We start from the raw sequence: 72,089 nt of genomic DNA on the forward strand, positions 1-72,089 counted from the left end.
TCAATGAGAGTCGAGTTTCATAATGGTGAATCTGATTGCTACTTGAAAAGAGGCTTGATGGTGATACGAATACAAACTATGTAACTTACGTGCATAAGACTGCGCGCGTAGCACTGAGGTTCAAGAAAAAATGAAGACGCAAGAAAAAGCGGTGCTGGCGCTGCTTGTGCGCGAGTGCCACCTTCTTTCACGCGCATCGGCTATCACTCAGCCCACATTTCTTTTGCGTCTCTGACATTTTGTACTTACCAGTGAGGTTCTGATTGTTACAGAGGTTGCCATGACAACAGTCAACATTACAGGCTAGCAATGTGATGTTTGAAAGTGCAAAGCTTGCATTTAAGGCTAAACAGAGTGCTTCTTTGTCTGAAATAAAGTAACGATATAAAGACTATTGAAAGAAAAAATGTGTGATCAATTCACAATTAACCCTTCGCTTTTACTACGAAGTTTGACTAACCATAACCATTGTAATCATGGGTTATAGGAAACAAGGGTTTCGACTAAATAAGGGCGCCTCAGGATTCGAAGAGAAGCTCGATTACCAAGACTTAAAGAATGCATATCGACTTCTAAATCGAAACAAAGTAACCATGTTTCCAGGATTTTGGACAATAAATAAACAGGCAAAATGGACATGAAAGGACGAAAATCTACTTCAATGTAAGTAATCAAAAGTAATCCAACTTTATTAAACAAAAATTTAACATTTATTTAGTCGAAAACCAAGTTCCTTATAGCCCCTGTGGTGATATTCTCTGTAGGCATTGTGTTTTCTTATTTTTCTGGATACCATTATGTAATGTAACTATTGTTAAACAATATTTTTTAGGTCCTGGTTTGATCTCGAGTTACAGTAACTACAATCACAGACAAAAGTAGTTGGGAAGGCTGTACAACTTAAGAGTAGTCCATTTTAATCCTGAAAAAAAGAGAGTTTTCTCTTTTGCTAAATATCCCCCGTCCCCCCTGTCAATGTTGGGATATAACAGAACAATTACGCGCACAAACATTAACGTTTTGATCAACATTGGGCCAGGGGCGGGGGGAGGAAGGAAAAGAAGAGGTAAAAAAGGCAACCTTCCCAACACTTTTGACGATGATTGTAGGAGAATAGGAAATCAACTTTAAACGCTTATAAAACTTGTCGCATTTAACATTTGATTGAGATATCTCGCCCTGGAACTGTGCTGATAATGCACTTTCCAAAGTATATAAAAAATACTATAAAGGTTATATTTGAGTAAAATGATAAATAGGAGAATTTTGCATCTGACGTGCGTGACATTTCACAGCGTGACCACAAAGTCCACTGGGTTAAAACGCTTTCTTTTAAGAACGTCAGAAGAAAACATTTAAGGCCTTTAATTTTTTCTCATGAACCAAGAGACATTTTCTTCGCGTGGACTTCATAGAAAGAATGGCCACAGGTGGTCTGTTTCACTAGATTTAACGAAAAGTCATGAGGGTATTTTTAAGCAAAAAATGCTATACAATTGCTGTCGTTGTCATGTATACATGTATCTTTTTCATCAGCGGCATTATTCCTGGTAAACTTTTGCCGTTTCCTATCAGCGAAATATTTTGAAAGATGTTACAAATAGAAATGGCATAAAGGCTGCCACAATAAAGTTTTTTTTGGCATTCTTACGGTGTTAAAGTATCCTAGAAAAACGTGACGTTTGTAGTTGCGAGGAAGGAGTGAGATAAGTGCTGAATTAAAACCTTCTAGACTGTATTTTCGTAAGGCCTGAAAGTTATACGGAACCTTTATAAAAGAGTTCATTCAGCCATGTTCAGTGTTCATATAGAAATTGCTGTGCTAGCGTCGCCTGTCAATCATTCAGTTAATTTGAGAACAGTAAACAACATGGGTTTCCACATTACTCCATCACATTACTCCACAAGAAAATGCGAAATATATGCACAATGAACCAACTTTCAAAAAAGAAAAGGGTAAAAACATGTAAATCGTGTAAGAGTATGGACAGCTTTTGTCGCATTTATCTACGGAGATAAATTTAACAAATGTTTCCCAACATTACTCCATTTAAACAGTGCCCCATAAAGGCCAATTAGCAAAGTTAACGCTATCCATGGAGTACTGTTGTATTTTACTTAGAATTAAGCTAAAATATCTATTAAAATTCGTTTGGTTAAGTCCTTGCAAAGCCCAGAACAAGTCAATTAGGCTATTTTGTCGTTAGCGCTACTATAAAGGAATTATTTTCGGCTACGAAAATGGAGTAATGTGGTGTGTGATGACTTTGCATGTGTTACCCTTTTTCATTAGATTAACGAAGCCAATAGACGCCTTATTTTAAATCAACAGCGTACTTTGTTGTCGTTTTCTGAAACCAGTTTCGAAAAGAAGTGCCACAAGGGCTTAACTAGAGTTATTCAGCCGGAGAAAGTAGCCTCTAGAATTCGGCAAATCTCCACTCAGCCTCATAGTTTGCTCGCCTGGCAAATTGGCATGTGCTGAATGTTGTAAAGAATGGGGGAACTGCTAAGGAAGATGTCAGCTACACTGTCACAATCCGAATGATTTTTGCGGGAAGTGGTAAACGCACTATATCTTGCTTTAAGATTTGGAGCATATCAGCCTATGCTACAGTCAATAGTTTTCACCGAAAATAGTCTTTCATTTGTATTTTGGCCCTCTTCCTGTGCTCCGGAAAGAGCAATAGTTGGACTTACCGGGTTGCAAAACATGCCGAATATAAACAGGCGTGTGCGCCAAAAACTGTCTTAACAAGGTACGGCAAATATTTTTTTTCAACAGAGTACTGTTTACGAGTGTTCTTTGAAGACGTTTCTACTGACAAAAAGTCGTCGAGTTTTGACCTTTCACGGCCACACCCAGAATTTTCAGACAATTGTAGTAATAGTTGACACTAAAAGCTGCCCCCTCTTTGTATGTAGTTGGTCAATTGTATATCCCGCCTTGATCTTTGTGCAGGTCTATTGAAATAAATATCGATTTTATCAGATTGGATCTGGATTCATTTTAAAGATTTTCACACATGCTACATACAGTAGGTAAGATAAAAGCAGGCAATGCAAGATTCCATGCACTGCTTCAGGGCGATTTACGCAGCTTTATCAAAATACTCTAAACGTTTCGAGAATTTTTAGACACTCACGTTGTAGTCATATTTTTAACTTAAACGGCAGTTAAGAGAATACTACGCATAAAAAAAGCTTCGTAGAGGGACATGTTTGAAAAGGGAATAGATCAGCACAGAAATTATTTCTCGGCGAATTTCTGTAATCGTCTACCTAGCGAGCAACGTCTACATTTTCGCGGTGCCAGCTGCCGAGCGAAAAGGATTACGGACTATGCACTTCAGACTCCTCTGCAACCTACTCGCAGGGAAAAGTAATCTTCCATTGTTCTGCTGATAAACTAACGTGATTCACTCGTAGGTCGGCTTAGGAAAACTTGCTTGTTAGTGGACTGAGTCGTATATTCACGGCCCCCAAAGTAATTCGCGTCTACAAAATTTGAATCTTTGCCGATCAAAGATTCGTGAATGATAAACCGGCGTGTCTGGCAAATCCTCCAGGAGCATATACACAGTTATACGCCCCTTATAACTTACATGTAAGTCCGCGCTTACCCTCTTTCGGTCCATAACACGATATTGTCTCTTTCGTGGTCTGTGAGTTTTTCATGCTTGTTTAAGAGAGCAAAATGCCAAACAAGGTAGAAATGAAAATTTTAGTTTTGCTTTACCGTAGAGTTCCGATAGTAGCGACCCTCGTTACTTTCGGAATTAGCAGCCTTTGGGGTCGCTACTTTCGTGGGGTCGTTACTTTCGGGGAACAAAAAATGTTTACAAATAGAGCTGGTGCGAGCTTTTTTTCCGAAAATAAGAAATGAACAACATGGCCCATAGTTTATAAGCCCCCGGCTTCTATATAGGCTTCCTTGCCTTTACCACATTTGATCTTGTAAATAATTTAGTTGCAATATTGTATATTATCTTTAATGTGTTTCTGTATACTGTTGTTGTATTTCTGGTTAATGGCAAAATAAATGATTGATTGATTGATTGATTAAATTTAAAAAATAACAACATTTTATTTGCATTCCATATGTATAGATTGTGTTTTATTAAAAGAAGGTAACAATGATCAATACAGCAATACGGTAAATAATAAAATAAATCTATATCAACACCAATAAACAAATGAGACAAAAATCGTCTATCCAGTTTCATAATTTAACTGCGACGTGGGTGGACTCCGGATGTCTTCCTAGATTGCATTGTCAGTGGTCGGGACAGTTGTATTAGTTTGTCTCTCAGTTCTTTTCTTAGACTTCTAAGTCCTTTCTTGACGCCAATTTCATAAACGCAAGGAATCTCGATGTCTCCTCCTTGAACCCGTACACCTTCAGGTGCACTCCTGCTTTGGCCAGATACACGGCTGTTGAAGGCACAAATGTAATAACTGGTCACAAATGTAATAAAGGTCACAAGTGTAATAACATTTGGTCACAAATGTAATAAAGGTCACAAGTGTAATAATATTTGGTCACAGATGTAATAATTGCCAACGTAACAATTTAAAAAGAGTAACTCACTCAGAGACATAAATTAAAGGTAATATAATATAACTTTGAAGACTGAATTGTGCAGGGCAAAGATGACTTTCAAATCATATCTAAAAAAGGGGCATTTCAGTCAAAAGGGCCTAAGAAAAACGTAAAGAACGGCGGGAAGTGAAGAGAACTAAAAGAAGTAGGGAGGGGAAAGCGAAAGGCAAAACTTGAGTAGACGGTGAAAGTCATTTGTCCGAGCTTCGCAAGCTATTATTACTTTATTAAGCTTTGGGAACAGCACGACCAGCGTAATACCCGACAGGTATGCAAAGTTTCAAATAGTTTGGAACCTTTAATTTTAAGCGAGAAAGAGGCCGGAAAATGCCACAAATAACTCTTCTTGATGGCATCAGACGGACGGCTGCGAAGGAGACCAGAATTGGTTAAGCACGATAGGTTACCCTCATACGAATTACATGTAAACTTGCTAGTTGGTTTATGACGGCATAAAAAAACGCACTTCCGAAAAACACACCTAACCTGCGACCCAAGCAAACTCGTCAGGGTGATGCATTGGTCTTTTGTTCGCGATTTTCGCTCTTCTTTAGAAACAACTGGTCCAAATTTCGACAAATTGATCCATTGTTATACTTTTAAGACAAGCGTAGCCTGTCCAGTTTCTTTCACAACTCATCAAACGCAGCATCACATTGTAATCTGCCGGTATTAATTACAGACCATTACACTTCTCTGCGGTGGGCCTACTAGAGCACACGTCGAATTTCTCTTTTTCCAGTTTCCGTTGCAGCCAAAAATAAAAAAATGTCACTTTCAAACTCATATTCACAAGGAACCTTAAAGCCAATTCTACACCAACTCTCTTTACTCGTTTCCTGTTGACTCTGACCTTTCGATTGTTGTATCGTCAGAACGTTTTTTTTTTGCCCCCGCCACTGACACCGCATTTGGATCCTTTATATTGTTAGGTTCGGCATGAGTGTATAAAAGTCTCCCAATCTTGGTTCCCACCCAGTTACATTCTCGTGATATCCCCTAAGGAAAGAGTTTACCTATACAATTTCCTGTGACATTTTAGCTATTCAGTTCACCTTTGATTTGATGTGATATCTTTTGAATTTTTTTAAATTTTTGAAAATTTTATACTCGTGCACAGTGTGGTGTAAAAGCGTAGGAGAGAATGTCCTCTGTGGGATTTTAGATTTCGTTGTGATTTTTGTTTTAGCTTAATTTAGATGTTTATTACAATTGTGACCAAATGTTAGTACACTTGTGACCTTTATTACATTTGTGACCAAATGTTATTACATTTGTGACCTTTATTACATTTGTGACCAGTTATTACATTTGTGCCTTCAACAACGGCAAGTCATCTTGATTTCCTTTTCGAGCAATGGCTTGTACAGGACCTCCGCTAGACTATCAGTCACGTTTCCAACTGTAGTCGCATCTTGTTCGCTGCCGTTTGTGTTTTTCAACTTCTCCACTATTGCGTTATGTGAATATGCGTTGGAAGGCTCGGGAATGCAGTTGCAGACTTCATTAATTCGCGGATTTGAGCGATAGCAATGATCTCCCTTGATACGTGAAGTAATTGTGCATAATCGGCGGTAAATAGAAGCCATTGGTCATCAATTTTCACTTGAACAGTACACTTCCCTGATGCTGATGCGAGGGTCTTGTCTCTGTATATTCTTGTGTTGACATATGAATGGATCGAAATCTACCAATCACAACCCAAGGACGTGACCTTTCGAACCCATGAAACTTACTTCCTGTTGATTACATCTATTTCTCGAGACATCCGCTAAAATGATAGACATTTGGTCACGTTTTCACGTGGCATGGAGTTCTCGTCTTTCTTCGGTGAAAATGTGGAGAACGTTTACCTATGTGCAAGGGCAACAAAATATCAATGTATACGATGCGAGACAACCGTTTGTGTTTTGTGTGCTGCCGAAATTCAGAATCCTGAAGATGAGCCAGAATATAAGCCCATGAGTAAGGTTGGAATTTGTAACCAATTCAACAATACCGCCATTGCCGGCTGTCGTGTTGAGACCGAGGATGAATCAGTGTTAGAGGATATGGAGGCTTCCAACGTAACCAGGCCAGTTCAGTTTGAAACAGAAAATGAGCATAGTTCAACCGGCGCAGTCTCCGGAGCCCTTAAGGCAACAACGAACAGTAACAACAAAGGTACTGATATCAAGGCCCCTGACAAGAGAAAGCAGTGGACAAGGGAACAAAAGCTCGAGTTCATAGATCTCTACATGAAACACAAGAACAATTAAGGCAAAGGCCGCTAAAGAGTTTAAAGCTCGTTATAAGTTCGAAGTGAAATATTATGCACATATAATGCACATATAATCCATGGACCAACCAAGAACATAAACTTAGAAATTCAAAGTAATAATCGAAAAAGGCAGGAGCTGGTCGGCATGCAGCTTTCCGGACGTAGAGAAGAGATTATTTGAGGAATTCCAGGAACTACGTGGGAAAGATGTCAAGGTTAAGTAATGGTGGTTCCGAAGTCGATGCAAACAGTTAATGGCGGAGCTGCTTCCAGGAATGGAATTCAAAATGTCAAACCACTGGTTTGATCGCTTTAATCACGCTATGATATCAGCTTGCGGCGGCCAACAAATACTGCACAGAAACAGTCTGAAACACTACGTACCTCTTTTCAACAATTTCACAGATATCTCAGAAGAATGGCAACGGTTAAAGCAACTGAGCTGAAAGGTGTCCAAGAAGGTATTGTAGGTCCCTGGGAATTACACGATGTAGCTAATATGAATCAGACACCTCTGCAATTCTGCTTCAAAGCGAAGGGAGCTACTTATGGAGAAAAAGGAGAAAAGTCAATATGGACTCGGACGACAGGTGAAGGCCATGATAAGAGACAGTGTACCGTGCAACTGACATATTTGCCGATGGTGAGCCTCGCATGAAACCCTTGTTGATCTTTAAGGGCACAGGACAAAGAATTCCAGACAGAGAAAAGAGGCAGTATGATCCAAGGGTCGTGGTCAAGTTCCAAGAGAACGCGTGGTGCAACGAGGAAATGACGGTCTTCTGGCTCAGAAATATGTGGAAGAAGCCAAACATGTCTGGTCAACCACGCGATAGACTTCTTATCTATGATGCGCATAGAGCTCAAACAACAGAAAAAGTAAAGACCATTCTGACGCAAGAGTGCCAGACGATACTGGGGCTTGTACCTCCGGTCGCAACGAGCAAGGTTCAACCACTCGATGTTACATTTAATGCGGAATTTAAGAAAAGTGTTGACAGACTAGCCACGTGTGCTTTTCACGAAATGGGTGGGTACGGCATGGCAAGAGACCTCGCGCCGGCTGAAAGACACAGTTATCCGTTCATTTGTGAAATGTGGAATTTCACTAGCCATTTCCGGTAGCAGGGACAGTGAAATAAATATCGATGGTTTACCGGACTACCGCATGGGTGAATCAGCCGATATAGAGGAGATCGAGTTCTTCACTGACTCAGAGGTGGAAAGCTAAACTGCTTCGATTGTCCTGCATGACGCACCGCTGCGTTTTAGTCTGTACCCCGTACCGGTATCTCAGTGTCATTTAATTGGAAGAAACATGTTCATGTTAATCGACGAAAACTATATAGAGTTTTCAATTTCAATTTGAAGGCACATTCCTGTTGTTAATACGAAATTATGCCGGTTTACGGTAGTTCTTACATCGCTACATCGGTGAACTGATGTCGAGGACAAATGGGGGCATAAAGCTTCCCCTTGTTGTAAATTAAAGTGCTTTTTCGTGAACAATTTGTGATACTGCACGAACGTATAATTGTACATTAAAATTTTGACTATTGATTGACAAATTAAAGGTACACGGTATACAAAAAAACTTGGTCTCGCTACTTTGTGGGGAGGGGGGTGGCTACTTTCGGGAGGCGCTACGTTCGGGATTTACTAGCGGCCACAAAAAATTGACGTTAATTTGGGGGGTCGCTACTTTCGGGGAGTCGTTACTATCGGAACTTTAAGGTAATACTGCAGTCAAAACAGCTGTTCCACAGAATTTCACTGAACACACAGTCTGTATCACCCATAAATGTAATGATCATCCGTAAATGTAATACTAATAAATAAATGTAATAATCTGGCTCACCATAAATGTAATAAATTTTGACCATAACCGTAACAAATGGAAAATTATCATAAAATGAAGATTATGACTGCCTGACAGTTGCCAGATAAATGTTTTTATAATAATTAAAGAGCATGTTTTTGTTATGAAAACCAGAGGGGATTGGGTGATTCGAGCATTGTTTTATTTCTACGTAAAATGTCGCCTGAGAGGAAAAACCGATACAGTCTGAGACAAGAAAGACATAGAGGACTCAGTAGAACTATTTATGAAAGGGGCAGGGGGGATGTTGCATTAAAGTGTTCATTTATTTATTACCTCTTGCTAGAAGAGGACACAGACCAAAGACACTTATAAAGTTGTGTAAGACGGTTAAACAAACATCTGTGTGTAAATTCTTCATATGATGAAGCATTTGAAGCATTTCTGATGAAGCATTTCAGCATTTCTACTGAGCATTTCAAGTCTCTGAAATTGGGACCTTCAGCCTAAATTACAGGTGCCTTCCTGTAAAATGGCAAGATATTTGAAAAGTTTACTTAAAAAATAAATGCGTTCTTAAAAATAGAAAGTAAATAGCACTTGTTTGTCATATTCAGCAGGCACGTTGAACTCGTAAAAATGGATGTGGCAGAAACTAGTCTTCTCTCACTACAAGCTCATCTCCTTATATTCCCATACGCGCGATTACAATCCATTTATAATAATAACTAAACCAAAAATGAAGTTCTGATCGGTCAACGGGAAAAGCAGTAAGAGCTTTATATAGAGTGCCAACAAAGGTTATCAGGAGGGCTCCTGAAGATATACTATGCAATACCAAAGTTTCTTTGGAAAGGATATCGAAGACACGTGAAATAAAAACACATGCAAAATTGGCTGACAGGCGGACAAGATTATTCTTAACTATGTCAATGGCTCATGTAATTTTATAACTTTCAAAACGTCCCTGAGCTTGTGCAATAAATAACGAAATGTACTCGAATTCATACGATTTCCTACACTTTTTACATTATTTTATGGCTAAAGTTTATAACATTTATGGTGAGCCAGATTATTACATTTATGGATATAGAGGATATCACGCGGAGATACGAAATTTCTCTTCGAGTGTTGACAACGCAGCGAACAAGTGAAATATTTTTTAAAACTTTATTACATTTATGGTTAGCAAATTATTACCTTTGCGGTAGGTTTTTATTATATTTATGGTGGTTATTACATTTATGGTTGACTTTTATGACATTTATGGTTAGTATTACATTTACGGGTGATACAAGATCACGTATTAAACGCAAGAGTATTGAAGTATGACTAAACAAAGAAAGTCAAAAATTCAACCCAAGCGGTCCTTTCGGGCATTCTCTGTCTTACGTCATCCTAACCATTTTTTACTTGCGGGTGTCGGGCGGTTAGCATTAGTGAGTTTACGCAACAGGACAGCAGAAAGAAGAGGACGGCAAAACGCTTGAGTATGACAAACGTGACGGGGCTATTACTTGCGTGTTTTGTCGGGAATTCACTTAACATTGATTTTTTTTGCTCTTCCACAAAAAGATCTGTCTAAAGGAATGTCAAGTTTGGCGGAAGGTTTTTTTCAAACAAAATTATTGTCACGCTTGTCGCACAAGGTGTGCCGTCCTCTTTCCTCCCCCGTCCAGTTGCTTAAATTCACTATTGTTTAGGGCTAAAACGTCATCATTACTCAATGATTCCGTGCTGCCCCTGTTCAAGCAAATCGAGATTTTTTTCTGGTATACTAACTTCATATTCTAACTGTAAGTAATAATCTTTACATACGCGCGAGCTACAATGATTCCTAATCCCTGCGGAGCAATAATAATAATAATAATAATAATAATAATAATAATAATAAGAAGAAGAAGAAGAAGAAGAAGAAGAAGAAGAAGAAGAGGAAGAAGAAGAACAGACTGGCCTTCTGACCATCGTAAAAGGTTTCATTGACGATATCCAAATGGAGTTTGGACTAGACAAATGTTCCAAACCTAAATTCAAAAAACGAAAACTTACCACAACAGAAAACATCCAAATTGACGTTGACACCACCATCCAAGAACTAGAGCAAGAAGGTGCATACAAATACCTGGGAGGGAATGAAGGGGACGGGATACAACACGCCAAAATGAAAGAAAAGATTAAAAAGGAGTATTATCGAAGAATACTAATGGTATTCTGAGCTCAATGCGGTTAATAGAGTGGAAGCCATCAACACACTTTCTATACCAGTCGTAGCTCACAGCGTTAACATTGTTGACTGGAAAATGGAAGGGATCAGACAACTAGATAGAAAAACGAGAAAATTACGCACCTTACAAAGGATGCACCACCCAAAAGCTGACGTAGATAGAATGTACCTTACTGGTACTCCGTATCTAGCCAGGCTACAATGTTCAGAAGAGAGCTCAACCTCAATGAAACACTGGAACCTGAGATTGAAGCTCCAAATGTCTATGCCAGAAAAGGTAAACAGAAAGCAAAGCGCCATGCCCAAGATCAATTGAAACAAAAATGGGAAGATAAACCAGTGCATGGGCAATACCCAAAAATAGTAATGGAGACTTGAAGATGTGGACTATCAAATGACCAACCAATGGCTTAAGAGAGCTGGGCGCAAGTCCGAAACAGAGGGCTTTATCATTAATGCCCACGATCAGGCCGTCAAGAGCAACTACTATAGTAGCAATTGCAAGATCCTAAAAGATGGTACAGATCAGACCCAATGTGCAGAATTTGTGGTCAATTTCAGGAAACTATTGACCATATTGTGGCAGGGTGCCCTGAGCTGGCCAAAACTGAATACCTACACAGACGCAATAAAGCCACAACGTTCACTGGAACTTACATACATACATACATACATACATACATACATACATACATACTTTATTGTTACCTACCCAAAGGGGCTTTTCAAGAACAAAGAGATGAATATAGACACAAACCAGAAATGGTACGAACATGAGCCCCAAACCGTAACAGCAAAAGACAACATTACAATCTTGTGGGATATGCCAATACACACATATCGTGAGATAAAGGCCAACAGACCAGACATTGTAATCAAGAACAAACAAGAAAAAAACTGCCTGCTCATTGATGTGTCCATTAAGTTAAAGTAACTGAAAAAACTCTTAAAATACAAAGAGCTTGAAATCGAAGTTGAAAGAATGTGGGAGATGAATGCTACAACAATTCCGGTAGTGATAGGGGCTCTGGGACTAATTAAGAAAGGGTTGGAAAAATATATACAACAGATCCCAGGTAACATCAAAATACATGAACTACAGAAGATAACACTACTTGGAACACCTCGCATCCTAAGAAAGGCACTCTCCATGAAATAGACTTCTACCTCATTCTAAGCCTAGGCCGAAGGAATGGGCTCGGCTATTATGTTGTATTATGGTATTACATTAGAGATAATTTTAAAATTAAATTATAATTATCATAAAAAAAAACCCAGAATCCTTTGAGGCAATTTTTTAAAAAGCTTTATCTTTATAACTTTGACTATTTATAGTTTTTTTTTTAGGTAGAAGACTGTCAGACCACAACAAGATCGTTTTTGCCATAAAATATCTTTCCACGTCACATCTAAGGTAATGGCGTCATCAGTCACGTGACTATTGCCGAATTAGGATTTTTTGTTACTGTGACAAGATTTTATTAACGAGTTTAAAACAATCGATAGCGCTCGATTCTCATTTTGTATTAAAAGACTTCGTTGGATGGGCATACTGAGAACTTCTTTTCCCTAACCTGTTCAGCTATGTTTTTTCCCATGGTCGTGAGGCATGACCAAACGCAAGCTGCATGTCTGCGACTCCCTTCCCCTCCCTAAAAGACTCTCCATCCACCACTCCCCTAAAGTCTGCACAGCCGTACGCACGAGCGCTTGGGCGTACGCTGCCGTCGCATTGGTCGGTTACTTTTTTAGCAATAAGCCTTTTTTATCAATAGGACAGAAGATCCGTTAAAATTGATGGCTGAACTTTTTAGGCAATTATATGAAAAAAGCTTTACCTGTACAGTTGATGCATCCGCGCAACTCTATGGGAGTTGTAATAACTTGATCAACAATGTAGTACTTTAAGATTCCTTTTAACGAGTAACAGTGAAAAGGACATGGAAACACAAAAACGCTGCTACAGGGAAGGGGACCATATCCACTGCAGAAGATACATGTCGTTTGGTTGACAGCTGTTCAAAAAGAAAAAAAAAACAAATAACACAACCATTTAAGCTTGTCATAACGCTTTCGTTAAGTTAAGTCCCGCGAGACTTTTTCAGCGTGTGAAGCCACTGTGACGCGCCCCAGATTCTCGGTGGCTAGTAGCCTCATCTGTCTCCATCAAGAGGTAGTTGCAACGTGGAGTGTAGATCTTCTCCCCTTAACCAGTCTGGTTCCATGTCAAGATCTACTACGTTTTCGGGCTGGAACTTGTGACCAGGGTTTCGCGAACTACAACCATCTCTTAATCGACACGGAGGCGGGGGAAGATACCAACCACTGGGAATCTGGAACAATCTCCTGAGGTGTCTGCGCTTGCTCAGCGGCTTCACGCAAACAAGATGTTTGGTTCGCACTTAACCGAAGCTTTGGGGCTAGGTTCAAAACGTGTGCAGTCTTAAAGCCTCAAAGTAACTATAAATCACTTGAGGTAACAAGAACAGTTAACTAAGGATTCTCGAACTTGGAGGATGAATCAAACATAGTCAGACATTTTCAAGAAGGTTCCTTTACCTTTCTGCGAATTATAAGTTAACTCATGTTCAAAACTGCGACAACAGTGACAACGGTGACAACATTGACAACAGTGATAAAAGAGACACCAGTGACAACGGTGACAACAATGACAACGATAACAAAAGCGACAACAATGACAACAGTGACAACAGTGACAATGGCGACAACAGTGACAATCGTGTGCAACGTTGACTACAGTGACAACAGCGACAACAGGGACAAAAGTGACAACGGTGACAACAGTGACAACGATGAAAACAGTGGCAACGGTGACAACAGCGACAACACTGACAGTAGTGACAACGGTGACAGCAGTGACAACAGCGACAACGTTGACAAAAGTGACAACAGTGACAAGAGCGACAACAGTAACAAAGGTGACAACAGCGACAACACTGACAACAGTGGCAACGGTGAGAACAGCGGCAACGGTGACAACAGTAACAACGGTGAAAACATTGACAACAGTGACAACAGCAACAACACTGACAACAGTGACAACAGTGACAACAGCGACAACAGTGACAACAGTGACAACGATGACACAAGCGAGAACAGTGACAACAGTGACAGCAGTGACAACAGCGACAACAGTGACAACAGCGACAATGGTGAGAACTTTGACAGCAGTGGCAACAGCGACAACAATGAGAACAGTGACAACAGCGACAACAGTGACAATGGTGACAACAGTGACTATGGTGACAAAAATGACTACGGTAATAAGAGCGACAACAGCGACAACCGGGGAGATGAGGACAACACTGACAACGGTGACAACAGTGACAATGGTGACAACAGTGACAACGATGAAAACAGTGGCAACGGTGACAACAGCGACAACACTGACAGCAGTGACAACGGTGACAGCAGTGACAACAGCGACAATGTTGAGAAAAGTGACAACAGTGACAAGAGCGACAACACTGACAACAGTGACAACAGTGACAACGATGACAACAGCGACAACGGTGACAACAGTAACAACGGTGAAAATATTGACAACAGTGACAACAGCAACAACACTGACAACAATGACAACAGTGACAACAGCGACAACGGTGACAACAGTGACAAAGATGACACAAGCGAGAACAGTGACAACAGCGACAACGGTGAAAATATTGACAACAGTGACAACAGCAACAACACTGACAACAGTGACAGCGGTGACAACAGCGACAACAGTGACAACAGCGACAATGGTGAGAACTTTGACAGCAGTGGCAACAGCGACAACAAAGAGAACAGTGACAACAGCGACAACAGTGACAATGGTGACAACAGTGACTATGGTGAGAGCAATGAGTACGGTGATAAGAGCGACAACAGCGACAACCGGGGAAATGAGGACAACACTGACAACGGTGACAACAGTGACAACCATGACAACAGTGACAATGGTGACAACAGTGACAACACTGACAGCAGTGACAATTGACAACTGTGACAACAGTGACAACGGTGACAACAGTGACAACAGTGACAAGAGCGACAACAGCTAGTTACAACGGTGCAACAGTGACAACACTGAGAACGGTGACAATGGTGACAACGGTGACAACAGGGAAAACACTTACAACAGTGAAAACGGTGACAACAGTGACAATGCTGACAACAGCGACAACACTGACAACAGTGACAACAGCAACAACGGTGACAACAGCGACAACGGTGACAACAGTGACAACAGCTACAATGATAACAACAGCGACAACAGTGACAACAGTGAAAACGGTGACAACAGCGACAACGGTGACAACAGTGACAAAAGTGACAACATTGACAACAGTGACAACGCTGACAACAGTGACAACGGTGACATCTGCGACAACAGTGGCAATAGTGACAACGGTGACAACACTGACATTGGTGACAACAGCGACAACGGTGACAACTGTGACAACAGCGACAGTTCTCAAGTGAAGATCAAAGTCAGTCTCCCTTTGTAGATATTTTTCGGAGAGTAGCGACTTTATAATCTCGTCTTGCGCGAGCGCGCAGTTTGCTAACCTCGGGTGTGATCTTAGCCAGCTGCGAAATTCGAGGCCTCATAAATTTTTCTCTCTCGGAATATATGCTTGGTATGCGCCAATGACGTCATGGAGGATTTTGCGTTTCCAGGCAACATAGACTTCGCTGCCGATGAAGAAGGCACATTTTGATGTGTTTATTCATTGTCTGTGAAGCAAAGTTTACCATCGGTGAATCACGAACAATTTCTCATGCAAATGACACACAAGCACAACAAGTGGCTCCAAATCCTCACCCAGCAAGATTTCCCACCGAAACGCCTCTGGAGCGAGAACGCCGACTTCAAATTCAGCGTGAACAACGAAGAAGAAGACGTCAACAAGAAACAGCGGAGCAGAAGGAACATCGCTTAGCACAGCGAAGTGAACGCCGACAACAAGAGACAGAGCAACAGGAGACTGGAATCAGAGGCATTATGATCGTTTTACACTGTCGAAAACCCAGATTTCTTAGTTTGCCGTTTTCCCCGCCGGTATATAGACCAAAGTCTGCAAAGGTCTAGCTCTGTATAAAGTTACGGCCCGAAGAATAATCATTTTCAGGCGAACTGCACAGCCATATTTGTTCCTTGTTTTTGTCTTTTTCTAAATCCGGACGCCGAAATAATGGTAAATCTGCTTTTCAATACACTGTTAACAATAACGCCACATAATACGCAAAAAAAGAAGAAGAAGAAGAAAAAGAACAACGTATGGACCTTTAAGACGATATTCGCGGTTGGTCAGCCATCTAGTTCTTAACCAAGACCGACAGGGCTTAACTTGAGTGCCGTTACCAAACCGAGTTTGGCGAGGGTTATTGCGAGATACGTATACGAGATATATACTTACACCCGTAAGAGATTATAAAGTCACTACGCTCGGCCCTCCGTGCCGAGCTTCGCTCGGAATTAAGTGTGAGTTCCCAATTGCATCATTTAGGAAAAACTACAACAGAGCATTAAAGTACCATCTTCGAAGCCTGATGTTTGCGCTCCTTTTTTTTCAACTCGGATACTAAAAACATATGCACATACATGCAACCATTAAAATTACTGAATCCACTTAAATATATTTTGATCTGCTTTGGACAAATCTTTTCTTTGACTGTTGTGTTAATGGAACGATTATCCTAAAAATGAAAATGAACAGTTAAGTAATAAACTGCACCCATCCGAAAGTGCATAGCACCAGTTTAATTTTCACGATGGTCAGAAATAGGTGTTTTTCCTCCCACATAGGTCACAGAGACGTGAAGAATTTTTCAAATGACATGAGACTTGGCAGGATTGTTGCTTGAGAGATTGCACATTTTTTGGTGGCAGTTTGACAGTCTTGATGGACATTGTGACGTCAAAAATAGCTTCCAAATTTGGTGCCAAAATTCAGAATTAAGAAAATCGTCAGAAAAACCACATAGAGGTGTTCTGTGATCAGAGTGAAGCTTTCCAGTGAAAACCCCGTTAAAATCCATTAAAAAGGACAAAGTTACAAGCTATTTTGTGACTGACAATAAAAGAAGGAATTTAAAGAATTTAATTGTTTTATTACCTTATATGGTAAAACTTTAGGAAGGTTTCCAGTTCAAGACAATAAATGGAAGTTAAAAGAAAAGTAGCGGATAACACACTGGAGAAAATTTGTAGTTTTTTGAATTTGGGACTCTATAGGTATTTTCACTTGTGACGTCATCAACACGTAAATATGACGTCAACATGTTATGAAATGACGTAACATGCAACCTGACACCCCATGTCCGCAAATTCAAAAAACTACAAATTTGCTTTTATGCATGGTTCGCTTAGTTTCCTTGCTGTTTAGTTTAATAAGCTGGAGTTTAAATACCCCTAAAGTTTGACCATATATGGTTAATTCCATACTTTTGGCGGGAAATTTGAATTTTCTTTAATTAGCTTTAACTTTGCAACAATTTAACGGATTTAAGTGGGGTTTTCACCAGAAAGCTCCGTTTTCTTTATAGATTTTATTTATAAAGTTATTTAGGTCAAATAATTAATTCCAAATTTTAGTGCCATGTTTCAACGTCACTTATGACGTCATGCTGTCAATCAAAAGTATAAAACTACCATCAATACCTGTGGACTTTCTTTTACTATGTTCCTGTCAAGTTTCGTCTCATGCGGAATATTTCATAATCATCTGTGTGTCTCTAATGAGCCATGTGGGAGGAAAAACACCCATTTCTGACCATCGTGTTTTCATTTAAACTGTTATCGTTAGCTTCATGGGAATTCCAGTGAGATTTTTATGAAAGTGTGATTTCTTTTCACCACTGCCTATGAAATCACACTTATTTATCACACTTCTTTCTACACGAATCACGCTTCTCAAGCATGAATTCTAAGAAATCACACAAGTGAAGGGTGATTAAAAGTGTTATGCCATGAATCACACTTCTATCACACTTTCAAAGTGTGTTCACATGTGTGATCACACATTTTTTTTTAAATGGGAAGCGTTAGAGGGGTTGCATTCACGTGCTCAGAAGTTGGGTGTGGAAACGACCATCATGATGGACCTGGGCGGTCCACTTCTACTCAGATGTTAGAATAACCGTATACTTACGTGTTGTAGGGAATGGTGCTGGAGTGGGCGTAGCTTTCGTTGGAATGACAGTTAAGTTGTGGATATTACAGTTGTCCCCAAAACAACACTCAATATTACAGTCTAGCAAAGTCATGTTTTGGAATGCCAGGGTAGTATTGAATTCTGAACAGAATGCTTCTTTGTCTAAAGAAAAGAAATTCATTATGAAATGTGTGTAAGGAAGTTGCTTCTTTGAGCCTTTCTTATTTACTTACGCCCTAGCAAACTAAAGGGAGCAAACAAAATTGTTATCAAGAAGTTTGAAAACTTTATTTCGTAATAGGTTTAAGAGTTTATTCTTTGTACATTAGGCTAAACTGTTTCCTTACTTTTTTTCCTTAAATCGACTTTTTCGTCAGTATTAGCAGCTGTTTACGGAAATAGAATATTAACTTACAAGTTATCAGCGGAGATAGCCTTTCATTCTCAGACGGGCCGCCTATATGGACGAAATTTTAATGCTTTGATTGTTGAATCAAACCCCAAACTGGCAAGCAACAGCCTGTCGATCGAGAATTATTGACCGCCTGTTGGGAGTTTAAGATGGCTGGATACGCAATAAAAACAATAAAATGATATTTATAATAAATAGAACGAGGCCAAAATTCCGCAATCTTGACTGGAAAGGCCTCATTTTGAAAACTAAGATTTTTTTTTTCCGTCCAGAAGTAAACGGAGTTTTTGGGCATGGCGTATTTGAGCACCAAAAACGGAGGTTTTGAAAACGGTCCCCAGAGTGACTATTTTAAAAACCCTCACTAATCGTTTCCGTATAGACGGACGAAAACGGAGGTCTTGGAATATGATAACGTTATACATCATACTGCCCATGCCCTCTAATGTATGCTGTCTTATTTCCATCGTTTTGGCCTTTTCGTGTAGATGGGCGAAAACGATTAGAATGCGCTAAGTATGGAAGCGTATGTTTTCGAAATCGTTTTGGAAAACACCCTCCATATTTAAAAATATCCGGATAAGTGTGGAGAAGAGAGAATAAATAAATATGAGAGAGAGAAAAAAGCCCAGTCTTGCCCTTGACATATGTGAATTTTACCAAAGTTACTTTTAGACCAATTTTGAAAAGCATGAAATTAATCGGAAGTTTGTTTCTGGAGAGGTCCAAAAACTTTTATTTAGTGTTGTCAAGGAAGAATTCAACAGCCCGTGGCCATTAAAATGTTCTGCATTGTTTTCTCTGGGGCAGCCCTGCGTAAACTTCATGATATTTCAAACAATTGATCTGAATGTGTGCGGACGTCTCAGGATTTAAACTTAAAACTTGTTAAAATAACTTTAGTGAAATTCACATATCCTACCCAGTGTCCTAAGGTTCTCCCTCTATCCCATTGTTTTCTCTGGGTGAGGCCGAGGCCTGATGAGTGTCGCTGAGACTTTCTTACCTTTGCAGTTAGCACATCCTCGTCCCTCTACGGTTGTAGTAATAAATTGATCGGGTCTGAGGAAAATCTTTGTGTGTCCCTTAGCTGTGTAGCATTGATTTTGAGATGGACAAGGCACCTTACTAAAGGTATTCTTACAAAATACGCCGAAGTCCTTAACTTCAAAACACTGGATGCATGTTGTTTGCTCGATAGCTGCAAAACAAAACAAAAAATTAACATTGTCATCCATAGAGAAAAAAAAATCCTTCCTTCCTGGTTGGCTGAAATCCCTTGGCTAAATAGACCAAATTTGGGAGACTTTTGCGAAATCCGATAAAATAACATAAATGTTGCAGGATAACAACAGAAAAAGGCACGGGAATCGAGAAGCTCTGGGGAATTTTGGATCGGAATTCCACTCGTTCTTGGGATTCCGGATTCCTTGAGCCCAGCGGTATTCCGGATTCCACAAGCAAAAATTTCCCTGATTTCGGAATCCGATTTCCCTTGTATAGGGAGATGTACAAGGTGTCACGTGAACCACGGTTCTCAGGTCTAGTGGGGTTATTAAATCTTAGGAATTTCTTATTTTATTTCTCACGTGGGTGGACCCGTGTACTCAGTGCTGGAATGCTATACATGGTTGTGTTTTGGAAGTTATGTACACATGTAATCAGATGTTAAAATCACCGTTTACTTAAAGGGGCCTTACGCACAGGAGCCGTGGAGAGAGTTCGGAAAAGCCTCCCCCCCCCCCCCCGCCAAAAAAAAAAAAACACTCTAAACCCTGTTCCTAGGCTGTTCCAGGCTCTAAGTCAAGCGAGGAAGAAATGCTGTTTTCCGCCACTTTTGTCAATCCACTTTCTATACTGGAGCCTGGAACAGGGAACAGGCCTCAATCACCCTTAATCTGAGGTCCCTGACACATCTACTAAGGTGTCAGGCGTATACTCACGTGTTGTTAGGTTCTGAATGTTACAGTTGTTCCCAGAACAACACTCAACATTACAGTCTAGCAAGGTCATGTTTTGAGATGCCAAGGAGGAATTGAATCCTGCACACATAGTTTCTTGGTCTACAGTAAAGAATAGACACGATGAGTCATAAATAATTTGAGATAGATCATTTGCATGCCTTATCAGCCACATGCATCCGCGAGATGTGCATCGTACTGCCAGTATTATCAACCACCCAGCCTGGAAAGCATCTGACTGCAAGTTGTCGGGAGTCACGACTCGCTTTGAATTTTGGCAGCTCACGGAGCTAGCCATATGTAACCGGCTGGGAAAAGCTGGCGCTACTTTTCCCATCCCAAACGATCGAAGACAACAAGAGGAGACGAATATGGCGGAGTCGAAAAACAAGACAGACTTCGTGCGTTTCATTACGCCTAAGTCATTTTAGTTACAATTGTATCTTTTTTTGCGGGGCGGGGTGGCGGTCGGGTGGTCCTATTTCCTACTCGGTACACCAACTCGTTTCACATATACTTAGGGCAGAAGTGACCGTTGATCTTCAAATAATAAGTTAAGAGCTAATTAAGGTAACTCTACCAATACAAAAATAATACTTAATTATAAGTTATTAGTTAGCCCAAACCTAACTACAGACAATACATTAATACATAAATGTACCTGAAGGAAATACCGTGTATAAATAAAGTTATCATACCATTCATGTGTGTTTTATTTAATTTAACTGCTGGTTTTACTGAGTGCCGTTTAGACTAAACCATTTTCTTACCCGTGCAGTTAACACATCCTCTTCCCTCTAGGACTGTAGTAATAACTTTATCAGGACTGTAGAAATACTTTGCGTTTCCCTTAGCTGTGTAGCACTGAGAAGAACAAGGTATGTGTCGAATGGAATTTTTACAGAATATGTTCAAGGCCTCAACTTCGAAGCACTCGATACATGTTGTTTCGTTGACAGCTGCTAAAAACAAAAACAAGAAAATAATAACGCCACTCACTAGTTTAGGATATTAATCTGCGTGCAGCACCGTGTAGACTTGCACTCAAGTGTCGGGAAGGTTGTATAGTATTCAGGTGTTAGAATGGCCACTTATTCATTTGTTGGAGGGGCTATAAACCCCCCCCCCCCCCCCCGCCTCCCAGAACCCCTTAATAGACAATGCAAGGCGGGCTCTGTCTTTTTTTTAAGACGCCGACATTTTGGATCCCCCGGATGCAATCTTCAATGGTACCGACAATAATAACTACATAGGATAGCCTTCCATAGGAGGTTGACGCGGGGGGGGGGGGGGGGGGGGGGGTTGGAGGGAGTGTCGATAAAAAAAAATTACATCTCCCAATCCATCCGGCTACGTACGTTGTTCCTTGTTTTAAACAGAGGAGTCGACATTTACTTGAACTTTCCAAAATAATATTTTGAAGTCCTAATGAGTTGAGCGTGGTAAAATAAAGGAAAGTTATTTTTTATTCTACAAAAGTGAGAGGGGGGCGTGGGGAGGGAAGGAGGGCTTCCACATCGCTACGTGAGAGTTCCTTCTTTGTCGCGTGTTACCTACCATGTGACTCGGAAGTAGGAGAAACAGGATTTGGAGTTGTCGTATACACCATTGTTGGAAGAACTGGGGTGACGTATTGGTTGTTGCAGTTGTCACCAGTACAACACTCAATATTACAATCCAGCAAGGTCCAGTTTTCAGGTTGAGCATTAAAAGCCGCTGCAAATGCTGCGCAAGCTGCTGCTTTGTCTATTAATAAAAGCAATGCAAAACAACATCTTAGCATCGAATTTGTTGAAACTAATCTTATCCTATATACTTGAGTCGTATACCAGGTATATCTTGACAGTAAGTATGTCCCCTGCCACCACCACCACCACCACCACATCTCTATTGTTTTTCCTCTACCAACACGACTACCACCTCATTTCTAATGTTTCTCCTCTACCACCACCACATTTCAACTGTTTTTCTCCACCACCACCACGTCTCTATTGTTTTCCCTCCACCACCACCACATTTTTAATGCATCCCCTTCACTAAGCCGGGTGATCAATAAGGACCTTAAAAAAAGATGCAGGAACAAAGCTTTTTCCATGGTGCACTGCAAACAAACGTGTGAGATTGAATAAGATTTGAGCAACGAAAAAAAATTCACTTGTAAGGCACTTGTTGTAGCTTTAAAAAAAACAGACTTTTTCACGAATTCAAGACTGTACGAACCAACTGTTAATGAAAATGAGGAAGGGGAGGCAGGGGGAATTGAAACCTGTGCAGTTGATGCATCCTCTTGCAAAGCCTGTGTAATTAACCTCAGGCGCATTGGAATACTTGAATCTTCCTGCTGCTGTATAACAGTGAGTTGTGCCAATGTTGGGGAATGTGTCAGAGGAACAAGGCATCTGAATCTGCAGATTTTCGCCTTCACACAGCTCAACATTTCCCGAACCCAGGCACCAGTTACATGTTGTTGGGTTGACAGCTGTGGAGGCGTAAAACTCAGATTAACGCAGAAAATAAGTACGGATAGAAGGGCTAAAGTAAAACTAGTGTAGCAACAATTACCTTTTGAAATTTGCTTCCACGTTAACCTCTGCCTACATAGGCGTTAAAAGATTTCATTTCCTTGTTTGTTGGATTTATTCTTTTTTGAGTAAGGGAGGAAAGGCGAGAAGATTAGCTATATAGTTCTACAAGCAAAATTCTGCCTTATAAATAGGCTAGGGGAAAAAAGTAAAATCCGTACTATTGGACGGACCTGCAACTGCGCCCAAACTGGGATGTATTTTCTCGCAACGTTAACATGAAAACTGCAAAATGACTCATCAGCAATGTCTCTTAAGGTTATTAATATTTCGTTACCATGTGATCCAGAGGTAGGGGTCACATAACTTGTAGTTGAATTTGTACCCGCCGTCGTGCCTTTAAAACAACAAAATTGAATCTTTTTAATAAATTGACTCATAGTAAAGTCAAGAGGCTATAAAGCGTTATGATACTTAACGTGATATTCACTAAAGCTCGTCCCTCCCTTCCCAAACAATGTTGAAATTGTGGCAAGTTGCATGTAAAAGGGTCCTTTTCAGCACATCATCGCCGAGGGGAGGTGAGGGAAGGGACAAGGGAAGAAATTCAACACGGTGGAAAAATGGTTAGTTGGAGTGAAGGTTTTTTGTTATAATTACTTGGAAGTTCTTGAAAGGTCTGATGATAAGGTGAATATAAAGAAACAAGACATTAAAGCACTTTAAATTTAAAAAAAAAAATCCCCGTAATACACAACAATTATTCTTCATTCCATACGTACCATGTGAGTCAGAGGTCGGGGTCACATAACTTGTACTAGTTTCCCCTGTCATGCCTTAAGAAACAGAATGTAAAATCTACATTCAAAAAAAGGTCAACTGATGAAGTCAGTAATCAAAATATTGCCAGTACTTTAGTTTAGGTAAACTTAATATATATAAAGAGCAAAGATGGAGACGCCATATTAATGACGTTGACACTGAAAAACATGTGTAATCAGTACTTAATTGGTAAGAGATGGAGTAATTTGGCACCCGCATAATACGGACACTATGGCATGCCCTCTTGGTGTCCGTATTAACCTGGTTCCACTGCATATGAATCTTACCGACGTTATTTTTAGACCAATTAAACGCCTGAAATTAATCGGAGGGTTGTTTCGGAGAGGTCCGCAAATTTTTATTCAGTGTTGTCAAAGGAGAATAATGGAACGTTATGCTGTCTTGATGTGTCGCTATTACAACATTCTGTATGGTTTGCTTTGAGGCAGTCGCACTTAAACACGATGACGTTTCAAACAAACGATTAAACTTTTGGGACGTCTCAGAAATTAGACTTGCGTTTAAGGTGGCTGTTGTGAGGATGGACCCGTACATTCTCGTTGAAAGCTCTTATAACGAATGCCTCGATTTTTCCCAAAATGAGGAAACGTAGAAAAGGCAATTGTGTTACCAATAGGCTATGGATACGTTGATTTCGGAAAAGCTGACTTTTTAGGAAACTCTAATATTTACCCTAAATACTAGATACAATATATGATTTCCTGCCTCGTTTCAAGGCATCTTTGTATGGCATTAGGTACGGTAACTGAAAAAGCGGGTCTCACCTATAGCTTAACGAAACTGCGTCCTGTTGACTAAACCAATCTCAATTTGAACAACCTTTAAATTTTGACTTTGCTTTCCGCGAAGAGTGTCAAGACCAAACAAAACATTAACGTAAAACACACTGAGTCTTAAACAGGTTTTTGAGCCCGCCGACTACCTTATATCGCGGTCTCAACAACTGACTAAAAAATATGTTAAATATCAACTGAGATGATAAGATGAAATAATTACCATTAACTGACACAAAAGATTTAAAAGCTTAAAAGCTTTCGAGCTCTAGCCCTTTGTGAGTAAACTTTACGTAATTTAACTTAATTACTTTGATGGAAATCTATTTTTATACCAGTTTCAAATTCTTCTAATTTGCAAGTTGAGCTTTTTAGATGGAATAGGCCATTTACACTTACCTAAGAGGTCATGTGACATCGTTTTTAAGTAAATGAATGTTATATGATTTTGCCTTCAAAAAACGATTAGTGGGTCATATCTTAAACAAAATAATAGCGATTCGGGTTTTCAAACCCGCACCATTTTCTTAAAATGAGTAGGTTCGTAGCTGGTCACGTGACCTTAAGCTTCGAGGAAAATGTTGAAAAGATGGGCTTCCACCGCCTATGCAGGGAATATAAGTTTTTGTAGTATGCTTTCTTTGCTTTGAATTCGAGAGGATAAATAAATGTTATAAAAGGATAGCCGATCATATCCCCACGTGAGAGTTCCTTCTTTGTCGCGTGTTACCTACCATGTGACTCGGAAGTAGGAGAAACAGGATTTGGAGTTGTCGTATACACCATTGTTGGAAGAACTGGGGTGACGTATTGGTTGTTGCAGTTGTCACCAGTACAACACTCAATATTACAATCCAGCAAGGTCCAGTTTTCAGGTTGAGCATTAAAAGCCGCTGCAAATGCTGCGCAAGCTGCTGCTTTGTCTATTAATAAAAGCAATGCAAAACAACATCTTAGCACCGAATTTGTTGAACCTAATCTTATCCTATATACTTGAGTCGTATACCAGGTATATCTTGACAGCAAGTATGTCCCCTGCCACCACCACCCGCCACCACCACATCTCTATTGTTTTTCCTCTACCAACACGACTACCACCTCATTTCTAATGTTTCTCCTCTACCACCACTACCACCACCACCACATTTCAACTGTTTTTCTCCACCACCACCACGTCTCTATTGTGTTCCCTCCACCACCACCATATTTTCAATGCATCCCCTTCACTAAGGTGATCAATAAGGACCTTAAAGAGAGATGCAGGAACAAAGCTTTTTCCATGGTGCACTGCAAACAGACGTGTGAGATTGAATAAGATTTGAGCAACGAAAAAAAATTCACTTGTAAGGCACTTGTTGTAGCTTTAAAAAAAAGAACACATTTTCCCAGAACTTATCTCTATTTTGCAGACTTTTTCCAGGTTTGGAAAATTGCCCTGCCAATCTCAAGACTTTTTCACGAATTCAAGACTGTACGAACCAACTGTTAATGAAAATGAGGTAGGGGAGGCAGGGGGAATTGAAACCTGTGCAGTTGATGCATCCTCTTGCAATGCCTGTGTAATTAACCTCAGGCGCATTGGAATACTTGAATCTTCCTGCTGCTGTATAACAGTGAGTTGTGCCAATGTTGGGGAATGTGTCAGAGGAACAAGGCATCTGAATCTGCAGATTTTCGCCTTCACACAGCTCAACATTTCCCGAACCCAGGCACCAGTTACATGTTGTTAGGTTGACAGCTGTGGAGGCGTAAAACTCAGATTAACGCAGAAAATAAGTACGGATAGAAGGGCTAAAGTAAAACTAGTGTAGCAACAATTACCTTTTGAAATTTGCTTCCACGTTAACCTCTGCCTACATAGGCGTTAAAAGATTTCATTTCCTTGTTTGTTGGATTTATTCTTTTTTGAGTAAGGGAGGAAAGGCGAGAAGATTAGCTATATAGTTCTACAAGCAAAATTCTGCCTTATAAATAGGCTAGGGGAAAAAAGTAAAATCCGTACTATTGGACGGACCTGCAACTGCGCCCAAACTGGGATGTATTTTCTCGCAACGTTAACATGAAAACTGCAAAATGACTCATCAGCAATGTCTCTTAAGGTTATTAATATTTCGTTACCATGTGATCCAGAGGTAGGGGTCACATAACTTGTAGTTGAATTTGTACCCGCCGTCGTGCCTTTAAAACAACAAATTGAATCTTTTTAATAAATTGACTCATAGTAAAGTCAAGAGGCTATAAAGCGTTATGATACTTAACGTGATATTCACTAAAACTCGTCCCTCCCTTCCCAAACAATGTTGAAATTGTGGCAAGTTGCATGTAAAAGAGTCCTTTTCAGCACATCATCGCCGAGGGGAGGTGAGGGAAGGGACAAGCAGGCGCGGATCCACACCGGTTTCCACCGTTTTACGGAAATCGGTCAGATTTTTCTTAAATAGATATATTTTTAATAAATAAAAAACTTTCCAAGTTGCAAGGCTTTATCCAAGGTAAATGGAACTGGCCAATATCCTATCTCAGTGACTCGGAACCCCGAGAAAAGAGACTTTAGGGAGTTAAAATCTAAAACATCTACCGGGGGAGCATGCCCCTGGACCCCCAAGAAGCTTGCGTTTTCGGCGCTCGTTAAGGAAATCGGTCAGCATTTATCCTAGATCCGCGCCAGACAAGGGAAGAAATTCAACACGATGGAAAAATGGTTAGTTGGAGTGAAGGTTTTTGTTACAATTACTTGGAAGTTCTTAAAAGGTCTGATGATAAAATGAATATAAAGAAACAAGACATTAAAGCACTTTAAATTAAAAAAAAAAAAAAATTCCCCGTAATACCCAACAATTATTCTTCATTCCATACGTACCATGTGAGTCAGAGGTCGGGGTCACATAACTTGTACTAGTTTCCCCTGTCATGCCTTAAGAAACAGAAAGTAAAATCTACATTCAAAAAAAGGTCAACTGATGAAGTCAGTAATCAAGATATTGCCAGTACTTTAGTTTAGGTAAACTTAATATATATAAAGAGCAAAGATGGAGACGCCATATTAATGAAGTTGACACTGAAAAACATGTGTAATCAGTACTTAATTGGTAAGAGATGGAGTAATTTGGCACCCGCATAATACGGACACTATGGCATGTCCTCTTGGTATCCGTATTAACCGGGTTCCACTGCATATGAATCTCACCGACGTTATTTTTAGACCAATTAAACGCCTGAAATTAATCGGAGGGTTGTTTCCGGAGAGGTCCGCAAATTTTTATTCAGCGTTGTCAAAGGAGAATAATGGAACGTTATGCTGTCTTGATGTGTCGCTATTACAACATTCTGTATGGTTTGCTTTGAGGCAGTCGCACTTAAACACGATGACGTTTCAAACAAACGATTAAACTTTTGAGACGTCTCTGAAATTAGACTTGTGTTTAAGGTGGCTGTTGTGAGGATGGACCCGTACATTCTCGTTGAAAGCTCTTATAACGAATGCCTCGATTTTTCCCAAAATGAGGAAGTGTAGAAAAGGCAATGGTGTTACCAATAGGCCATGGATACGTTGATTTCGGAAAAGCTGACTTTTTAGGAAACCCTAATATTTACCCTAAATACTAGATACAATATATGATTTCCTGCCTCGTTTCAAGGCATCTTTGTATGGCATTAGGTACGGTAACTGAAAAAGCGGGTCTCACCTATAGCTTAACGAAACTGCGTCCTGTTGACTAAACCAATCTCAATTTGAACAACCTTTAAATTTTGACTTTGCTTTCCGCGAAGAGTGTCAAGACCAAACAAAACATTGACGTAAAACACACTGAGCCTTAAACAGGTTTTTAAGCCCGCCGACTACCTTATATCGCGGTCTCAACAACTGACTAAAAAATATATTTTAAATATCAACTGAGATGATAAGATGAAATGATCACCATTAACTGACACAAAAGATTTAAAAGCTTAAAAGCTTTCGAGCTCTAGCCCTTCGTGAGTTAACTGTACATAATTTAACTTAATTACTTTGATGGAAATTTATTTTTATACCAGTTTCGAATTCCTCTAATTTGCAAGTTTAGCTTTTTAGATGGAATATGCAATTTGCACTTACCTAAGAGGTCATAGGACATCGTTTTTAAGTAAATGAAAGTTATATGATTTTGCCTTCAAAAAACGATTAGTGGGTCATATCTTAAACAAAATAATAGCGATTCGGTTTTTCAAACCCGCACCATTTCCTTAAAATGAGTAGGTTCGTAGCTGGTCACGTGACGTTAAACTTCGAGGAAAATGTTGAAAAGATGACGTGGTAAGGTTTACAGCACATCTGAGCGTAACTCTCAAACGTTTAACAAGATACCTTAAAATTCCGAAAATAAGCCGCTCCATGTATAAGCCCCTCCAAATATAAGCCCCCCCCAAACTGGTAACGCAGAAAACCCTCCGTTCAATCGCTCTTCCCAATATAAGCCCTCATGGGGCTTTTACTTAGAAAATTGCCCTCAAAGACAAAGTAAAACAAAGCAAACACGGTGAATTTACTTTTAACTATAAGGTTAGCCCAATCGATTCTGAAACGAAAATTTCCCTCCGTAGATATGCCCCTCCGAATATAAGCCCCTTCAAAAATAAGCCCCTCAAAAAGGGCCTTTGAAAAATATAAGCCCCAGGGCTTATTTTCAGAATTTTACGGTATACTGCAAAAAGTAATTTTGGCCGCCATGTTGGAGGGCAAGAGTATGTCCTGTCAAATCATACTACTTTGTTTCCTCTCAAATTTCGGGTGCAAAATAGTTTTTGGGTGAACTATCAATATTTGGCATCAGCAAAATTACAACTCACTGTTTAAAGGAAGCATTGGTCACGTGTCCTCTTCGTGCAAGTGGCCTATTTGAATTGTTCTTTTGAATTTTTCAGTTTTAATAAGTAATGCTTCTTATGTTATATCATGATGAACCATGGAACGTGGCTTCCATATACACCCCTGAACGTCCTTCAAGTAAAAGTGCTAAGGCAATGGTCTTTATAAAAACATAACTCTGAGTTAACCTGCGATCAGAGCAGAATTTTAGCGCCGCTCTCACAGCAGTTCTCTTGCCCTTCCAGATTTTGTTTACTCAGCGAAACGAAAATAGAGCCTGATCGCAGGTTTATGCTAATTTATACTACATTTTCCAGCCAAATCTTCCCTAGTGGCATCAGCGAAAGTTCTAAGTTTTAATTGTGATGAAGGTAAAAGGTATTCAGCAGAGATTATCACTTTAGTGCAGGTCTTGTCTGCGTGAAATACTTAGTTGATTGGAAATTAAGCTGGGATTTTCTTTGTGTGCAATTCAATGTAAACTTACCATCTCCAACGAACACCAGACAAAGTATCAGTGCAACCATTAAGAACTTCATATTGATATTACTATCTGACGACATTGCCTGATACGTGATTAACCGTACGTTGATTTAAACATAGATAGTTTAGTATAACGTTTTTGTGTTGGCAACATTAATAATTGCCATAAGTTATGCTTAAAATGTGATTTGATTAATTAAATGATTGATAGATGCGATCAACCTGAACTTCATTGTCGTTAATATACTCAGTGGCAGTGAAACATAGATTATGCAGAGTTTTTGAAAATATGACTTGTAAAAAAAAAAAAAACATATGGGCGGTCAAGAGAGTGAAGGCTCACTTTTCGCTCATCTAAAACGACCTTTACCTTTTACATAGCTTGTGTCTTGCCATCTCTAAAGAAATTATAATTTGTAATTCGGCATTGAACGCGATTGGTGCACTGTAAATTCCGCAACTTGAAGAGACTACGCTTGCCGATGAACAAGCACCGAGAATGTAGAAGGAGTAAGAGCTGCGAACTAAAAGTTTACACCAATGGAGTTCAAGTGAAAATCAACACCTTCTTTAAAAAACGTATGTGTAATAAGGATGTTATTTACAAAAGAGGCACTGACGTAAATATGTGAAAGAATTATTATAGAGACTCGATTATATGAAAATACGCGGCAATACATTTGGTATTTAGCAATGTACGTAAAAATCACTGGGGAGAAACTGGAAGTCCCATCATAATAATAACGAAACTTTAATATATAAATATTTAGCTAATTAGTTAGTTTAATTTCGGCCAAATTTTGTTAAACCTTGGCAATCTTTAAAGGTTTCTTTTTTATAATAATAACTAATAATAATTCTTGCTTTAGCTGTGAACGAGTTTCCTAATTTATAAAGGCAAACTTCGGCAAGGTCTTTATAATGGTAGTAGAGACAAACAAATTTGTCATTCTGATTGCGTGATATAATTTTTTTCAAAAACAATTATGGCCTTGTAGGTCAAGCGAAAAACCTTCGCCCCGCGTGCCTGCACACTAGCACTGTGTCTAAAGCACGAAAACAACGAGCAGTAATTATATTTTTCAAATGAAATGCAGAAAGGACCTGCGAGTAACAACAGGGCTTTTAAGATCTGTTAAAAAGGCCACCTCTTTGCAAGAACCCGTTTAACCTAAAAATAATTTGAAACAGGTTCCTTTTTTTCACTAAGGCAAAAAAGATATTGGTCAACATTCATTCATTAAGCTTTTTGGTTTTGTTCTTCAGAAACTAATAACTTATTTAAGAAACTAAATAGCCTACTTTTGGGCAGATTACCATTCATGTAAGAACCTGTTAAGGCTAACTTGGGAAATTGAAGGGTTCGTACTCGCATGTTTTTACTGTATTGTCAAGGTGTGAGTTCGGAACTCGAATCGAAGGAAACCCGCTATTGAGTTTAACCTCCGCTACATTACATAAGAACGCGGTTTTACGCGAAAGAATCTGGCGTAGAGCAAAAGCTTAAAACTTCTGTTGAGGTGCGCCTCAATTGAAGACAAGGAAATATATACGGCACGAAACAGTGTATGGTCGGAGAGCAAGTTAGAGTGATTTTACTTCAACCGTGAAACAGATAATAACAAATAGTGAAAAATAGCCACAAATAAACAAAAGAAGACAAAGGAATTAGTGCATAATAGTGCCTAGTAGAGATCTTTCACATAACTTCAATACCATGTGCTAATGAGTCACAATAGCAGAAAGATCCACAAAATATGTCATGATCTTTTAGACGCACGGGTAAGCTTTCTGTTTTTTTTTTTGTCTGTTAATCCCTATGCGGCCTCGCGGCATTTATGGGGCAGTGCAGCGCGAATATATTTTTTTTTTACCAGCAAGTCAAAGATCGTAGAAGAAGTTTTAAAAAATAAAACCTGGGCGGGGCTTTAAAAGATACTTAAAGTAGACGGAAAATGCACTTTTTTTGCAAACGCTGTAAGATGCCGACATTTTCCCAATTTTCCCCCTGACATTTTTTTGAAAACTCAGCGGCATCTATTCGCAGTCATTATTTTTAAGACTGAAGTATCAAAAGAATTCAGTTTTTGAAAGATTTTTATTTTGCTTTATCTGCAAATTACTTTTTACAGAGACATATATTGCAACTCACGTGTGTTTCCATTTTTCAATATCGATCATCATACATCATCATTGACCCATTGACCAGCTGGAAATTTTACGAAGAACGAAAAGCATCACGGCATACTATCGTTCTACCCCAAGAGAATCATCGATCAAAAGGATTAATGACACGAATTGTTTCCCCAACACCTCCAAAAAGCTAAACAGCTGACTGACCACGACAAGTACAAATAAGACGGCGATGTCACAGACTATTGTGGATAACAGGATGCGATACGCAATATAAGTCACCAGAAGAGCGAAAATCCGCGAAATTTAGCCAGGCAGCATGTCTTGACGAAGATAGTTCAGGCACCGATGCCGATGCTGATCTCCCAGGAGGAAGCGAATCCCGCACGGCGCCTGGCCAAAACAGGACAAAGCTGACAAAAAGTGCTCCAGGAAGCGACAGAGGACATCGGAGGAGGCCAACATGGAGATTTGTGGCAAGGCTGTGAAAATGATGAGTAAAATAAAACGCATCCTAGATAAATTCGATAGCGACAGTAGCGACGAGGATTAAACATTGAACTGTAAATTTCCTTTTGTTCATTTTTTTTCAGCTGATAGTATTTGTAAGCGAAAACGCTGAAAATAAAATGATTTTTGCCAAACAAATCGTCTTTTATTTGATGGTTCTATTCGTGCCTGCCGCAAATAAAGGACAAGTTCTCAATTCGGTTTCAAGGTCCTACGTTTTTCAACTCGCTAAGTCGGGAAATTCAAAACAGTGAAAGTGTCAGTTTGTTTGGCAAAAGACTTAAAAAATTCCTTCTTTCTTAGTTAAATTGACTCTTTGTTGAGCTGCACACCTTTTCTTTTTTCTCTTCTTTCTTTCTTTTTTTTTAATCAATCCAAATTTTCATTCAGTACCCTTAACTTGTATGGTTTACCCTATAGTTCCAGAAAGCCTATAGTTTATAAGCCCCCCGCTTCTATATAGGCTTCCCTGCCTTTACCACAATTGATCTTGTAAATAATTTAGTGGGAATATTGTATATTATCTTTAATGTATTTCTGTATGATGTTGTTGTATTTCTAGTTAATGGAAAAATAAATAAATGAACGAAGGAAGGAAGGAAGGAAGGAAGGAAGGAAGGAAGGAAGGAAGGAAGGAATGAATGAATGAATGAATGAATGAATGAATGAATGAATGAATGAATGAATGAAAGTTACCCATGGGAAAACACCCCGCGTATTTTACATATTTAGTACACTTTTGCACTATAGTTGCTCTAGTTGGAGTTATGTGACAGATATCTAGTATTCTACTCCCTATTTCACGGGTCAAGTAAAATCATTCTATAACGGCAGACTCAATTTTCTTTGATACAGTTGTAAAAAACTAACCATAAATGTTACTGAACACCTTGAGTTCATATTGCTCAAGTTATAAAATTCATTAGTTATTCATCGAAACTATAATGGCCAATCAATAGGTAGTATTTGAGTCACATGTGCAAGACAAGACAAGACAAGAAAAGACAATGCTTTATTTGGAGCCTTATACAGTCCTATGTACATCGACTTTATCCAAATAACTTAAAATCATAACACAAATTGCACACTAGTGCTAGTGCACTCATAGCAGTCGAATACGTATTTTGCAATTAACTTTTGCACTGGTTTGTTCTTGCTCGGAGGGTTTATTAACAACAGAAAAACATCATCTGGGTCATTCAGTTTACTGATATTCTGTATTCTTTGTTTAAGTATTCAAATAAAGTACGTCTTTTTTCTTGATACGCAGGGCACAGAGTTAAAAAGTGTATTTCATCTTCTACGTCTTTTTTACAGATAGGACAGATCCTCTCTTCCGGTTTGTTATAAGGTCTTACATACCGACCTGTCTCTATCGCCAATTTGTGATTACTTAGACGGGGTTTAGTTAGTTATCCGGTGTCGGATGTTGGTGACCTGACGGAGATAATCTTCACATTTATAATTTTCTATTGTTTTAAATTTTCGGAAGGTTCTTAGTTTGTTCTTTTGGTTGGCGTCTTTTCTTACGTCATTGTTTACGTCCCTTAACCATCTTTGTAATTCGATGTCTTTCAGTCTTTGTTTGATAATGTTCAAGATTCCTATGTCATTTCATGTGCTTTTGTCCAGAGGTATCCTGACCCTATTTGGTCTAATAGGCCTTTGATTTTTTGGCTCCATAATTCCTTATTCATCCTCGACTTCATATCATTATAAACCACCTGTGATAATTTGTGTTTTGGATGTTTGGTTAGAGTTATCCAAAACTTAAAATTCCTATATTGTGCTTCGATTTTTATTGGGAATCTTCCTGTTTCAGCCCTACATACATTGTTGCTGCAGTATTTATTTACACCTAGCAACCATTTCAAGAATTTAATTTGAACCAATTCTGCGGGATCTTTTTCTATTTGGTCGTTAGAGTCAACACCCCAAATTTCACTTACGTAGAGAAGTATGAGGGATATCAGAGCATCGAATAGCTTAATTCTCAGCATAATATTTTCTCTAAAGTTGTCACCCATCTCTTTTCTTAGTTTATAAAGTGCCTTAAGCACAACTTTTGTAACTCTTCTCTAGCTAAACCAACATTTCCATACGGGCTCAGTGTCATTCCAAGATTTTTAAAAGATTTAACATTGTTTAGTTTATTTACTCCATACTTAAACGAGTAGTTATTTAAGGACTTGCCACAATTATTAAAGATCATGACTTTTGTTTTTTCTAGATTTATAGATAGTTCAGTTTTCTCGCAGTAGGATTCCAACTTGTTGAGGAGTGTTTATAGGTCTTTCAGAGTAATCAAGCAGAATATCGGTTGAGCTTGGTGAATTTAAAAATTCGGGTAGATCACTAATTAAAAAGGGTGGGTGATAACATACAACCTTGCTTAACTCCAGTGTAACACGGACAAGCTTCGGTCATTTTGTTGTTGATTTTGACTGCTGATTTGTGCATGCACCTCTAGCTCCCGGGGGAAGGGTGGTACTTCCTTATAAGAGGAGGCTAATGGGGATGTGCCGCTTGATGGGGTCGCATTTTCACGACTGGAGTGACTACACTAGGGTCGCATTTTCAATAGAGTTACTAGAATGGGGTCGCACATTTTCTGATTTTTGCGGTAAGACAGTTCTTCATATTTACGGTTAGCAAACGTACCACAATGTACTTTTGTACTTTAGGTGAAAAGTAAAGTAGATACATAAATAGAAAGTGACTAAGTTGGGATAAATAGAAAATGACTAAGTTGGAATCGCGAAAATTACACATTTGCCTAAAAGTGACTAAGATGGGGTCTATAATTGGCCACAGAATAGACTACAATGGGCTAGGGGCTCCGAGAGGCCAGCGGCACATACCCAGCAAAAATTAACTCAAGTACACCCCCTCCCCCCTCCCGGGCTCTAGCTTTAAAACTTCATACAAATTAACTGGGATTATTATATACTAAACAGTAAAAACTTTTTATGCAAACTACTACCCAGCGAATCAATATTCACTAACTTTTGATGCAGTTCGCTTCTGTGTGACTGTTTTAATTCAACGAAATTTATGGATCGATCCGGATCTGGCATTTACAATGGCTCGCCAACTTCAGCTCGCCATTGTAAACTCCTGCTTCGTCGTTTCTTATCTAACATACTTAAATCACTATCTAGCCTTAATAATTCGACGTGTATTAACATGTTTCCTTTCAGTGCTTGTTACGTTAAGAAAGATAAATTCCAGTACAACGTGCAACTTTTGCAATATCCTAGGATCGAATCTTAAAGTATTTCTGTCTTTCTCGTCTTTACTGTTTACTTAACATTGGAGCACACAAGAGCTTGTTACAATTCCTAACGTTCGGGATGAATGTCAAATATATGCAGCCGTACATGGGCTCCTCACTTCGTAGTTTTCTCTACAGCAGTTACTAGTTAGAGCTGCAATGGTGATCAGCATTCTCTCTATTCTATTCTATTCATTCTACTCTTTCATTCTTCCTTCTTCTGTTCATTCTATTCTCTCTTGTGATCAGCTATGATAACCGACCGCAGCATGAGCACCTGGTGCAAAATGGTCAACTTCTGCAAGAAAAAAAAAAGAAAGTACGATTGTACATGTATAATGGTAGAACCTATAGGGCGTTTTCACATGACGTCACGGCGGCCATATTGGTGTTCCAAAACAATAAAACGGCGGCCATGTTGGTGTACCGAACAAATCCTGAGGGAGTTGAACTCTTTTCTTATGTAAAAGCTTCCTTCTGTTTCAATAAATTTGCATAAATGCTGGTCACGTGAGTGAAAACGCTCTATTGATCAAGATGTTGGCCATCTCCGGCGTAGTCTAATGTCTTAAGCTTGTTGGTCGGCGGGTGGTCACCCGGACAGAGAAGGGCTATCGGTAAAAAGATTAAGATCGTGAGATCGTCCATTACTCAGTCAGCAAGTCAGTCAGTTAAGGTAGATTTCCACTGTCGCGTCATTTTTACGCGCAATGAAGTGGTGGCCATATTGGTGTACCGTACCAAACATGAAAGAGTTGAATTCTTTCTTTATGCACCACTTTATTTTTTTGTTTCTTCAAACCAACGTAGGTGCTGATCATGAGAGTGAAAAGGGCTATTACAAGGTGAAGGTAATTTGTTTGCTTGTCAGTTTGCTTTTTCCGATCTCGTGGTCGAACCTGTCCATCCTCACTTGCCAAGACCACTCAGCAGACTGACTACAAAGGGCCTGCTTAGTATAACAAGAAAAAATCTGACTATGTACTAATAACAATCACTGGGCGCAATGTTCTTAACACCGAGAACTTTGACTTACCAGAGGTACGAACAGCAACCAGAAGTTCCTGGCAAGCTTTGTTTCAGGGTACACTTTCACCTCTTCCAAGAGAAGCTCGGCATGTTTTTTTTTTTTTCATGTTCCTTGCATAAAGCGCTGACGTCACAAATCGTATGTGGCAATATTACGAAAACAACTTCCGGTTGATGTCCGGACTATCGAAGTCAGAGCTCTAAGCTCTCTATCCTTACAAGCTTGTGAGACAGTGTTTCCATGTAATACAGTCAGACCCCGTTAATACAGACACTGAGTGGGCCATAGAAAGTGTCCGTACTAACGGGGTGTCCTCTTAAGCGGGTTGGTTGAACTTTCTAAAGTTAAATAAACAAAATACAAAGGTTTTTTTCCCCAGGGACAAAGCAAAATGTCCGTAACAATGAGGTTTCCGTATCAAGCGGGTGTTCGTAAAGTGGGTTAAATTGTATACCGAAACATAAGACAGGATATTTGTTCATAAACCGAGAAGGGAGTTGAAAATACCAGGGCAGTAAAAGCTCTAGACCCTCGGGGTCAGGTTTGAGGGGTGGGCGGGTGAGTAGAGACGGGGGTCTCATTTGAGAGAAGGGAGTATATTAAATTTGGCAAAGATGATGGTATCAATTGTAAAAAAGAACGAGAACAAAAAATGGAAAAGTTCAGGAACATAAAATTGGAGTTCATTCGAAGATCAAAAACTTCCAGCACTTGCATCAGAACCATACGCGATCTGTCCAACACGAAGTGTTACATTCGTGATTAATTAATATAGTCTATCGTTTCATAATATTGGGGAAGGGGAAGAGGGGCTTAAAGAGAGGGGGCGTAATAAGCTGCTTCTGCTGAAGAGGGGAGAGGGATTATTTGAGAGGGGGATCTGAATAGAGGATTTCCAGTATTTATTTGAGGACCACAAGTTTATCAGTGCCCTTTATAACTTTCAAGTGTTACCTTTTTTGAGTACAGTCTCCACTCAACTCCATACCATTTGCAATATTAATTTTCAATTGAAAGTACTGGCCAGTGCCAGAATGATAAAACACTGTTACGTGCAAAGCAAAAGAAGTCGCTTAAACTAAGCCAATTTGCCTTCAACGCAGAAGGAAACGTACCTTATTGAATCCTGTGTATCTAAAACAGCTTGTACTTGGTTCCATCCGTCTCACACACAACTAAAACCTCTCCTATTTTAGTGTCGTCCTCAATCAGTTCGATAATGCCCTTGGTAACAGCAGAAATCCTATTAAAAACAAAACAAAGCAGAACAAAAAACAAAGCTAGGATTATACCAAAGCTCCCAATCCTAGAGTTAAACTTTTTCACGTTGTGTGAAACTTTTTACTTCAGAGTCGTTTTATGACCTTTTCCCGTAGAAGCTTCTGTGTTCTGTTCTCTGTGGTACTGAAGCATAGACCCGAAGAACTCTCTATGCATGCGCATACGAGTGGCATGATGAGGTGGCGGCTTTTACGGTTAGGGGTTGGCTTATATACCTCCACAACGGGTTAATGGTAGTATTTAATCAATTTTAAATGTTTCAAAATATAGTTATTTCCAGCACAGGAAAAACAAAACAAAAAGTTACGCAAGGAACAGCTAGAAAAAAAATGAATTAAACTAATTCTGACAAACTTACGGTTGTTTGGGGAGGCTATCTTGTGCTTCAATTTCCTCCTTTCTTAGTTTGTGTCTAGGAAAGTCCATTTCAGTGTCCGTTCTTCCAGGGCAGATACAGTTCACACGGATTCCTTGATCTCTTATAGCTGCCTTCATTGACAAAAAAAAGAGAAAAGGTTCTTTAGTGGCAATAATGTTAGTTACCTCTTAGGGTGTATTCGCTTGTAGTACACGCGTATAGCCGTCGCAATTGTCTTGAAGGCAAAAAACAATTAACAATTTCAACGAGTAAAAGTGACGGCTATATAAAAAAAGCGCTTTATTTGAGTGTCAATGTATTTAGCACGAAAGTACTAATTGGGGACACTATTTTTGACGGGACCGCCATTTTACGTGATCATCCGAGCCACGAGAAGGTCCAGCCACAGTTGCAGTGCAAAAGGAGTACCTTCATTTCTCAGTTATTTTAAGACCCTGAGTATTGCTCCGGTCTCGGGAATCGAACCCGCGACCTCCCGCTCTGTAGTCAAGCGCTCTACCGACTGAACTAATCCTTATAAATGTAATTAACACCCTTTCTTGAGACCCGTTTACATGGGTGAGGACAAAATTTTTTAAAAAGGAAAAAACCCGCCATTCGCTTACAAGGGATCCGCGGATCTGTGTAAGTATTTGAACGGCAAACAGTACAGCAATCTGTGACAGAATTTGCACGGTTCCGTGTGAACGTGTGTAGAGGGGAAAAATTCGTCCCTTCAAAAATTTGTCGGATCAATTTAGGTATCTGGGAAACTGCCCACCTACCTCTCCCCTAAGCTAACATTAACATCTACTTCTCGCTTAGGGCAAAGTGATGGCTTAGGGGAGGGATGGGTGGGTAGTTTCCCTGAGACCTAAATTGATCCAGTTTGTCCGCACCTGTGTAAACGGGGTTTAAGAGGTACAGTTCTTGTCACATTTCAGCACAGAGTGAGCGTTTTTTGTTTGCTTTAGCTTACGCCCCGTGCACACAGACGCATAAAATGTTTTTCGTCCACACATTTGTCTAAGACGTGCAAGGAAATGTCTATAAATCTGGAAACGCAACGTTGCCGGAGACGTCAGCGTTTTCAAAAAGTTACGTTCTGCAAAAAGTTTTCCATTGACACTAAAACGCAAAGCAGGTATTTTAAATTGAAGTCATATTCATCCACTATTCATCCGTTTTCGGTGGACAGTTTACCTGGATTAGTGAAGACGGTAGGCCTGAACGTAAGAATAAAGTAGTGCTTTCAAATTTATCTGATGTAGTGTGGAAGGGGCTAAGCGCGGGAACACTCTTACTAGTGAACAATCTGCTGGTTTCATTTGATTGGTTCATAAAGATGCACGTTTTAGTTTAACCAATCACCAAGCGGGAGCTATTCGAAAGCAAATCAGATGGGAACTGCCTTTTTCTCAACACACTGACAGTTAGGCCCAGTTCAGACGTCGTGCTTCTGCCGTGCCGAACTTAATTGTCATTTGGTTCGACTGTAGCACGACAGGAAAACAACTTTGATTCAGACGTCGTGCCAGAGTCGAACCAAATTTAGGATTTACTGATGCCTCGTAACAATTCTTCTCACAACTCCCCGTGGGAACGCAATCTCGCCAAAATACATTAATATAATTTATGAATTTTGTTTAGCGCGGCAGAAGCCCGACGTTTGAATCGCTGCCGTGCCAGAGCTGTGTAGCACGGCAGCACTTGTCGAACTTAATTGCTTGCCGAGCTTAATTCAAAAGTTTGATTCAGACGCCGTGCTTCTGCCGTGCTTTTGTCGAACTTCATTCCTGAATTTAGTTCGGCACGGCAGAAGCACGACGTCTGCACTGGGCCTAATTACTCTAAAAGAAAAAGAATGTTCTGTCACAATATTTCAGAGAAACACTCACATTTGAAATACTTCTAGTAAAGGCTACAATCCCGTGCTTTGTGGCACAGTACACAGGAGCAAGTTTCCACGCCGAAAGGCCTATCAAAGCAACAAAGTCATGAACTAAAGATCAAGATATGACATAATAGTTAAATGTACTGATAATTTCGCTCGTCGTTAGTGTTTTTCTTTATTGTAATTATTCCTTGCCAGTATCCATTGACTAAAAAATAATCCAGGGGATCGTTTCTCGACGGACTTGTTAACTCAATTACAAGCCCCACGCCTTACAATTCGAATTTTTTGTAAGCTGAAGGTTCTTATTGCATTTCTTACAAACGTTTTTAAAACCTGACCTGAATGCGGAAAGGTAAACGGCACTTAATGCTGTAAACTTGCACATATTACGACTTGACAATATCATGAGGCCGGGGGCTCGACAAGAATTCTCACCAATCGCTTATCAGTGAAGTGAATGTTAATATAAGTATATTTTCAACAAAGTTGCTGGCTTGAAACTGTAACGGTGGAATAAACATGACATTATGAAATATTACAGGTAGCATAAATTATTGTAGTCTAGTTCACTAAATCAAAAAAATAGAGAACATTCACTGTATTTTCTAAGACTTGAAGTTGTAGTTCTCCGGCCAACGCGCGGTAAAAGTAACAAAGACGAACGCAGGAAAAATCTCAATAAAGAAAGACCAACGTGAAAACGTGAAAACTGCCCCCTTAATTTAAGGAGGGGGGGGGGGGGTAACTTTATACCGAGCTTATACAGGTTCCACTGTAACAGTATATATGACACCTTCCTTTTAAAATCTTCCCTTCTTCTAAGTTCAGTTCAGTTCAGTGAAGTCGGTTGGTTCCACACTGATCTGTACCTGCAGTTGATGATGTGTTTATTATGACAGATCCACTCTTCATGTGTTCCAGACCAAGGAGAGTTCCATGAATGGCACCACCCTAAATATTTTTGCCAACAAAAAGAGGTAGACATCAGTAAAATACGAATCCAACTTGGAGTAACAACCTTTCTGGGGCGAGTTGCAGAAAACGTAACATTCAGCTCAGTCAAACCCCTTATTTTAACTCCAAACTTGAGCAGACTCATATTTGTGGACTACTTGTTCAGTGACCTTAAACGTGAAAAAATGAAGTCAATCACCACCCAAAATAACCCAGTGAACGGCGCTACATGTCACATTTGAGCTCTAAGCAATAAGTTAACGTCTCACGATACCTCCTCTCGGTATTAAGATATACGTGATCTCGGCAAGATGGTGCCGAAATTTGACGCTTCTAAGCGCTGCATTCGGTGACCTTCGAAAATCATCGGAACATCTTCGGTAATGTTCGGAAGACGTCGGAATGTCTTCGGAACTGTTCCAAAGCTGTCAGGCTGTTTCAGAAATTCAGTTAAACATGAATATCAAAATCAGTCGCATTTTACATGGGAAAAGTTGGGAGGTATACTTCAGGTTTTTTGCAACTGGTCCCAGTTAATTACCGTAAACAGCATGAACAGCACAAGACTGTTTTGGTGACAGTTAAACTGATGTTCAGTAGGCAACTTGTAAGCCCACACCGGGAGTCAGGCGATAGATACGATCAGGGTCCCATCTGATAAGATTGAAAGGCATTCATGCACATGTAGAGGTAGATATGCAAGAAGGGGTCAGCCCCTTTCCATTGGAGGAATCTAGGGATACCCCCATGGTAATTTTTAATGTGGGGGCCCCTAAAACTTTCATTTTAGTGAACTTCAAGCGACCAAGGAAAGAATTTTAGCCATGAGGATGCCGCCTTTTTTGACCCACATCAATTTTGCTTCATTTTGTATTAAGCATCTCTTTTCATCAAACAAAGTGTCGAGAAACAAAATAATTATACAACACACAGTCGATTTTTTATTCTCCTTTAAAATAATATTTTCTGTGAGTAGTTGGCCCTTTCCGTGATGACTATATAGATGGTGATTTTTGGTGTTCGCTGGTGCTTCTAGAGAACCCTCCTGATGGTTTTGTATACAAATGTAGTAACGCCTAAAATGACCTACCCTGAATTTCATCCGATTGCTTCGAGTCGTTTTCTCCTCTCAGCAACGTCTGAGGCGACCGGCCGTTAATGCCGTCCAGTGACATCACTACCCGAAAACCGGGTAGTGATTTTGATTGGTTGATTATCTAAACATTCGCATAATTATGATAAATTTTAGCGCGATTGTCGTTGATATTCAGCGGATCGCATCCCTGGTATTCTTGCGTGGAGTTCAAACATTTCGATAATCTTTTAATACCGTAAACAGAAAAATTGCCTTTGTCTTCGAAACTGAATCGCTAAATTGAACTGCGAATGAAGAATCGTTGCGGCGAGTCGGTAGGTTTTTCATTTAGAACCGCTTTGTGGTTTCCGCGGTGATTTTGTTTATGCGAAGAGAGTAGCAGAGAGAGTGACGCGTGAAAGTTCCCAAAAAAGGAACGTGATCCGTGAAACCAGTTATGCATGTGAAGTGTGATTTATCTTATAATATGCGCGGGACTGGTGAATAATTTGTCGCATTTCGTAAAAATCAATGATATAGGACAGATAAATTGAACAGGGCCGTTGGTTTTAATATTTGCGTTACATTTGTCATGGTTGATAAATACTACCTAAAGACCAGACCCTAACAGTGACCTTTGGGATTAAGTATTGTCCACTTCGGCAATCCTCTTGTTGCTTCGTTTTCGTGTTAAAACGAGTGAATTACCCTAACGAAAGGCCTCGGAGGTCACACTCGCTGTAGCTTGCACAGAATAAGGCACCAGTTTTGTTAGGGCGAAGGGAGAAATTTCTAGGGCACACGCGCGCTCGAAGGGAGAAAAGGAGTAAAACTAACCAAAAAACTAACCTTCGCTTGCCACAGAGGCTTCAGTCGCTAGCTTGTTAAAAAAAAAAAGTCACATCGGGGGCGTTAACGTGTTTTCAATTTGAACGCATGCCTGGAAACACGAGTTTCCCACATCCATGACTGCTCGTTAACGCCCTTTAAGATCGCCCCACCGACATTCTGATCGTCAAATAAAATGCGAATTGGGGTCCATGATGGCTGTGTTTCGGTTCTTAACAACTTTGATTAGCAGGTGACATTCATGACTCGTGAAAATCGGTTTATAACCCACGTGATACGTGAAATTTGTCAAAATTTGTACGTGAAACGGGATCATGAACTTCCCTTTGCTACCCTCTGCGAAGTCTTATGAGATCAATGCAACAGTTATAATTCGACCATTTTGCTATTTTCCCTGTCCAGTGTAATGATTCTGTTAGCTTTTCTTCCTTGTTTCTTTGTTTTTTTTTTCCTCGTTAAGGACTAAATAGCTTCTTTTCAATTAAAACAAATATTTCTCCTTTTTAACTAAGTGTTCCGTGTGTGTATTTATTTCATTGCATGATTGCGACCGAATATGATTATTGAATCACAACGGGTTCAGAGTACTGCATGTATTAATAGTTTGAACGTTGAACACGAATTCTATGATCGAAAAGAGTAAAGAAATTCTGTATCATGTAATATATAGATTTAGCCAGGGCTAAAAGCGAAGCTCTCAATAATATTTATAGTTTGTTCAAACAAAATGTAAAATCGTGTAATGCTAAGCGGCGAAGGCAATTCCAGAGAACGGTGAAAAACAACAATAGGTCTAATTAGCCAAAAAAAAAAAAACTTTACACGCGCAGCACACTTTTTTTGTTCATTTCTTTGCCGTAGTTTTGCATGACTATAAAGTGAAACTTCCAGAAACTTCTTAGTAACACGTGTTACGGAGGGAATATCATACATGTTCTCGTTCCCTTTTTTTCACTGCTGCTCATTTTCACCTTGCAATGGTGGCGGCTAGCATTTCTCATTTTTCAAAATTTTCATGTTGTTCATTCAACAAAAAATTGTCTCATTTGTTTTCTATCTCTCGCTCTAGATCTCTGTCGCCCTTTTTCTCGTTGATCTTGCCGCCTACTTTCTCTTTTTCTCTGTCTTTCTACTGCTCTATATTCCAAATTTGCGAACATGACTATTAATCTAAGCTAAATACTTTAGACAACACGGATACAGAAACAATTTCCGCTTTCCGTTTTCGTCTTTATTGACTCTTTAGTTATCTCTGCTTTACAAGACGCCGGTGGCTATGGGATTTCCCGCCAAAATAACCTCCAGTTGCATTTGGGTTGCTATACCTGTTGATTGAGTTATTTTACATTGGTATGCCTGTGGTGCGGACGGACGGTGGCTCGCGCGCTCGGTTTACGTTCAGGTGGTTACCAAATTTTCTCGAATGGGTAGATTACTTCATTTTCTCACCCATGGTGCTCCGCTGGCGCGCTTCGCGCGCGAGAGCTCCGCTATAACGATATGTACAACGATTTTCTTGGTTTGCCACTTGAAAATCGTGTTTTACTTTTTGTATGAACAGAATTAAAGCACAGGAGAAGTGACGTCATTGCACGGCATTAACGGCCGGTCGATTCAGACGTTACTGAGGGAGTATTAACGACTCGAAGTAATTGGATGAAATTCAGGCTAAAAACGACCAAGACATGAATTTTTATCTTCAGGGAAAATGGGTTACCTGCGCAACAATAGGTTGATAAGTTTGGTAACAACAGGATCAGCAAAAAATGGGCCAGACCTTGTAAGTCTAGCTGCTGTAGCCTACAAAGATGACATCTTCAAGGAGTTACTCCCTTCCTTTCTGCGTACTACGTGATACAGAGTCCTACCACGCCTAGCGTGCACTGTTCTTTTCTGAATAGTGTCTGGATTTCTGAATTAGGAAAGCAGTCAAGCACTGACTAGCAATCTATTAATGCCCTCTTTTTGAAGTCGGTATTGTAGGATCTCAGTGAGGATTCACGAGTAAAAAGAAAAGTGTTAAAAAGAGTGAAGACTGGTATACTGAAACCTTATGGAATTCAAATAGTTCCTAGCGAAGCTCTGGCGCGCGAAGCGCACCTGCGGAGCACCATGGGTAAGTAAATCTACCCATCCCAGAAAATTTGGTAATCACGTGACCGTACACCGCCCGTCCGTCCGCGCTACAGGGCAACGAATGTTTAATCTCACAATTTCTAGCTAGTTTGGGAGCACAGGAAGACTGATATTGCCCACACATTGTACATCAATGTTGTGATCAATTGACAGCTGTCAAAATAGGGTTTCCGCTGATCAGTATCACCTGACCATATCGCGGGCTCAGGTGTCGACCCATCGAGGTCGAGTATCTTTTTGAAGTTATCCGCTGACAAGTTACTAGTTTTCAATCGATCGCAGGCTCAAGTTTATTTTTTTTTTCATTCATATGAAATATGTTGTGTTTTGTATGTGCCGCACAATTTAAATTTTGATTTCAAACTGACCTCGGAAGCTAGAATTCAGCCAGTTTTTACGGGCCTGGAAGACATGCCAGTTGCTTTTGACTTTTCTCACCAAGGTCACGCGCTGGTCACGCTCTACGTCCAATTCTTATGCTCTGATTGGTCAAAATTTGACAGGTGAGTTCATGCGGAAAATTTATGCAGCATCTTGAAACTTGTTTACTTTGAGAGCTGAAGCTGACAGAGTTTTGTGTCAGCTTGTGATGTTTTTAACTGTCTTTTTCCACTGGATGTACAAAATGAAATTCTGCTGCTATCAAGAAGTTTCAAGAGTTTTCTGTTATTCACAGCTAGTTTGTTTATTGGGGTTTTGGTTGAGAAATACGTCGCTTGTCAAAGTCGGAAATCTGATTTCGGATGGCATCGTTTTCGTTTTTCACCTTGCTTGATGCATAAGAGGGTTGAAAAGTCTGAAGCGATTCTGGCCTTACTTGATCGTTTTCAGTGCATCTCGAATGATAAGCCTGCGTAATTATTGTATTTGGTGTTTGTTTTTTTATATCTAATTTAATGAAGTCGGGCGCAGTTTATGCGGCTATTTAGTTTATGCACGTTTGTAAAATTTGAGACAATGATCTGACCGAGTACCAGGTTTGATTATAAGCTTATAGAACTTTAAAAAGCCTTTAGACATTTTCTCACCGCAAACAGAAAGAAAACGTTTCAAAGAATATTTAGCTATAATTCTGGCTGTAAAAGAAACCTTTGAGCAATTTTCTTGCCTCGAGTTCATCTTTGAAAAAAGCAAACACCGGGAAGGCGGCTTAAAACATAAGCAAGGATTTTCAGAGACGCTTTAATACTTGCCTTCGTAAATGAAAATTGTTGTCTCTGTATATGTTTCACCGAATTATTTTCCTTTTATTGATTTTTAGTGGTCTCTTTTGTAATTTTAATCGCTGCCCCGTTTGTTTTCAGTCGCTCACGAACATCGCTTGCAGGAGTACTCAAAATGCCGCGCGTATCAAACGAAGAAGATTACACAACAAATTCTTTATCACGTTGAAGCGTATTACTCTATTAATCTTGATTTAAACAGTCGACTTTGGCGCTTGTCAAAAGTGAGAACCGGCTAGCCGTATATGTAGGTGATTTTGGAATTTTTTTTAGTAAAAGCACACGCGTGCTTCGATCGTCCTGAATCTTGAGTGAGTCCGGGGAGTGAGTGCAATTTGTATTGCAAAATTGTGAAATACTGCATTCTGTCCGAGGTCTGTATGATAAAAACAGCGCCTCATGGTACTGTTTCACCACAGATGTGATGTATAAAAAGTATAAAAGGCTGGTTTACACGTCCCCAGACTTGTTGGCAAGATTTTGTAAAGTAAATTATAAACTTGTCGAACGCAAAAAAATTGGCCTGATTTGTTTTCCAAGAATTTGTTTTCCAGGCCTGATCTACTGTGATCAAGAGCCATTATGGCTCTTAAATGTGATCGAAGATGATTGCTATTCTTTGGGTGTACGTATATAAAGGCTATCAACTCGATCTAAGATTAAGTTCACTCTTAGCTTGGACTGTTTGCAAATTATTTTTCTCCAACATAACTTAGCCTTTCCCTCAAAAGTCACATGAATGTGCTGTAAAGTTAACTGATTTGTGGAATACAATTGCAAGTTTATTGTTCGATTTAAATTATAAATTCGAGTTAATAGGAGCTTCGCTTTTAGCCCTGGCTAAATCTATATATTAGACAATTCTGCACCCAGTCTCTTCCTACAGGTTGTCACTGGCTTACAGTGGAAATGTTTATTAATTTTGTTTGCCTTGACGACTTCAGTAAAGTGTCTCAAAATAGGCTGTGGCAGACTCAGTTTTAATAAGTTGACGACCATGCAGTTATTTGACTGACTGAAAAGGGAGATAGTACGGGACATGGCTGATGGGTATGCTGTTTTTGCTTTGCAATGGAAATGCAGCTATAAAAAGAACAATTAAACTTACCAAGTTTGTATTTAGAGTTTTATTCCAATCATCTTCATCAAGAACAGCTGCATTGTTGCAAACAATGTCGAGTCTTCCCCACAAAGAAAGAATTCTTGAGAAGGCCTCTATAATAATGATAATAATAATAATAATAATAATAATAATAATAATAATAATAATAATAATAATAATAATAATAATAATAATGATGAAGTTCAGCATGCACGCTGTGGAATGCAAGGAAATTATTACATGACAAAGTCATAGTTATTTATATCAACTCATTATTACTATTTTTATTACTATTATTATTGTTATTATTAATAATTGTTATTTAATTCTGTCAAGTTGAAGTTCTATTCACCTTTGTTTATCTAAACTGTTCTCTCTGCACATGCATTTTAAGACATGCACTGCTAGCATGCACTAGCATCCCATTAAGTCTTCATTAAGGAGAGGGAAAAGTAGCAATAAGTAAATATTAAAATGTTTCAAGAAACTGCAACGGTCCTGACAAACTTGCTCAAAGATCTGGATATTAACCATCGGGTCAATTTCCCAGTGTTTAATACCATCAACTGATTACATTTGAGTTACCTTATATTACATATTATAATTGGGGGTCAAACCAAAGAAACTTTTACCAGTGTAATTCACAAGTGTAGCTATTGTTTTAGAGTACAAAAACAATAGCAGCCAGACTTGTAAATATTTATTACACTAACCTTTGTAAAAGATTTATTAAATTGGCCCCTTCTTGATGGAATTTGCACAGTTAGTGTCTGAACTGATCACCTAAAACATGTGCTATACTGATTTTATTACTAAATTGTAAGAAAATCATATAAAACCTTTCAATTCATCCTCAATGGAAACATCGCATCTAATGAACCTTGCACACCCTGTTCCATAAGATTCACTGAATATTCTCTCTACTTCCTTGCCTCTTTCTTCATTGAGGTCAACAATAGCAACCTAAATCAAAATATAGAAAGTATTATTATAACTATAATTTTCTCAACAAATGAAGTGGCCCCGCACTCTGGTGGCCCCACTACCTAAGCCATATCAAACAAGCACCCCTCTCCTTGCCATCAATATGATGATGTCATAACTAACAATTTTTTGGCTTTGTTTTGTACTATCATGCAGTTTTACACCCACTGAGTTATGAAGTATTATTGAGTTTTAGATGCATTTAACACAAATTGTCTCAGGTTTGAAATGAGCAGCATAGTAATGTAACTGGCTAAAATAGTATTCAGGTTAAATTTTTTCAACCTAGGTTGATTCCCAATTCCCTTTGTCTTCTAGCCCTAATTATGCATGAATTAGGGCTAGGAGATGACATTAGAGTCAACCTAAGTTAAACAATTATAACCTGAATTTAATTTTGATCTGTCACAATTATAAAGACAAAGTACTGATGTATAAATCAAAACTGTTTCTATATAGTAATAGTTTAATAGGGACCGGTCATAAAGTACAGGGGGGGGGGGGGTGGGCTATGAAAATTTTTTTTGTGAGTACTGGTTTTCAGTGGCCCACCCCCCAACCAAAACCAATAACGCTGATGTGGATAGGTACATTAGTATGACCTTCACTGCCAGCTGTCAGCTATGTCATTGCAAGCAGCAATCCCAGAAGGCGATTCAGAAGAGGAACCCTTAAAGCCTACTGAACCCCAAGCAATTAATCACAAGATTAAAAAACTTCAGGATTGGAAAGAGAAATCTGAGAAGCTGAAGAGTAGTATTCAGAAAGAGAATGCCCAGTGGTTTATTAAAAAGTCTGGGAAAATCATCAGTGGGCAAGAGTGTGGGCAACGCTTCAATGAAAAATGCTTGGGAATGATTGCAGAATTCCAAAGTAACATTGACCAGACTTTGATGAGGACAGAGGCCCAAAAAGAAAAACACAAGAGAATGTATCCTTTTGCAAAAGAAACATTCGTCTCGAAAAGGAGAAGAGTGAAAGAAAATAAAGCAATAGCTGGGAAGCGACGCCATAAAAGAGCAGAGAAAAATTGTGAGAGAGTGTTCTCTGCAATCAGTCACTCATCATCTTATGGTGAAGTTATAACCTCTGATCATTGTAGTGTGATAGGCCTTAACAACTTAACAAAGAAAGATGGTAGGTGATTAAAACCTTTCAATAAGTAAAGGTAAATTTACAGTGGATGCTATTGAAGCAATCAGAGCAAACGTGTCACCAGTTGTATTGAGTGCTATAGATGATATTGATGATGATGATGATGATGACAATGAGGAGGAGGTGGAGGATGGTAATGCTTCTGAGGGTGATGGTAATGGTGAAAGATGACTAAAGATGATTAGAAGAAGACATTAAAAAAGATGTTAACATAAGTTAGGTTTATGAACACACAGTAAAGCTTTGTTCTAGATTTTATACTATAAAAAGTTTCCCGAGTGACTACTCTTCAGATTTAAAGAGTGTACATAAATAGAAACAAAATATTTAATATGTGAATTCCTGTTGTCATATAAAGTTGGATTAATGTGGAAAATTAGATTCATTGTTAAAAAAGATTTTACTAACATTTGTAGTGATATGTGAATAATTTAACATGACCCAACCCTGATGCAGTGCATTATTTTTCCTGACCCACCCTTTTTAATGTGTCAAAAAATAGTTGCCTGCTCCCAATTTTTCATAGCCCACCCCCACCTGTACTTTATGACCGGTCCCTTACAGCTGGCTGAATAATTTTCACCCTTTTCGGATCCATAGTAATAAAAGAAGCACCTCATGTATCATGTATCTAAAGTATTCAGTTTTGGATTAAGAACTCCACCTCAGCTGTGGATCATATTTGCTATTTGGATCAAGTAACAAATATATTATTTGATCAAAAAAAATTTTATATGCAACAGCTGAACCATGCATTTAATTAATGATTTGCCAATGCATGAGGAGAAGTTGGGAGCATGGTACCAAGGATAACGTTTTGAATTTTGAATCCGCCATTACGTGCACAAACAATGTCGTAGTCAACGTTGTAGTCATGAATCTTCGTATAAATTATGAATGTTGGGTTTTGATTTCATCAACACACAAACTTTTTCCATCGACCTAGCTCCTGCCTTTTTTCTTGTTCAGTGGTGATGTTTAAGTGTTGTTGCAGTTTGATTGCCCTGACACCTTTGCAGTCAATAGGTGTTTAGTAAGAGTTTGTATAAATTTATATTTTGATCTGATATTCTGAGTTTAATAAACCGTCTATGTGTTAAATGTTCACATAGCCATTTTATTCCATCATGTGTTTAATTATTGCCTTAATTTGTGAACAGAGCTCAGCAAATATTTCATTTTGGCTAATTTTGAGTCTCTGCAATTCTACTGGGAAAATTATCCTTCTTCTATTAAAAAAAATCCACATTTGAATTTAAGTAAAGAAACCCACCTGACGTTTTTCTCTTATATAATAATTTTAGGGCCCGACAAAACATGATATTTCCTTGTAAACCATAAAATTATGAGGAATCAATTCAGAGTGAAGTCATAAACAGAGATTCAGGGAGGGCAGCCTGAAGGGGCATACCCAGGGGAGAGCACAGGTTTCAATAAAAATTTAAGTAGCCAGCAGTTTGAGGGGGGGGTTAGGGGAGGGGGGGGCAGTCTGGGCATGTTCTAACACAGAAAATTTTGAAATCTTAAAGCCCTAAAATGTGATTTTCAGCATTCTGGGGAATGCAATTGAGGACAAAAGAGCCTGTTCTTCATTCAAAAAAAATGTAGCTTTCAATTTATCAATATCAGTCACACAATCAATTCCTACAAGCAATGAACAATTGGTGAAAACTAAATTACGTACTTTTGCACATAAACAGATTCTGCATAAACCTATAAAGAAACTTGTGAAAAAATGACCGAAAAAGTAGCCTTCAAACGACTAAAGCATAATGTGAAACCAGTGGGCCTTTAGGAAAACACATCATAAGTACGTTTACATTCAGATTTTATGATAGCCGACCTCTATGAGCAAAGTAGCCGACGCGTTTCCTCGGCCGGCAGTGCTTATTGAAACCCCTGGGAGTGTTAAAGGGGATCCAGATCCCCCCTTTCTCTTAACTTGTGTAAAATTTTTGTGAAAATCTTTCTGCAGTTGACTGCTATAGTGAGATTATATACACGTTCACACAGCACTGGATAAATTTTTGTCTGGGTGTTGAAAATTTGTGCAGATTTGTTCCATTCACACGGAACCACCGGAACAGTGCAAACATTTCAATACCTACCATTCAACTTCTGTGTCAAAAAAATGTGAATGAAGTGTCTGGTCATATTTATCAGCAAGTTTGAAAATTCCTCTCGTGCCATGTGAACATAACTAAACAATGGACACTTTATTTACACAAATCAACCAATCCTCAGTCATTTTTTAGCAGAGCTCTCGTGGGCGTGAAGCGTACATGGCAGAGCACCATGGGTAAGAAAATTTGGTGACCTATGCATCTGAGAAATTTTGGCAGTCAAGTGACCGTACTTTTGCCCACCGACCCATTCATCCACACCACAGGCACACCAATGTAAAATAACTCAATCAACAGGTATGGCAACCCAAATGTAACTCAAGGTTTTATTTGGCAGGAAATCACATGGCTGCCTGGACTTTTAGAGAGAAAAAAAAAACAACAAAGTCGAGTCATTTCTGACGTTATTTTTGATGTTTACAATCATGTGGATAACAGAGCTAGAGCGAGTGATTGCATGGAAACAAAGGAGGCAATGGATCACTTGCTTACAAAAATCAATCAAAATTGATGATCTAAGGAAGTCAATGTTGACTTTTGTCAATTAACTACCATCATTTTACACAAGTATCAAGAAGACAAGTGAGAACCCTATTCAGAATGCAAAAAGGCTTGGTATGCCCCCCCTGGCTAAGGCTGTTTACTTTATTTGAGAACCATGCTACTGCTCGATGTTTTGCAAAAGCCAGCTTTTTATCAAAGGGGTGGGGGGGGGGGGGGGGACACTCTGATGCAAAACTTAGGGCAGTTCCCCCAGGGAGGAGGGACGGGAGCTAGAACTTGCAATGCCCGATTTCAACAAGACTGAAAGTCTTAGCTTTAAACACAAGGAATCCGTAATTTCGCTATTTAACAGTACAAGTCACTATCACTACCAGCTAGATCGGATACCCATGAGTTTTATTTGCATAGGAATAATAAATAAAACATCATTTTCAAATCCATTGCTTCGCAGTTACCCCCGCTTTGAAGCAGAGACTTCAGGCAACTTTCGCCAAAAGTTCGTACGTAGCCCTGCTTCATTCGTTCGCGGTTATCCAACGAAATAAATAAGCTTACCTTGGCGTTACGCTGCAGCAGTACGTCACAAAGTCCACGTCCTATCCCTGAAGCTCCACCTGTCACTATCGCCACACAACCTGATATTTTCATCACAGTATAATCTTCAACATACACACTTCTGAGAATGAAATTCACGAGCGGGACCTGAGAACTAGACCCGGCCGGCCGAAAAGTTACCCTGTAGCCTGTGAACAGGCTCCCCGCAGACGTCCTTTGTGGTTCGTTTGTCACGCATTCATTTCTTACCCTGCTACCCAGGCGAATGAAGCAGGGCTACGTACGAACTTTTGGCGAAAGTTGTCTGAAGTTGTGGCCTGCCTGCTACCTGTTTGGGGACCTCAGTGTTCATAGGCTAATTACCCAGAGGGGAATCTGGGGAAGGGGAAGGGGTCCTTCGCCCCTTTTGACTATTGCACGGGCCGTCTTCGTTTATTCATATCCCCAAGGATTTGAAATCGAGTTGTGGCCAGTCAAAGATTGCAGCTTTTTGCGTCCTATGGCAATGCTATGGGCCCACCGTGATTTCAACCTTACCGACCACTTTAGTATTTAAACAAAAAGCTTTAACATGATTTCTGCGCTACTGCTGTCCGGTGTCTCAAACGTGTTTCAGAATAAGAAGCATGCCGCCCTGGACTAGTCTTTCCTGCCAACGCTCAGTTTATGGTAATGCACTTCTCGCCGCAGGACAAAATATCCTAATAACTTTTTTTTTCGGTTTCCTGAAGTCGAGCGTATGGTTTACGCTGGTTTACGCGGCTTTTAACTTAAAAGTTCATACGCGAGTGAGAATGATCTAACCTATAATAGTATCAGGTTTAAAAGCCTTTAGGCATTTTTTGACCGCAAATTCAAAGAAATTAAAAGGTTCCGAAGAATATTTAGTTATGATTTTGGCCGTAAACAGAAAGCTCTGAGCGATTTTCTTGCCTCGAGTTCATCTTGAAAAAGAGCAAACACCGGGAAGCCGGATTAAAACAACATAAATAGGCTTATGCTTACTTGACTCATGATTTTCAGAGACACTTTACTCTAAAGACTTGTCTTCGTGAATGAAAATTATTGTCTCTGTACATGTTCTATATATTTGAAATCAGCGCGCTTTAAACTGATTTCGGCTTTCGTGGTGGGTTATTTTAGGGGTTTTTCGGCCGCCTCGAAGAAAGTTTCCCTGAAAACATCAAGAAGTCCTGAGAAGGGGGAAAGCTAATACGACCTTGCAGAGTCTGGGGGGTACCCAACACCGTGTCCAAAAATCGTCGAATTAGCGACACCGCAATCATGATTGGTCACGCTTACTTAAAGTTGTATCCGTCTCTCGTATTTGTTTATCTCAAGCAATTATGCACCAGCAATCAACCCCAGCTATTGCGAGGAAACGTGAGAAGATCTCCAATTGATCGGTACAACGATCGAAAAGGATGCCCTACGAATTTAATCACAGATTAACTAACAGAAATTGAGTAATCATTTACCGTTAGTACTCTAAAGTCTTAAAAATACTGACGAGCGTTAGACAGGAGAGCGCAATGAACAGTACCGCAATAGCGAGAAGGATCTCCTTTTACCGAATACCGTTAGCCAGAAGGATGAAAAAGTGCATACCGCAGGGCTAAATGATACCGTAATACCGTACTTTAAAATCAAAATTACCGAAATACCGCTTGGAAAAAAAAAAAAAAAAAAATCTCGATACCGTAATCTTATCGTACTCTTGTTTCATACGGCTAAAAGGATCAATCACCCTGATCCGGGCTGAGACTGAAAGTTAACGATATTGTGCACTTTTCTCTTGACCACGAGCGAGCAGCCTCGTATTTTTTTTTTAAGACAGTAGATCAATAAAGCACGCGTAATAAGGGAGCGGAGAAGCCGCGAGGAACGAGGGCACAAGAACCTTAATCGCTCCTCGTTTTTTCCATTCATTTGCATAATATTACTTTGCTTTACGTGGGTTTGAGGAAAGGAGGACGACTGCTCGCGGTTTTTGGGGCGGTAATCAGTTTTTGGCCCCAGAGGATACGTTATAGGAACATTACTATCTATCGGTTTTTCTGGTTTGAAAGCAAATTCTACGCTGGTCTGCTGATCGCTTTAGTCTACACCCGGGAACTTGAATAAAGCAACGGTGTGAGAAATGACTTGCAGGTATTTATGTGGAGAAAGCGTGAGTTTTTGCAACCAATAAATTTAACGATATTTCGCCATTGTTCAATGTAAAAAAGTTTTGCGTGCTTGTCGGGAATGTTATCATTGCCGCGAAAGAGTTATTTAAAGGTACTGAAATAATTTCAAAGGCTATACGTTTCAGTAGGGACGGGGTAAACAAGGGCAATATCATCTGGCTCGGATTCCTCGAAATATGGTTTACTTTAATTAACTATTTTATTTATTTTAATTAAACAATATTTAGTCAGGGGTGCCCGGCCAGTTTAGCGAGGCTGCTTCTAGTTGGGCCCTGATGAAAAAGAAAAAACAACACACAGGAAAAATCAGTAAAGATAAAAAATGGTACAACTAAGTATAACAAAAGCAAGAGAGGCTCAGTTAGGCTTGGATCTAAAATGCCTTTTAGGCCAAACGCAAACTTATTAATATCATGCTCCCTCCTCAGGTCCAAAAGAAGCGTGTTCCAGATCTTGGCTCTGCTGAACCTGAAGGAGCCCTGGTACTTAGTTGTCCTCGCAAGCAGCAGACGGAGCAAATCTCTATGGCACTTGTTGTATAAATGGAAATCGCGCGAGTGGCTAAATTCATTAAGTAAATATGCTGGAGCCATGTCATGAAGGCTCATTAATACTAGCATGACCTTAAGATAGTTCCGGCGGGACTCGAGCGTAGGCCAACCGAATGTGCGAGATATTTGTGTAGCTTCAATAATACAGGAGGCACGCCTTTGCAGCTTATCTATAAGTACTCTCGGCCAGTCTTACCACAGGAGTCCCATACGACAGCGCAATAGTCGGGTACTGGAAATATCATGGCGTTATAAAGCGTTACACACGACTTACGCGGAATGATCTTGCACCCTTTACGAAGCATACTGAGCTTTGCCGATATTTTGCGCTCGATGTAGTCTAATAATGTGATAAAGTAATAAGCCAGTCAATTCGAAATTTTAATTTCCCCCCCGGTCCGGGAAACCCCCCTGGCATTTGAACTTTTCAAGGCAGGCCTTTCCAAATGCCCCTCCTAAAGAAGAAATGTTTTAACTAAAGTATCAGTTTTGAGGGTGCCAAGCTACGCCGTGAATGCTTAAGTGTGTGTAGCGTTGTCAAGGCCCATGCTGGCTCTCTTGAGACTTTCCATGCTCAGCGATTTGTCAGGTAAGACCGCAATGTTCTCGTTTTTCTTCTTCTTTAACCTAAAGTAAAAGAGAAAGGAAAGGACTTAATTCTATTAATAAATAATTCATAAACAACTGGAAGTAATAGCGAGATGACGATGATGATGATGATAATTAACAGTTAATGAATGAGGCTGAGTATCTTATGAAGAATTATGGAGATCGAGGAGGGTGTTATCTGTCGAGGCCGTAGGCCGAGGCGGATAACACCCTCCGAGATCTCCATAAGTCTTCATATAATACGAAAGCCGAATTCAATAACTGTTTTATTATTCATTCAAAATAATTCCTTGTTTAAAAACATAGCTAAAACATGCTTACCTCCATCGATCCATCGATGATCAGTTCATCTTCGATAGTGTACGTTTAGGTTTGTCCAGCTCCGCAAATATTCTCCAAATAGCAGATGTCTCCCTTCGACTTGTCTTCTTGCTGTTCTTGCCATGTTTTTGCTATTTTTCCGACTAGTTCTTACTCTTGAAACGAGTGAAAAAATTTCCGCCATTTTTTCAAGTTCACAACCAAAACAACTCAACCTCGTCACCAGGTCTTCTCGGTTAACGGTGCCTTAATCTGCGAAAACGCTGCATTTTTGACGTCATTTCCTCGTTAAAGTCAAAATTCTTCCAAATTTGGTCATCAGTAAGTGGTTATGGTGAATTAAACGTGTGCTTTTAGCCAATCAGAATCGGGGAAATATTTTGAATGAATAATAATGATATTGTAGATGACGATGATGATGATGATGGTGGCGATGATTACAGACAAAAAGTTATTAATAGCATAATAGTACAGAAGGAAGATGTTAGTAGGCGCTGTTTTTTTCATGCAGTGGATAACAAGTAGCCAGAAAAATTAGCTTGGCTGGAATTCGAGCTGTGACATTTTGTCAATGACCGGTTGCAGTGCTCTACCCAGTAAAGCAAATCAAGCCAACTTGGTTTCATAAGATCTCTTGCACTCGGAATAATTATTTCAGGCAAAAAGACATTACACATTGGACTCACGCCCAAAAAAGGACACCGGAATTGCAATATCGTTGCACCTTCTGCTTAAATAATAGCGGCTGTCATTAATAATAAATCCCGAGCCTTACTTCATTTCATTGCTTTGCAGAACAAGTTACATTTCACAAATATGCCACAAAAATACGTATTTCAAAGGAAAAATTTCTCACTTTTTACGTGCACGTTCGAACGAGTTATTGTTAACTCTTAGGTGTTTACGTGTATAAATAAACTACTTACTTACTTTTCTCAATTTTGAATTCAGTTATAAAATAGTCCCTAATATTTGTGCCAAGGTTTTAGAGTTATCGAAAGTTCTATAACCTGGCCAAACGAGAGAAACTATGTATATATCTAGTTAGTTTGAATGAGATTTGGTTTTTATCGAATGTTCGGGCTATTGCCGATGAATTTCAAAGCAACTTACCATAAAGTTACGAGCAAAATAAAACAAATCAAGACAAACACCCCAATTCCCACACCAATAGCAATCCACTTGGTGGTATCATTGCTGTCTGGCACTTTTGTCGGTAGCGTTGTCGGTAGCGTTGTCGGTGATGTTGTTGTTGCTGTCAAGAGGGATTGAATGAACGCTTCAACTCGTGAAATGTTGGCGCCGATGGCTGTCTCCATCTCTGACTTGTATGTTTTAACAATGTTGACCAGTGTTTCTCCAGGTAATATGGACGCATTTCCAATGAAAAGACCCCTTGGCTGCTGGACGTAAAATGCCACCTGAAGGGAGCCTGAGGCGTTCCTTGGGTAACCAGGGAGAAGTTGAACTTGGTCAGCGGTGTAGAGGTCGACGAGGGCTCGTCTGGTGGGAAACCGACAAATCGAGTAATGAAGTATTTTTCTACATGTATGAGAAGAAAGCGTTTCGCGCCAACTTCTTAAAAACAAATTAATCAAATAAAAAAAACAGTAAAGGAGAAATTACAGAGACGCCAAAAAAAAAAAAAAAAAAAAAAAAAAAACGAAAAATTTGTCCTTAGATAACAAACACGTTATCGTTTGTGATTTTCTTTGTGTTTACCGTTCTTTGTGTCAAAATATAAGACCTGTTGATGTCGTATCACTTTTTAAGCACTCCAAAACTTAGATAAAAAGAACGTTGTGTTAAAAGCAGGCGAAAGACGCGGGAGCCGGCCCTTTGCATCCCTAAACCCGCTTCACAACTTTGCTTAGTCCTATACCCACTAAAGATCTTGTAAGGCTAACTACGAGTACAAGAGATCGAGTACGAATACGGTTTTCGAATTTTTGTGCCAATTATATCGGATCACTCATCGTTTCTGCGCAAGGTATCGTAAAGTACTCGATAAAAATCGTCTCGATTTAATGGCCTCTCGATTACGTTTCCGGCGGTCGAATCGAAAACGTGAAATCGAGACTCGTTGCCACCTGTCTCGATTACTCGTTTTAGAAACGAGACATGTTAAACTACAACGAGACTTATTTTTCTCGGATCACTCACCGTTTCTGGGAAACCAATCTAGATGGTTACGAAAAAAATCGTCACGATAAAATGGCTACTCGATCTGCCACGAAGACGTGACTCGTTTAAAAACGATCCTCGTTCTTGAAACGAGGCTCGTTCAAAAAACGAGTCCTTCGGAAAACGAGACTCCTTTAGAAAGGCTCGTTCTGTATATGAGACTCGTGGAAAAACGAGACTCGTTTGGAAAGACTCGATAGCGCTCATCAAATCTGTTTTTGATTTTCTATTCAATGTTCTTTTGGAAATATATTTTCGTATTCGGGCCTTAACGAAGTACTTGACTAATGAAACAGAGGAATATAAGGATTTAATATTATTATTCTAATTTTTAACCAATAACGAGGGTAGCAAGTCGTCCTTATGGGCTGCCGGAGAGGAGATTTTAGCTCTCTCCTCATTCGCTCCGCTCTTCCCCCTTCTGAATCAGAAACGCCTGATACTCAAGCTATAACGAGGGATAATTCAGTTGCCTTTAAAGAAAGGGCCATGTTCACCCAAGCGGCCTTGCTCGCCCTATACTACAGAAAAATAATTTCGCGAAGTTGAAAGTTTCCCCCTTCAGTTTGTGTAGAGTGACGCTTCGGCCATGCGTGAATAAAACGAACACTCTGCCCAATCAAAACACCTGCTGAATTTGACAAAGGAAGGGTTTCAAAACCAAAACACTAGCTCACAAAGTCACGTTGGTGAGCATGGGCTTTTAAGAGCTAAATAGTTTACTCCTTTATATACAAGTATGAACGAAGATAAGCAAAAATAATTTTCGGGGGGTTCGAGAAATCGAGGAAGGAATTAGCGTGTTTCACAGGAAGGGAAGACAGTTCCAGTTTGAATTGTCTCGAAATTCTACTGTATTTTCCCAGTCAGGATTTCATCCTAGCAAATTAATGAGAACTATGAAACTGAGCCCATTTACCGAGAAACCTGCACTATGGTGCTTTAGGAGAATCTCAGAGAGGGGTGTTATAGACTTTCAACAAGTAAATTTTTATTCAAATCATAAATTTAAAGAGAGAATGAAAACTTTGGAATGGAAACTTTTCGGCCACTTATGATAATTACCTTTTACGCCTTGCTTCCTTTAATGCGCATTTTACTCTGCTCTGAGAGCAAAAGCTTGTTGTAACAGAAGAAGTTTTTTCCTTGAAAGTCTTGTCGGTTTGGAAATTCCATTCATACTGTCAAAGAAAATATCAAACTGAGTTAGAAAATGAAACCAGAGAAAAACTACGAGAAGTTAATAACTCCCTCACTCAAATTCAACCCCTGAAAATCCTCATTGTTATGCAAGCCAGAATGATTTCAATCCGCAGTTCCAAAATATCAATCAGATGGTGCATCCCTTTTTTTGTTAATCTATAGCTACGATCTTGCGGTTTTCAAAATTGTTATTTAGTTATTTTCTTTTATTATTTAGGGACATATACCTGACAATTATTCACCGAAGTGGAGGTGGCTAGTGGTGCATTTACCGAGACACAAAGCGGCAAAGGTAAATATCCACCCCTTGCCACCTCCACTTCCGTGAATACTATTTTGTTTTAGTTTATACTGAAACAGTGGCCAGAGATAATTAAGCACGATTGCTTAATTATTGCCAACGATTACAATTTGGCGAGCAATGACCGAACGGCTGCAGCCGTCCCTTTTTTTTGTCGACCAATAAAACTTTGAGGGCATTTGTTTAGCTCTTGCGGAGAAATGTCTTCAAAAGGAGTTGTGAATTCACTGATTGAGTAGCCAATCAGAGTGCGCGAAAAACATTATCCACTGTTTTAGTATATACTAAATAGAGAAATAGAGAGGGAAAAATCGCAGGCTGTGAGCAATTTTCCGGAGTGTCAAAATAGGGACTAAAAGTTCGTAGCTTCACTTCTCTCGCGATCGTTGATCGCTTGGTACGAAATCAAAGCAATGGAAAAAAAAAATAAAAAAGGAAGCTAGGCACTAGGAGAAATGAAAAGCCTTAGAATTTAACACGGAATCCATCAGGAAATTGAGTAATTTCAACTTTCGGTGGAAAAAAACCTCTACCAGAATAATTTAAACAGTACCGCATTCTTTTTTACATTTTAAAAGAGCTATGGATATAATTCATTATCTGTAATAACATCAAAGACTATTTCTCATGGGAGCCCGAGATAATAAATCTCAAATTTTACAAGAATTGTGAAAACACAGCTAAAATTCTGAAAATTTCATGTGTAACATGTCATTTTGTGAAATTTGACATTCGTTTTCTCGGGCTCTCATGAGAAGTTTTCTTTGGTGTTATTACAGAAAACTAATTACATCTATAGCCATTGAAAAATGTAATAAAGAATGCGATATTGTTTCAATTATTCTGGCACAAGGTTGTTGTCTATTAAAAACTAAAATTTTTACTCAATTTCCTGAGGGATTCCGTTTTAAAGTGTTTGTTTGGTTTTGTTATTTTTTCCCGCAATCTTTCCCCCAACGTAAATTCTCAGGGGCAAACAGGCAAATCTAGTAGAAAATTACTCCTAATCATCGGTCCTGCTATGTCCTTGCAGGGGCGGATCCAGGATTTTTTTTTAGGAGGGGCCCACTCGTCTCTTGGTCTACTTCAACACCAATAAACCACATAGTTTATTTTTTTGGAGAATTCCAGTTGTATTAGAAAACTGCAGGTCATCTCGGGGGGGGGGGGGGGGGGGGGGTTTGCGCACCCCCTGCACCCTCCCCCTAGATCCGCCCCTGCCTTGTTACTTCCGACTTCGGCCGGACCGGATATGCGAAAGCGTATCATCTTAATTTTTCGGACTCCTACTTGGTTTGTAGTAACTGAAATTGAGATCTGCACGGACTCTTCCTTTTCTTCTGTTGACGGCACACGTGGGGGAGGAATCACAGGAATGGGGACGCTTTCGTTTTCTTCTAAAGCTAAAAAAAAGAAAAAGAAAATAACGCTTAAGATTGCCAGAATGAAAATATATTTTTCGAATTTGCGTCAACATCAGTAGTTTTCAAAAGAGCTTCGTAGGACCAAATTTGTCATGATTCCTCTTGTCAACCGCATTATGCACAGAAAGTCAGTTCATGCACTCGGCGCCAATGCAAACAAGACTACGTGTCTGATTAGTTGATAAAATTTCAGTCAGTCTCTAAAACTAGCATTATGACGCCAAAATAATCATCACTTTCTTTAACGCTCAACTGAAAAGCGCTCTTATAGAGGCTTGATTGGAAGTCAACAAGTGGCTAAAAGGGAAACCATGAATATAATGACACTCCTCGATTTCCAAACATTTCTTTTATTCAGATCTCGAAGGGTGCTCAGCCTTATCTGATTGTTAAAATAATGTCGGCGACCTTGGAGAAAATTTCTTTTATATTTTGAACTTAAAGTAGGACTTAAGAAGTTTACAAAAGAATGTCCAATCGGACCCCAAAGAAGGACGTCTTGACCGTTGAAAGTTTTGCCTTTTTAAACCGTTTTTGGCGTCACATCCCCTGGCAATCTTTGAAAAACGGATTTCCCGTCAAATTTTTAGCAAAGCTTCGCCCCTGTGGTCTTATCTTGCAATAGGCTGCTCTCCTCTCCAAGATCTTCTGCAGTGGCCTGGCTTACGCTTTCCGCTGGAAAGTGTTCGGTAAAGGCGATGAAAATTTTATCAAAGACGAAGTTTGGAGTTAATGGTTGTACGGTCCTAAGCACTGTCCTAAACACCCGCCTCAACTAGCTAGAGTCATTTGTGGAACGTTATAGTAAAGCTTCCGCGCGAAGCCCCATAGCTGAAAAAAAAATCAGAAACCTAACTCTGGGAGAGGAGGAGGAGAGACTCTGTAAGGGACGATCGATTTAAAAGTGGGCTTATTGGCTATACTTAAACCTGCCATTCACGCAGAATACAAGACAAAGCTTAAGCGTTGTTCTCACTTAATGGCTTTCAGGAGCTGCATTTCAGGCGAGCTTTTGATCAGTAATTATTACATTTTTTGTCTGGTTTGACTTTTGTTTTTTAAGTCGGGCATAATTACGTCAGGTGTTATGTCATTGACGGCAACGGGTAAGATTTCAGACCATGCATGGCCTCACGTTATCAGGTTAAAAAAAAAACAAACTTATACGCCTGTTTCTGGACGCAGTTGGAAAGAACGAATTCTAAAGAATACTCATTTGTCATAGTGTTGGTTGTAAAAACAAAGCTTTTCGCCAAATTCTTGCTTCTAGGTACATTCATCCAGTATTGGCCATTCCAAACTCGAAGCCGGGTGAGAGAAAATTACACACATAGAAAAAAAAGTTTTAAAGGGACTTTGAGAAACATTCCGGTCACATTATTTGCCCTCTTGAATGAAAATTTTTGTCGTAGTACACTTTTCATTGAATTTTTTTTTTCATGATTAATTTACCATTGAAAAGTTTCGATCAGTATCGCTTAGTGAAGAGCCTACGAAAACAGCCACCTCTCAACGCTCTACCACTGAGAATATCTTCGAAACATTTGCTAGTTTCTGCGCAGTCTCATGATGTGAACGAATGAATTTTTAATCTAGCCATTTTTCAAGAAGCGGTGGGCGTCTATCCTTCTTTGTACGTGTTTTCTTGCCAGATCTTTTAGTTTGAGCCAGTAATTTGATTGCATCGTCTTCGCTGATCATGGGTACCTTTCGACCATTTTTACGCCCACTCAACAAACAGAGCGCCACTGACGTCGTTTGTCCAATAAGTCTTCCTATTATCAGACGATTGACAATTCTTGCAAATTTGCTAAACCAGAGCGCGTTATGAAAAACCAGCTCGGAGTTTTAAGCCAACCAGAAACGGCTAAATATTATGAATAAACTATAAAACATAATAAGTAGAAGGAAAAGGAGCCATCAACAACTATTACTCGTAAAACAAGGGAGAAACTCGGAAAATACGGGAGGGGGGAGAAATGACCCAAAAAGTAACAGAGGCGGAAGAAAAAGGGAGAGGGAAAAATTAAACTATTTGTTTCTCTATCCTCCCTCATAGGTTGGACGATGCGCTCATGTCATATACCTACCAGGAAAATTTAGATTGTTGCAGTTGTTACCAAAACAACACTCTATTTTGCAAGCCAGCAAGCTGATGTTGGCAGATGCTAAGGACGAATTGAAGGCTGGACAGAATGCTTCTTTGTCTGAAGTAAAGAAACGGCATAAATTAAGTTGAAAGATATATATAAATGTAATCACTTCATATATAATAACACAGTCTGAGCCAGCATTAACCTTCCACGCACAACCCCAACTTTGACCAACCATCCACACCTCTTCTCAGCAGAGGAGGTTCGTCTGAAAATTACGGACCAAGTTTTTTCCCATCAAGTACGGCCCGTTAGCATGAATCGCACGGGCCATAAAGCGATTGAAAAGAAAAGCTTGTCAAGATCAGGTGCAGGTTCCTTTGTTTTGTCGAAGGAACCGTTCGTTCAGTTCCTTCGCAAAACATCTCGAATCTCTGCGAGTCTAGTTGTCTTCTTAACTGCGTTTTGGGGTTTTTGGCCTGCAGTAAAATTTTTGATTTCCTGACTAAATCCTCCTCTTCTGTCGATTACAACTCAGTTCTTGAACCGCTTCTCAGATAAATTGAGGCAAGAATTTGGAAGACGAGGTCAAGACCCAGTCCGCAGGATTTACAGACATTTGGTAGCTATCATTATATTTCTTTCTTTCTTCTTCTTCTTTTTTTAATGGAATAAGCATATTTATAGCAGCAAAATGAGCACTTGCGTTACACATTTTTGCCCGTACATTAAGTTATGAACGAAAAATTTACCAACCGCGGGGCGAAAACAGACTTTGCAATATAACATGGACCATTATATCTGTGGGTGGGTACTTTTATGTAAGCTACAATCGGTGACAAAATGAGTTGAGACACTTCGCCCAAAACGGGGCTTTTTTTACGTTTTATTAACTTCAAAAGGAGGAAATATAGCTTTCCTCCCCCATCCCCTCCTTGCAATGTTGTGCCCTTGTTCTAGCTACCTATAGAAAACAACAAACACCCCAACTTTGAATGGAGGGGACAGGGGAGGGGTGCGGATTCTTTTGTTCTCCGAAATTACCCTATTTAAGTACAATATCTCAACAATTTTGTCGCCGATTGTAGATATAAGCCCGCCCGCTTCATAGGCTACGTGCAAACGAAAAAGGCACCCATATCAGGATCCGACACACCAGAAATAATTTCTCCTCGTCCAGGGTTTTTACGGTATATCGCTCTTGTCGCGTTTACATTTAGTTTTTTTTTCAGATTTCACTTCTGGAAACAATGATCGCTAGATTTTCATCGTGTAAAGCCTACGTTGGATGGACATGCTATATACACTTTCATTTTCTTGGTTTGTTTTTCTTTTTTAGCCAGATTTTATGTCGTTTTTCCACGCATGGTTCTTCTAGCCTCCTTTCTAACGCATTTTTTGTTTTGGGCCCTTGCTCGTAGTGATCGCATCAATGTGATCGCCGTGATCGTTGAGACAACCATCGCAGAAACAGAAAATTGAGAATCATTTTTGAGCATGTTTTCATAGCGGAGTTCCACGCGAGAACGAGCGGAGCCCCATAGCTAAGAAAATTTGGTTATCCATCCATCGGAGAAAATTTGGTACTCACTTGACCGTCCGTCCGTCCGTCCGCACCACAGAAAAACCAATGCTAAATCTCACACTTTCTAGCTAGTGTGGAAGCTTGCAACCTGATATTGCGCACTTTATTGAGGTCAGTTGACAGCTTTCTCAACAGGGGAATCCGCTGACTAGTATCCTATAACCGTATCGCGGGCTCCGGTGTCGATCCATCGAGTTTGCGTGGTTTTTTAAGTTATCCGCTGACAAGTTACTAGTTTTCAAATGATCGCAGGCTTAAGTTTAATTTTTTTTGATGCACCGGAAATAAGTTCTATTTATGAGCCGTACTATTAAATTTTTGATTTCAAACAGATCTCAAACGCGAACATTTAGCCAACTTTTACAAGCAGGGAAGCCAGTTGCCTTTCAGTTAACGACAGAAAAACTTTGACTTTGCTCACCATGGTCACGTGTTGATCACGCTCAACGTCTCATTTTTTTTCCCGATTGATCAAAATTTGACAGGTGAATTCAAACGGAAAATGTACGCAGCTTGTGGAAACTTGTTTACTGATAGCTGAAGCTGAGAGAGTCACATATTGTTTTTAACTGGATCTACAAAATGAAACAACGCTGCTATCAAGATTCTTCTGATATTCGCGGCTGGTTTGTTTATTAGGTTTTTGGTAGAGAAACGCGCCGCTTGTCAAAATCATCGGAAATCATCGTTTTCAAAAATGAGCTTAGGGTTGAAAAGTCTCAAGCGATTCTGGCCTTACCTGGGATGGCTTTCAGGAACTGAATCTCGACTGGTAAGCTTGAGTAATTATTGCATTTGATGTTTGTTTTGTTTCTGGTTTCACAAACTCGAGCGCAGTTTATGCGGCTAGTTTATACACGTTTGTAAGATTTGAGACAATGATCTGAACTAGTAGCAGGTTTGATATACAGAACTTTAAAACCCTTTAGACATTTTGTGACCGTTAATAGAAAGAAAACGTTCGGAAGAATATTTACTTACAATTTTGGTTCTAAAAGGAAAGCTTGCCCCGCGCTCATCTGGCAAAATAGCAAACACCGCGAAGCCGGCTTAAAATTTAAATCTGCCAGGTTTTTACATGACTCAGGAATTTCAAAGAAACTTCACTCCCAATATTTGTCTTTGTGCATAAAAATTGTTGTCTTTGTAAATGTTTCACCGAATATATTTCTTGTCTGATTGTTAGTCAAGATCTCTTTCGCAATTTTGATCGCTGTGCCGGTTGTTTTAAGTCGTACATGAACATCGCTTGCGAGAGTACTCAAAACGCCGGGTGTATCAAATGCTTTTAAAGATTACACATAATAAAAGCATTAAAAGATAAAAATAAAAAATTCTTTATTATGTTGAAGCGTAACTCCGTTACTGTTCATTCACACATGCAACACCTTGCACTGCAAATTTGGCGCTTGTCAAAAGTCAGAACTAGCTGGCTGTATGGGTGATTTTGGAAATTAAACTAAAATAGGCTTATTTTCGAAAGTTTTCGCTGGAAGCCCATTGTTAGACTGAACAGTCTAGGCATTGATAGTGGAATTCTCCTTATGAGTACGTTTTATAATGTTGTCAATTATATAATTTTTAGTGATGTGGAAGAGAAGCGCGTGGAGGAAGCTAACTCTATTGTTCTCCAACTACGTTTCTTGACTCAATCCGCTTGCCAATGTGACGTCACACAGTAACGGACGAGAGCCTCGGGTCGCTTGTGCAATTAACAAGGAACACCACACCACAGTCATACAAAACAAGAGAGGTAGGGGTAAAGGTAAAAAGTTAGCAAATACTGCTATATATCGCTAATTTGATCAACAGTGTGTGAAATTTGTTGTTACTTTTATCTGCTTGTGTAAACCGTCTTGGTATTTTGTGTAATTTTTTAATTTGTGTCGCGGGCCGTGTTCCGGGATAACTATCATAGGTCGTCAAAAATTAACTCACTTTTTTCCTCTAAAATAGCCGGACAACGTCCAGTGAGGTTCGATTCAGGAATCACACACGTTTATATTCCATATATTCTTTCGCTGATTAAATCGACCGTACTTAATATCCATCCCTTCGAGTGTGGGCCTCTGTTGATTTCTTAATTCTCCCTCAAACTCAGTACAGCTATTGTAGTTTCATCGATTATCTACATTGATAGGCCCCCTAAACCCGAAATAATGCGAAAAAGCTTCGAAATACGCGCTTAAGCTAATTTTCCTCAAATGTATCTTTGAACTCAAGATAAATACAGCTCCCCCAGCTTCGAACAGCGTCTCAGTGCGGCAGGGAAAAATGGCTTTAATATAACAAAAATGAAATCTCCAAAAAATGAGTGACACTGTGGTGCAGTGGTCAATGAGTTGCTTGCTCGTGAAAATAAACCAGGTTCGACTCCCGGCGACGCTGTTTTCTGTTTCTTTTTCTGTTTAATTTTTGTGTTTTAATTCTATTTTTTTTTTTACTGCTGACCCTTTACGGCTTTGCGAGGTTTTTGCGATATCGTATTTCTAGTAACTTGGTTTCTTGTGTGGTTTACTTATAGGGTTTTTACTCTATTTAATCGGCTTTTAGAACAATTGATTGTGTTATTTGTCTTTAATCGCTCATAAATTGTTGGTTGCTGCTTAACCCTTCGAGGTAAATTGTTGCTGTGGTTGTTTCGCTGTGGTCATCGTGTGGCGCTTGAAAGCATTTTTGTTTAGCTTTGTTTGGTAGTTCTTTACAAAAAAGGGTGTTGCAGTTTGTAAAAAAATGTGTACGGTGCGCGAAGCGTAATTTGAAGGGATTCATCTGGGGATCCGTTGGTGCTGAAGAACTAAAGTACGCACACTTAAAGCTTATTATTTGCGTTGATGAACCCCCTATTGCTGTGTCTCAATTCCTCAATGTTGCTGTGCACCGGGCCTTAAAAGTGTGACCGGTCGATATGAAGGCTCGGAAAATTTGCTGGACCGTAAAAAAAAACCTTTAAAATTCATCACACCACTGGACGTTTCACGCCAAAAAAAGTACCAGAGAAGAGTGATTTTCTATGACAGCAGGGATCTTAATAACGCAAAATCCAAGATATCGAAACAGTACATCCGTGCGAAATTCGAAACTGTTATCCATCGCCATTTTGAAAGTCACTAACGCGAGACGTGACGTCATGCTGGCAGGAGGACTGAACCACCGATTTCGTTGGAAACACCCTCCCCCCCGATCTAAGCCTAATCTACTGTGATCAAAGGTGTATGATTGTTACTTTTTGGGTGTACATATAAGACTATTAACTCGATGTTAGATTTCTTTCATTCGTGGAATGTTTGCAAATCATTTTTTTTCTCTAAAATCACTTCGCCCCTCCCTCAAAATTAAAATGAATCTGCCTTAAAGTTAACTGATTTGTGGAATACAAGTTTATTGTTTGATTTTAAATTATAAATGTATTAACAGGAGCTTCACTTTAGTCCTGGATAAAATCTATGTATTATGTTTACTATGATCGGTCCGCTCGCCAAATTTTTTTCACGGTCGTAGCGATCATATGAAAACTTGATCTTTACCTGTACAGTTGAAACATCCTCGTGTCCCTATAGGAACTACAGTAACTTCATCATTAGTGTAGAACTCTATCTTTCCCCTAAGTACAGCACAGTGATAAGAACAAGGCACCACAAAAAAGCTCTGGTTACAGGTTGTGTTACTCGGCCCAATTTCAGAACAAGCGATACACGTCGTTTGGTTGACAGCTGAAAATAAAAGAACAACAACCTCAACAAAAATTAGTATATGTTAAGGATTTTTGAATTTTGAGTACGGATCAAATAAATAATAAAATTTCTTTGTTTGGACATGCGATCCTTATGTAAGCACATCGATGGCCTCAATCACCCGGAAAGTGACTGCGTAACATCATATACCTTTCCGTTAATGTCCGCCAAATAATCAAGGAATCACAGGAAATTAAGTTCTATTAGCAGTTTCACATTAATCCTTGTGAATAACATTGCACCCAGAAATACAGAAACACCAAATAAATCGCCAATAACCCGCTCGAAAGTTTCTGTTGCGTAAAATCTCAAGGCAATTAGAACTTGCTGCATCATTATTGTCTGCTGCAAAACTCTAACTGTTTGATGTTGTAGTTCTTTACCAAAATTTTTAGGAGGTCAATGACAGGGTCCCCTCTAAAACGAAAACGTAATAAGAAATTGAGCCATCTTGTTCCTCTCTAAAGGGTCAAATCTGTCCCAAAAGGAACCGAATTTCTCGAACATGTATATAACGTCGATTGAAGCAGTATCTCAATTGTCTGTAGCGCAGTAGGCCATCTTGCCATTACTAAAAAGGGGAACGGGGAGCCGGGAACGAGCACAGCGAACAGGAAAATGAGAAATGGGAACAAAGCAGATAATTGAAAAGGCAGTTACTGATAGGGCTAGGGTTCAAGTTACGTTTTGTTCCCATTTTTCATTTTCCCGTTCCCCGTGCTCGTTCCCCGCTTCCCGGTCCCCGTGTTAGTAACATCCCCATGAAAATGCCGTTAAACAGTGTGACCAGGTCTAACTAACTATTGTTCCTTGGTCGGTGTTTAGAAATGGTCTATAAACGCGTACGGTTATGGAAGAACTTTAGGTTTAAATAATCGGTAATCGTGGTTTACACATGGGTTAGACGAGGACTTTTATAAATGCTGTCTAAACTTCGATTAAATCATCGACCCGAAGTGTCTTGCGTCCAGCAGATGCCAGTTTAGACCATACTAACACAATTAACTGTATTATTCTCCGACTACTACAATTAACAATCAATTCAGTATTCTTTGCAGCGACAAATACACCACCACTTTCAAGCGTATGTTAGTAGTCCTGTCCTTTCTTAATACGAGTTCGTTGGAAAATATTCAGCCGTGGACTATTCAGAAGATTGCCAAGATTCATTACCTAAGATAGTACGCGCGCTCTGATTGGCCTAAAGGCGAGTTTGCATGAGAGTATGTGTTAAACATGGTTGTGACGTCAAGATGTTTGCCTTTCGCGCGCTAATCACCCAAGCACGAACTTAAAAAGGTTTTTGAGTTGAAAACTCGACAAGTTTACTTTATTTACCCATTCGCTCAACGGCTGAAACTTGGAAAATCTTTACAAACCTGCAGTGTCAGTTTTTTTTCGCTTAAGCTGACAATATAAGCGAGAAAAAAATCCATATTTTGGAAAGCACCTTTTTTGCAAAACAAGAACAGATTACGCGGGCAAGACTTCGCGTAAAAGACTTCGAGACTAGTAAGAATTTTTCTTTTAATCAGTGCTATAACAAAGAGTTTTGTCCTTTTCCTCGGGAAAGTTCATTTATAAAAGCAATATAAAACTTTTTCCTGGTATTTGCATAGCCTGATTTAAGCACTCGAGGGGTTGGGAGAATTCTCGACAGTTATGCAAACCCTTAACTTCGTCTCGGGTTTGCATGATTGTTTTATACTCAAAAGTTGATTTTCTCTAAAAACTGTCTTCTTTGCTTAATCCATTCGCTCCTGGGAATTTTGCCGAAAAGAGGCTTTTGAAGCTAGTCGAGCCGCCTTCTGGTCACTGTCTGGCTATTAAAAACCAAAACTGCCCAAAACGTCGTTCATACGTCGAGCACTTTGCTTCCTTCTCTTCCGTGTATAAAATATAGGAATCCGAAGTTCGGGCACGCACAGAGAACAAAATCTTGGGGTTTAAAAATGACAAAGCAGTCTCAACTTTTACATTACACTTTCTCTCCTTCCCTCCTCTTTCGCTTTTCTTGTCCGGTTTTCTTTTTTTTTTTTTTTTGCTGGGCATTTCGATGGGAAAAGATTTTCAGAAAGCTTTTAGGATAGTAGAATTTTGTGAAAGGAAGTGCAGTGGGTGGTAAAACAAGATTTTCAATGGAATTTTCGGGTCAACTTGCCATAGGTTTTTGCGTTTTTCTGCGGCCTCCTCGACTGAATCGTGCTCATTCTGATATGGTTTGAAAGATCTCTTCACCCTCAACAAGTTAGCTGATAAAGTTGTCCTTGACCGTTAAAACTAAAGACGTCAAAAGCGGTATAAGGATTTGGATCCGCACGAGCGGCTCAGGTGCGAATGGGTTAAAAGAGGGTCAATGGGCTAGCTGAGATTTCTTCTTTTTCTTTCATGGGGATTTAAAGTGCCGACTTGAAAGAAAAACAAAAATTTGTTCCAGATATCCCTATGGAATCAAAGAACCTGCTGTTTATTCACTTTATTTATTCTTGTTTTTCATGTTAGTACCTTCTTCCCACCAAAAGCGCGGCTCCAGCATTCGATATCAAAACGCAACACGCGACCCACAACTCTTGATTCGCTGATTTAATTCAAGGGCTAGCGTTCACAATATCAGCTTCTAAGATAATCTGTGGAAAATTAACTTTTTCAACTCCGCTAATGAAAGCAATATTTTGTGTTTTCCTACCCTACCGAGATAGCACAACTAACCCTACATCCTTATTCACGTGTATTTTGGCAACATCATCCTGAGGGCTTTACCTTAGAAAATGGAACCGATTTTCTAAGTGGAAAAACCTGGATGCAGGGTTGATACTTTGGAAGGACTATATACTTGTGTGATG

At 39.5% G+C, this 72,089-nt stretch overlaps 2 protein-coding genes across 2 annotated transcripts; both read right to left on the reverse strand.

Moving 5' to 3' along the window:
• Window positions 1-18,034: 18,034 nt before the first annotated feature.
• On the reverse strand, window positions 18,035-29,989 carry LOC140925642 (uncharacterized). The gene is made up of 11 exons (XM_073375555.1): window positions 29,914-29,989; window positions 27,441-27,494; window positions 26,106-26,318; window positions 25,315-25,503; window positions 23,747-23,800; window positions 22,709-22,921; window positions 22,000-22,188; window positions 21,213-21,404; window positions 20,425-20,544; window positions 19,488-19,682; window positions 18,035-18,231 (listed from the first exon to the last, which is right to left on the reverse strand). Exons 1-11 carry the CDS (start codon window positions 29,987-29,989, stop codon window positions 18,035-18,037), a joined length of 1,692 nt encoding a protein of 563 aa, XP_073231656.1.
• Window positions 29,990-33,670: 3,681 nt separating this feature from the next.
• On the reverse strand, window positions 33,671-53,173 carry LOC140926632 (15-hydroxyprostaglandin dehydrogenase [NAD(+)]-like). The gene is made up of 8 exons (XM_073376352.1): window positions 53,053-53,173; window positions 48,571-48,694; window positions 47,738-47,844; window positions 41,262-41,343; window positions 40,394-40,473; window positions 38,496-38,626; window positions 37,972-38,099; window positions 33,671-36,124 (listed from the first exon to the last, which is right to left on the reverse strand). The coding sequence occupies exons 1-7, from the start codon at window positions 53,143-53,145 to the stop codon at window positions 37,991-37,993; spliced, it is 726 nt and encodes a 241-aa protein (XP_073232453.1). The 5' UTR covers window positions 53,146-53,173; the 3' UTR covers window positions 33,671-36,124; window positions 37,972-37,990.
• Window positions 53,174-72,089: the final 18,916 nt, after the last annotated feature.

The sequence above is a fragment of the Porites lutea genome, chromosome 2 (genome assembly GCF_958299795.1).
Source record: "Porites lutea chromosome 2, jaPorLute2.1, whole genome shotgun sequence".
Classification (NCBI taxonomy): Eukaryota; Metazoa; Cnidaria; class Anthozoa; order Scleractinia; family Poritidae; genus Porites; species Porites lutea.

What these genes read in the sequence shown, in the direction of transcription:
- LOC140925642 (XM_073375555.1), bottom strand. Translation starts at nt 29,989, where the DNA reads ATGTCGTCAGATAGTAATATCAATATGAAGTTCTTAATGGTTGCACTG. An exon ending in TCCTACTTCCGAGTCACATG is followed by an intron (nt 23,801 to 25,314) that starts GTAGGTAACACG and finishes CTGTTTCTTAAG; the next exon opens with GCATGACAGGGGAAACTAGT. An exon ending in TCCTACTTCCGAGTCACATG is followed by an intron (nt 21,405 to 21,999) that starts GTAGGTAACACG and finishes TTTTGTTTTTAG; the next exon opens with CAGCTGTCAACGAAACAACA.
- LOC140926632 (XM_073376352.1), bottom strand. Translation starts at nt 53,145, where the DNA reads ATGAAAATATCAGGTTGTGTGGCGATAGTGACAGGTGGAGCTTCAGGG. An exon ending in TGCTGCAGCGTAACGCCAAG is followed by an intron (nt 48,695 to 53,052) that starts GTAAGCTTATTT and finishes ATTTTGATTTAG; the next exon opens with GTTGCTATTGTTGACCTCAA. An exon ending in GATAGCCTCCCCAAACAACC is followed by an intron (nt 38,100 to 38,495) that starts GTAAGTTTGTCA and finishes TGTTTTTAATAG; the next exon opens with GATTTCTGCTGTTACCAAGG.